At 40.5% G+C, this 71,760-nt stretch overlaps 5 protein-coding genes across 8 annotated transcripts; 2 read left to right on the forward strand and 3 right to left on the reverse strand.

The window, feature by feature from the left end:
- Positions 1–3,900: 3,900 nt before the first annotated feature.
- On the reverse strand, positions 3,901–9,636 carry LOC308363845 (profilin-2-like). 3 transcript variants are annotated; one of them, XM_080836726.1, is made up of 4 exons: positions 9,336–9,636; positions 7,299–7,491; positions 5,995–6,106; positions 3,901–5,807 (listed from the first exon to the last, which is right to left on the reverse strand). In XM_080836726.1, exons 1-3 carry the CDS (start codon positions 9,462–9,464, stop codon positions 6,009–6,011), a joined length of 420 nt encoding a protein of 139 aa, XP_080692852.1. In that variant the 5' UTR covers positions 9,465–9,636; the 3' UTR covers positions 3,901–5,807; positions 5,995–6,008. The 3 variants fall into 3 exon arrangements, with proteins under 3 accessions (XP_080692852.1, XP_080692851.1, XP_080692853.1); XM_080836727.1 differs by having other exon boundaries at positions 5,773–5,850; XM_080836725.1 differs by lacking the exon at positions 5,995–6,106.
- A 1,625-nt stretch (positions 9,637–11,261) lies between these two features.
- Positions 11,262–30,104, forward strand: LOC308364073 (TSC22 domain family protein 2-like). Of its 2 annotated transcripts, XM_080837047.1 has the most exons (4): positions 11,262–13,704; positions 20,163–20,237; positions 28,078–28,129; positions 28,273–30,104. In XM_080837047.1, the coding sequence occupies exons 1-4, from the start codon at positions 11,834–11,836 to the stop codon at positions 28,582–28,584; spliced, it is 2,310 nt and encodes a 769-aa protein (XP_080693173.1). In that variant the 5' UTR covers positions 11,262–11,833; the 3' UTR covers positions 28,585–30,104. The 2 variants fall into 2 exon arrangements, with proteins under 2 accessions (XP_080693173.1, XP_080693172.1); XM_080837046.1 differs by lacking the exon at positions 20,163–20,237.
- Positions 30,105–30,410: 306 nt separating this feature from the next.
- On the reverse strand, positions 30,411–36,939 carry LOC308364074 (UAP56-interacting factor-like). Its single transcript, XM_080837048.1, has 9 exons — positions 36,795–36,939; positions 36,173–36,307; positions 34,051–34,202; positions 33,310–33,443; positions 32,614–32,686; positions 32,406–32,461; positions 32,195–32,269; positions 31,056–31,182; positions 30,411–30,944 (listed from the first exon to the last, which is right to left on the reverse strand). The coding sequence occupies exons 1-9, from the start codon at positions 36,856–36,858 to the stop codon at positions 30,840–30,842; spliced, it is 921 nt and encodes a 306-aa protein (XP_080693174.1). The 5' UTR covers positions 36,859–36,939; the 3' UTR covers positions 30,411–30,839.
- Positions 36,940–38,754: 1,815 nt separating this feature from the next.
- Positions 38,755–44,831, forward strand: cpdp (CPD photolyase). Its single transcript, XM_080836601.1, is given in 11 exon segments — positions 38,755–38,814; positions 40,106–40,461; positions 40,583–40,728; positions 40,912–41,063; positions 41,065–41,086; positions 41,202–41,360; positions 41,518–41,716; positions 42,005–42,157; positions 42,401–42,522; positions 44,304–44,463; positions 44,598–44,831. Coding segments are annotated over 11 exon segments (1,659 nt in total). The 5' UTR covers positions 38,755–38,812; the 3' UTR covers positions 44,786–44,831.
- Positions 44,832–57,652: 12,821 nt separating this feature from the next.
- On the reverse strand, positions 57,653–59,189 carry LOC308363354 (neuromedin-U receptor 1-like; the record flags this gene model as incomplete). The annotated part of the gene is made up of 2 exons (XM_080836166.1): positions 57,653–57,996; positions 58,262–59,189. 2 exons carry the CDS (start codon positions 59,187–59,189, stop codon positions 57,653–57,655), a joined length of 1,272 nt encoding a protein of 423 aa, XP_080692292.1.
- Between the last annotated feature and the right edge of the window lie 12,571 nt (positions 59,190–71,760).

Raw genomic sequence — 71,760 nt, forward strand, 5'->3', positions numbered from 1 at the left:
CTTTGCTCATAGTTTGTGAAATACACTTTTTTGAGCATTGTTTAATGAAAGGATGTAACATCTCCTAGCATGCACAGACATAAGTTGCATAAGCAGGAGTGCAGGAAGGGGGTTGCTGGTGGGTTGAAGCATAGCATGGCCAAATTTAATTTTGTTAATTGTGCTCATGATGTATATAACATATGTAAATTGTGTTGAGCCAAATACAATTAAACCCCCACTTAGATAAAGCGCCCCCTTCTGGATTGAATGAAACATTGACATGTGGAAAACCTATAACCGAACATAACACCACATGTTATAAATCATAAACATCACAGATACATATTTACATTTCGTTGAGGAGTGACTGATTCCTCTGTGATGAGGTGAGCCTCGAAACCGGCTTGGGGCTAGAAACTGCCAGTATTTTCCCCTGTGTATGCACCCTCACAGAACTCTGGGAATACCCGATTGGTGGACCTTTCTGTGATCACATGGGTTCACATGTCTTGTGAGTGGCCTGCACAACAGGTGCACAGCTGGATACTGCTGATAGCGGCAGCCTTTTGAACTCACATAATCAATTGGGGTTTATGTTTATTTTTATGTTGTTGTTGTTTATTTGTTTAAATGTTAAGATTTTCTTTGGCGATAGGCTAAGTTTGTAAGGCTATACCCAGACAATTTCAACTTTGGCCTCTAGGCTTTTTTTGGCCTATTTCTGTGGATATAATCATAGATGATGGAGGACATTTGCTTAAATTGTGCTCCTGCAGTGAATGTGTATGGCTACGGAAAAATTAAATAATGTTTGCATATATTAGAAATGTTTCATGCTTTGTTCTGGTGTATTTTAAAGACAATTTGTGGTCACAATCAGTGCTATAATCTCTAAATACTTGTCTAATATCATATTGCTGTGACGTCACATATTTTAGTAGAGCCCACATGAAAGAGGTTCCAGCGCGCCTGTGCATAAGTAACATGTAGTTTCTTTGGGTGTCAGTTAAATGCAACTATTCAATCAATGCCAGACAAAGAGAGGCAAATGATATACAGCACAATTCATAACACACTAACACGATAGTAATTCGAAGTACTTCCCAAATGAGATGATAAAAGTGTTAAGAATGATAAAAAAAAGTGTAGGAAAGAAAATGTAGGGGTTCTGAGTCTAGATTTGAAACTGGCTTCAGTTGGGGCACCTCTAAGGTCATCAGGACGTTTGTTCCAGAGCTGAGCAGCATAGCATTTTATTCAAATTGAAGCGGTTTGATGGTCTTTTTTTAGGAAGGCCTGTGAACCATTGCAATACCAGTCAACCATTACAACGTTGCAGGATATAAAGGCACAAATTTGTTTTTATAATGGGTTTCTCTTCCAATTTATGTTTTGACAAAATGTTTGTTTCGCATAGTTGTCAAGGCAGATGTTACAATCAATTAAAACACAAAGATTTTTCACTGTTCTTCACTTTAATTGTTTTTACATTTAGTCATTTAGCAGATGCTTTTTCCAAAGCGATGTACAAAGGAGAAAACAATCAAGCTACGAGCAATAGAGACCTAGTGTAACAATAAATACTATTTTACATAATAAATAAAAAAGTGCAGGAATGTAACCAGGATACTTTGAGTGCGAGTTAAGTACTAGTTAGAGGAGATAGCATTCTAGGAAGGATAAGGGGTGGTAGAAAAGGGAAGAGAAAGGGAGAGGAGGTGCAAGTTAGGATAGGAGGTTCTCTCTGAAGTTGGGTCTTCAAGAGCTTCTTAGAGGTAGAGAGGGACGCCCCTGCTCTGGTAGTGCTAGGAAGCTCGTTCCACCAACGTGGAACTTCGAATGAGAATAGTCTAGTTTGCCGAGCTTGCACAGTTGGCAGTGCAAAACGATGCTCATTACACGAAGGCAGCATTCTGGGGGTAACATTTGCCCTTATAAGAGCATTTAAGTAGGTGGGAGCAGAACCAGCAGTAAATCTGTAAGCAAACATAAGTGACTTGAACTTAATGTGGGCAGCTACAGGCAGCCAGTGGAGCTCAATGAGTAGCGGGGTGACGTGTGCCCTCTTCGTTTGGTTGAACACCAGGCGCGCCACTGCGTTCTGGACCATCTGTAGTGGTTTCACCACACATACCAGCAGGCCCATTAGGAGGGCGTGGCAGTAGTCAAGGCGTGACATCACCAAGGTTTATATTTTGGTGTTGAGATGAACAGCAATACCGATTATTTCAAATATGACTATTTCAGTTTTGTCCTTATTCATTAGGTAATGGGAGTCATCCAACTGTTATAGTTTGGTCAATGCATAGACAAAGTTAGTCTAGGGGACCATAGTCAAGGTCAGAGGGCTATGCAAGTTTGTACTGACTCACAAATGACAGCTTTTGAGTAAGGGGGAATTTGTTCATGTGAATAATTTATAAAACATTGTACTAGTCTAGGATTATTAACTCTCACATTCAATTATGCTTCAAATATCTGTACGGGCCCATGATTTGAATAATGACTTTTGATATTGAGGACTTTTCATTAGGCTATTAAAGGATTTATTAAAGTTTCATGCTTGATATGAGCATGTGTGACATAGGTTATGCATCTTTGATACGAATCATTTTTTACTAACATAATACTAAGGCTTTTTAAACATCGTCCTTTCTGTTTTGCTTAATAGCCGTATACTTGTTTTGAAAATAAGGCCTCAGGTTGGTCTCACTATTAAGCTAAATTAGTCTAATCACCACTGCTGTGCTGGACTGTGCTCTCCCGGATGGGTCACCATGAAAGAAGTGATAATGGTGCGAGGTGTAATGTGCTATGGGTGAAGTAGGCTAGTCCATTTATTATGGAGTGGACTGAACTCGAGTCAATAGAGACCGTAAACCAAAGATCTTAAAACAACAACCATAAAGTGTCAGAAAGATTAGACGTGGTCCTGTGGGCTGTGATTCTCTAGGACAGGGGTGGGCAATTCATTTCCCCAAGGGGCCACATGACAGTGGGACTGTTGTGTTGTATAAGTATACAAATTAATAGTAACATCAATTTTTATTGTTTAACGTTCGATTCCTAATTAACCATTGACCTCCGGTCAGGGACAGCCAAGGGGCCGAACTTTACCCAGGTCTGCTCTAGGAGGACCTGGGGGGTATTCCAGTAGCCTACATGGTTAAGTGACAAAGCTGGGTAAGTTAACTCAGAGTGGTTAACCTATTAGAATAGCCTTATGGCTTCATTCTCCTAGTAAAACAAAGCTATAGGGCTCCTCTTTCAGGAGGTTTACCACTTTGATTTAAGTTACCCAGGTTTGTCACTTAACCACACACTTGCAATACCCCCAACTGTTGCACACCCAGAGCATGCCCCAGGTATTAAATGATCTGCTAATCCTGATTTTTGCAACTCGATATTGTGACTATCTATTTAAACTTTTTGAAAAACTGTCCAAATGTGATTTCAATGTGGAACTGCATTAAATGTCAAAAGAAACTGCAGAGGCATAATACATGTAGTGCACAAAAAGCCTATGGCCTTATGTCCACACAACCTTAACTGAACCCATGAGATGTCCACTCTACAAATGTAATATATTCTGATAACAGATTCCTATTTTGCTTTTAACAAACCAACAGCTACCTTTAAAGGTTAAGTAACTTGTTTGATTCACATCTACTCATAAATAGAATATTTATGATTAACAGAACAAGCAGTGTCACTACCATCATAAATGTGAGACGTTTAAATGTGTACGAAGTTCTCCCTTTTGTTAACCAATATTTTGTCATCAGTGTTCTCCTGTAACCATTGGTTACTATATAGGCCCTAAACAACTGACTGTTTATGACCGTTTTCTCCTGAATTTTTGAGCCTATATATAATCACAAGCTTCAAAAACAAAACATTAAATTACGACCACATATCTTCTGGTTGGAATACATTTATTTGATCTGTCTGTAAACAAGGTGATTAATAAATCATGGCATTTCCACCATGAAAACAATATTTGTATTATCAACTGCTCCACTGTATTCAGGTGTATGAAAAAAGGGAACAAAAAACATGGTGACAACTGACAAGTTTAATTTTAATCTGTACATATTCCACAATCCCTGGAAGAGTTTGAGTTAACGCCAATATCCCTAAGTAAGTGCCATTGAAGAAGGTACTCCTTGCAAGGCAGTTCAAATCCATCTCACAGTAGCAATAGATCTACATTATGGCACAGGATACAGCTTTTTGTCCTTTGATTTTCCACAAGACTGACTACAGTGGTCTTATTTCCAACCAACACCACCCAGAAAATTTAGTGTACACAATCTCAGTTTCATATTTATATATTTTTTGTCTTTTTAATGTTTTGTACCGTGCTATGACAGTTCCATACATTGCATTTGATGAGAAGAGCACAAGGCAATAAATTCCAAATGGTTTCCTGCACATCATGAATGAACAGTCAAATGCATTCTTTACAGTAACTCATGACAAAGTTGAAACTGACTGCCAATCCATCCACTTATGACATTCATGAGTGAAGATCAAGTATTAAGTGTTATATTCTTTGTAGCACTGGTTTGTTTTAGACATGTCAAGTTAAACCTTTTTTTACAGTCATGTGAACTAGTAGAGTTGTAAAGTTTAGTGTTACAACATGAGTGATTATGTGTTTAACATGTTCAGTCAGCAAACAGATTAAGCAAGCAGTCACCCTTTACAACAGTTTAAAGCAATCCTGTTAGTAAACCCCTTGATGCAACAAAAATTGGTCCTATAGAGAAAACTGGACACAAAGAACAGTTACACTGGGATGGCAGCACATTGTTAAAAAAAAAAAAAAGGTACAGGAAGTGGCAAAACAGATTTAAGTGCCTGAGCCATCGTAGCGGTGGAATGTCCTTGTACAGTTCGGGATCCAAGGCTCTTTGGAGGGAAGTAAACCCCTCTTAAATGCTGATCTGCCATCACACCCAGACACATTCCAACATTATAACAATGACTTAAAAGACCACGTCCCATCACAACAGCAAAAGCATCTGATGCAAGGCATCACCAATCAAATGAGGGTTCGGAGGGTCAGATGGGGTGGGTGGACTTTTGAAGACTTTCGCTCCTGAGGCAGACTACAATTGTAGGGTAAACAAATAACAGTTAAATGGTACTGTATGATGAAATGGGTCAGATGGAAGAAAAAGAATGATATTTCACCTAAAGATATGCATGCAGTAAACCCTCCCGTGGCATGCTGTACAACAGGAAGACCATCAGAGCTCCGGAATGGCTCTTAACGTTAGAGAGGCAACAACATCTACCCAAAGCTGTTATGTGCAGCACCATTCAACTAACTATGGGACTAAGCTTCACATCAAATTGCAAAATGTTTCTGGCTAAAAGTCCAAATTGTGGGTGTTTATCAATATCTGAAATCTAACCAAATGCCTGCACAACCAACCTGCCCCCCAAAACCATCAAACATGCTCATTTTTAGTGTGGCACGACAAACAGTTGTCAGAATTAGAACTGACAACTCAGGATAATTTTAAACAGCAATAGGCTAGAGAAGGGAAGGAAGGTGACAGACAAATAAAATGTTTGTAAAAAAGGGGGCGGTGGACAAAACCAAAAGACAGACAAAAATGCATCTGCTAATCAAGCCTGGTAGTGCCATCAACATGTTGGGGATAAAGGTGTGCTTAAAGAGAGCGCTGCTGTGTGGGTGGATGGGGAGGGGCCACTTTAGTATCCACTTTTCCTCAGGTATTCAGCCATGGTAAAGGCTTTCTTGTTGAGCTGCCCTCCGTGGACACCTTCTTTTCCCATGACAAAAACCAATGCTAGAGTACACAAGGAAACAAAAAGACGACAAATGAACAAAACCTGAAAAGAAAAAAAAAAAAAGAAAAAAAAGTTCACCCCCTGCTGAGGGACATAAATAAGGTGAAAGATTTTAACCCCCCCCCCAGACATTAACTGTAGAAACCTCAACAGCAAAGCTTTTTCTGTCCCTCAAATAAAACTAACCAAGCTTTATTCCACTAAAACCCTGAATCCCTCAAGTATTTTGCCATTGAGTATGCCTTCTTATTCAATCCGCCTCCATGGACCCCTTCTTTGCCCATAACAAGAACCAAGACTGGAAGAGAAAGAGATAGAGAAAAGGGAAAGTTGAGAAAATGCAGAGGTTAAGGAGAAAACAAACAGGACAGTAGGAATTACAACAAGGGTTAACGAGACCGCTTTTTAAAACACATGCAGTTTGCATGCAAAACATGTAAGTTCAGAGAAATTATTTTGGCGCACAATGAAAGGTACAGATCAAGTGGTGTAGTTTCTGAAGTGAATGTAGTGAAAAGGGAGGAAGTGAGAAATGGAATACCCAGGCAAAGAGTTGTACTACCCTAACTTACACCCTGTTCTTCCCTGTAAATGAGAATAAGCTGGTGCATGAAGTGTGACTAGACACACTTCAGTGCTCAATGTGAAGCATTTGCAACTGGTGTGCTGAAATATCACAGCCTTTTAATTCGTTTTAACCATTAACTGCATCTTATAGTGAACAGCTGTCATACAGACACAGCCCATCACTAGAACTATGACTCAACAAGCCAAAACATTAGGGGATCATTGAAATTAGTAGAAACAGAGGATTTATTTGGGGTCGTAATTTTATCTTGAACAATTCAGAAAATTAAGATTAAACAGTTGAATATCATTGAGGCAGAAATGTATGTATATAGGGATATTGTAGTTAACTATACATGTTCACCTGGGCCTTCAGACCCCTTAATGGGCTATGCCTTTTATTACAGAACAGGAGAATACTGACTGTTTAAAAGCCAATATTTTATTTATTCCATGTGATTGTACTAGAAAAAACAAGCTAGTTATATTTGTGACATCACATACTTAATTAACTAGCAAGACAACCGTAAGTGCAAATGTCTAGGCTTGACAACTAGTTTAATGTAGCAAGGGACTGTTTTATGAAAGAATAATCCAGGGTGCATGCAGAGCTGAGAAGCCCTATCATAAGTAGTGTTCTGTGGAGATTCTAGTCCTTGATTTGTATATAGAAGTTAATTAACAATAACATGTATTAGTAGGAATTGCAACACATTGCATACCCAGACGAGTTTTTACAACTGGCCCACATGGTTTCACCACCAAAACCACAACATAGCTGAGCATAATTGAACTTCCTGGAGGTCTATGAAAGGCTACACAAGCAAATCATATTCTTTTAATTCCACTATATGTATTGGAGACAAATCGTGAACATGAAACTATTTATTGCTATTGCTTTTATCCTTTGCAAGATACTTTACCTTTGCCAGCTTTGCCTACAGTAATGTTGTATGTTGGTTCGCCACCTTGGCTCTTCGTCCTGATGTCCATTGTCCAGTCCCCATCACTTAGGAGGCTATCTCTGATAACAGAGCACTTCTTTTTACCTAAGGTCATGCCACCGGTGAAGAATCCCTCTCTGTCTTTTCCAATAATGACATCTATTTCCTCTGGCTAAACAGGAAAAAGAAAAAGGCATTTGCTAGTGAGGTGAAATTAACACACCATTACAAGTGTACAGAAACGGGAGTGGCATAAGTTTATCCTAAAGTAAAGTTTATCAGTCGCTTTTAATGAGCTGCTAAGCTAATACAAAAAAACTTGCAGGGTCCGATTCATAAAAAGGGTGCTGGCTGAAGTGACGGAACCCATAGTACATCCACTTTAGTTACATCCAATTGATGCGAATATCATTAACGTTACATTAAATGACAGCATACAACATTCAGTAGTTTTGATTATGGTAAACTTACACTGACAACTCAGATTAACGTCAATAATAACGTTCTCAAACATGCCATCATGTAAGCAAGCAACATTTCACGTTGTCTTTTATAACACGTCTATGACTGGTTCAAATGTTTAAATGAACGTAACATGGCTAGTGAGGTTAGCTACATTGTTCATGCAAAACTGCAAGCCAGCAATAATTAAGTCATAACAAAAAGATAAAATAACATTAGCAATTCGGCTAACCAACTACAACAAAATGGAGGAACCGACGAATTTATTTTGGGGCCAAGCGACGGCAGTGTCAACCCCCAAGCAAGTTATATTACCAACAGATAATAAAATAACATCTTCCGACAGGGTGTTACCTCTGACGCACAGTTGGCAGCTGATATTTGTGTAAGCCACCACAATAGATAAAATCGAAGTTAATGTTAAAAGATGAGCTGAACAGCAGCGGTCTGACGCCATCTTTAAAGCTAGCTAAGCGGGCTAAATTTTCAGTCAAATACAAAATGCAGTTTATCGCAAAGACACTGTCTATTTTACTTAAGATATAAGATAACAAAACCCATCAATCCAGTAGGTCATTTAGCTGTTCTCAACAGATAACATGAGTGGAATATCAGGCTCATATCAAACGTCTCTATCCATACTAAGCCGGCGAGTCCAGTCATTATTATTCTAGCTAGCAAGCATTAGCTACCAAACCGTGAGAGCGACTAACGTTAGCATGGAAGTCAACTTGAAGGGGCTGTACATTCAACTTATTTTGGTCTAACAAGTTAAATCAGCACATTACCACTTCAGTATTTGTGATGTGTGGGGGTAAGGCGAATCCTTAGCAGAATAGACACTTGGAGTTCAATGCGCAAACTGATTACGCAAACTGCAGATACTGAACGTATTGTATCGTAGCCAGTTGGCCAGGTCTACTCGACAGACAGCCTCTGAACTAAGTATGCAATCCAACTAGCAATCTTACGGCACAGGTCACTAATGGTAACTTAATTTTATATTTAAGTTATAAAACAATATTGTTTCAAGGTCCCTACTTAGAGAGAGTGTGTCACATAATTTGCCATGTTTTCCCTTTCAAATCATCAATAGTAATTCAAGCTAGCTATCCTAGGATAGGTATCTTAGCAGGCCCCATAACCAGGCATGCTCGTTTCACTGTTTGGCTACGAAAGAGCGGCCTGAATTGGCTACAAGCAAAATCATTTCAATACGAGTGAAGATGCACTAGCGCTTAGCATATCACGCTTGTCTCGCTCGAAGATCACTTTGGCATGATTCCGATGGGGAGCATCAATATGGTTTAAAAAGGTATTAATCATTAAAAACTGGCATGGCACATTTTACACGAGTCATTGAAGAGGGGCAATTGATAAACAGCTAGCCGCCGGCTAAAACCGGCGCGGGCCAGACACCCCTTGAACGCGTGCTGAACATGACGTTAGCTACCTTACTGGCGATTCCACATAACGTGGATGACTTATAATACTGTATATGGCCTTGGTTAAGCTTGTTTTTTGCATCCATATGCTTAAATGTCAAAGGCTCACCGTTATGTTCAAAAAGGTACCACCGGCATGTGCTGCCCAAACGTATTTTGCGTCCGTGAACCCAACAATGGCGGAATCCTGGCAGCTGCCATCAGCCATCAGGTTGTCCACGTAGCTTTGCCAGGACATGCTAACGACGTTCACGTAGCTAGAAAACTCTTCACAGAAGGCAAAATAAAAGAATGTAATATCAAACAAGAAATGCTCGTGCAATACTCCGAAAATAATGTAGGAGTTTCCAATTATTTCTTGGATCCTGCGCACAGTCAAGTCCTGCCTTGGGCAGTGAAGAAAGCCGATGTAATCAGACAGCGCCAAGAGAGGGTGTAGCCCTATTTAGATCACTCCGCCTGGCAGTTATGCGGTCACTTTCCGCTTTATGACAGTTTACAGCAGCAGCGGAAGAATTACGCCTGAAATAAAATTATTGAAGCTCACGTAGAGATTTGTCTGTGAATGAGCAAATCCACAAAGACCACGTTAATAGACATGCATTGTCATACGTAAAATGTAAGAGTGGTGAATGAAATGTGATCAAACAGGTGATATACAATTAAAGAAGTGGTGGTCTGTAGGTTATATTGACACAAAATAAATGATAACGGTCACATTTGAAAGCCTAGTTAGTGAAACCACGTGTAATAAAATATCTCACGCAGCATTTTCAGTTCAAACAATTGCGTTCAAATGATCAGTAATGATAGAACAGCCTGCTAGCTATATAGGCCTATAATTACAAAAAGTCCAAATCTCCCCCACAAACTTTTAACTGCATGCGAAAAAGTATGAAGATGCACTGTATCAAACTAACAAGAAAACAGTTGTACGGAATAGTTGGTAGGCCTTATGCAACAAAATGCACAGTGTGTGCACATACCCTAAATGTGTTTGCAAATTTCAAGTCGGATTTTCTCTACTTGAATACGGCATAAATCAGTTTTTCAAATTGCAGGCTACAGTGGGATTCATGAAGAGCTTGTGGATATTTAGTTAATCTGGCTCAAAGAAATTAGCGCATATTTGTGTAGTCTGAGGATTGAATATAGGCTACTACATCACTCTGAGCGAAATATAATTTAAATCTGATTTAAATTCAAAGCATTGAGCATAGAAATATAAAATGTTAATTGTAGACACCTACCTAGTGGCATTATGTCGCACTGACAAGGTATGATTTTTACGCGAAGACATATCTGACAAGGAAATCCCATGGCATTATTTGATGCCGTCGTGCGAACTCAATAGAAGATAGGTCCAGTAGTCGTAGAAAAATAACGGAGCCTAAAATTGCATCTAGTATAATATTTCGTTTCACGTCATTCCGTTTTCTCTAATTTATTGCTTGCAGTTTTGCTGACAAATGTATCTTTTGCCGGAAACACAGATAGATAGACAGATAATATCCTGGAAAACTTCAAATTTATACAAAAATGTTGACTATCTTGTCCTACAAATAATAGATTATCACTAAATGCCTCCTAACGCATTTGGTGCCAGATAAGATTCTCATAATTTGCTGTCGAGAAATGCTGTTCAGGCTATGCCATAAGCCATATGGAAAATAGAAGGCTACATAGTTTTGCCTATCAGGATTTCTTTTCCCTGAGCAAAGATCAGCAATCAACTCAGGCGAACTTGTATGGAATCAACCACTCTTGACAATACATTTTGTCCCAAGGTCAGGTCGATGGAGAAAAGTAAAAGTGGAGTTTCTTTTTTTTCATTTTTATTTTAAACTTAATTTGTACAAAACTGCCCAACGACACAGACGGAAAATGTAGGCCTATTCATTTTCCTGAAGGGGACGCTGACTTGTGTGCAGAAGTAGAGCCTGTTGCGCTAAGTTCCCGGCATGCAATGCGAACTTGCATAGCCATCTTGTAGGGGGAGGCGATTTTTAAGAATTTCGTACCCTGATGTCCGGAGTATAGTGAGCAGCCTTCTCAGTAGGGAGATTTTCTCGTGTATCAAATCGATAAATACTTTATTGTCAGTCATTGCATTCGAAGACAATCGCGAGAATGAAAGTGCTATGTAGGAAAGTAATTCTGTGTACTTATTTTTAGGAAACAAGTGCAGAAGCTAGCTTGCTAAATGAGAGGCTCTGTGAACGAGCCCGCCTCAGACTAAAGTAGCTGCTGCAGCTGCGGAGGTACATCTGCGACAGCGGCCTTCTGGCAACTACGGACACGGGAAATTCTTTTGCGTAGCAGGCCGGTTCCGTTAGGCCAACGCATTGGACTCTGTTTGGAAGAAATTCAACAGCCTATTGCTTTGGATAACTTTATGCGGTCGGCCTATCAAACCCTAATCGACCTAAGTCGTAATGCAACAGGAGAGGGAAGGAAGAAAGATGACGCAGAATCTGGCTAAAAGATAGAAAACCGTTGGTTTGCTGCTGCTCTTACCGCGTATAGGGACAATATAAAAGACGCAGAGCAATCTGTTTGGATTTCACCGGAGAGATCGTGAGAGGAAGTGAATAGTAAGTCTTCAAAATGTCTAAAATGCCTGCAAAAAAGAAGAGTTGTTTTCAGATCACAAGTGTGACACAAGCTCAGGTGACAGCCAACAGCGCAGCAGAAGACACCGAAAGCTTGGACGACCCAGACGAATCACGAACAGAGGATGTGTCTTCGGAAATATTCGATGTGTCCCGAACTGATTTCGAACCTGAGGTATGTGATAGCTCTTCGGAGGAAACATTTAACAACGTCAGAGAGTCCGAAGCTGCGCATACACATGTAGCCAGACAGCTACCCTCAGCAGCAGGCACTATTAACATCGGACCGCCTTTTCGAAATGTGATAGCGAACAGTGTTCCTAATGTAAGTAATCAGTCTCCTATAACAGGGGTGTCGACTGTTCAAACTTCTGTCCCCTCAGCTGGGGCCCTGCAACAGCCAGCGCCTCTCCCCAATGTAGGGTCGGGTAACGTGTCGGGATCCACGTCTCGGTCGGCCTCGACTAGCTCAGTGAGTGCTTCTACAACAACTACTACTGCTAGCTGCAGTTCACGTTTTAGGCTAATTAAATTAGACCATGGTACCGGTGAGCCCTTTAGGAGAGGCAGGTGGACTTGCACAGAGTTCTATGAGAAAGACTCAGAGGGATCTGTTTTAAGTAGAAATGTAGACACGATACGACACAACAGCACATTTGACCCTGGTGCAGACAGAGACAGTGGGCTCGGGGGCACAGGAGGATCCAGTGTGGCCCCGTCTGGTCTCTCTGGACATGGTCCTAATCCTAGTGCGGAAACTGCTCTACCTACAGTTTCTCACATGATTCATTCAGACTTGCAGCAGCAACAAAACTATGGTGTTGGCCAGCACCATGTCATTTCAGGTTCTGTGACTCATGAAGCATACTCTAACAGCAACAATAATAAATCTGTGACTACTCAGCAGCAGATGCAGGGTACTGCACATCCTGTTCAGCTGCAAAATATCCTCATGCCTGGCCAGAATGGTTCCCAACAGACCATTAACATTCAGAAATCTCCTGGCATGCCTCCTGGTCCTCAGGCCCAGTCACTCATCTATCAGACCCAGACACCGCAGCAGCAGCCAACCCCACCTCAGCAGCCCCCCTTGGGGCATCACCTTGCGGCCCAGCCCTTTCTGATACCTGGATGTCAACTTGAGTGCAGCCAGCAGCACCTGGCTGCAACCACTGCTCAGACTAATTCAGTGGCTAACCTCTCCGTAGGACAGGCTGTCAACCAGGGGCCCTCACCAGGCCCCACCCCAGCTAGTGGAGTTCAGGGGCTGGGGACATCGGGGGAGATGGTCGGTGGTCCCGGAGGTGTGCCACTGCCGGTCAGCCAGCCAGCCGCTTTGTCCATGTCTGCACATCTGCAGCAGCCTTCAAGCGGGATGGGCAGTGCTGGCGGGTCCATGATAACAGGTGGCTCTCTTCAGCAACAGCAACCACAAATTGGTCATTACTTGATTACTTCGGGGATGCCACATGGGCTCCCCATAGCACCCACCAATGCCCAGAATGTGCCTACAGTGCCAACCTCGGCCACGATCCCCAGTGCGCCAGCCTCCAGTATCCCTACTTCTGTGCCTGTGGCCTCAAACATGACGACTCTGAACACAGCCCCCCCCTCCTCCATTGGTCAGCAGCCTCAGATGCCCTGCAATGGCACAGCGGGGGGTATGGGAATGGCAAATCACCCCACCCCTAATTTGGGACAGACAGACGAGAACTGGAGGAAGTTGGATGTTCTATATCAGTTTCCTGCTGTCTCTGGGAAAGATCTTCCTGTGAAGCCTCTGATTCCTGAGGGCCTACAACTGGCCCACCCTGCAGTCAACAGCCTGTTTGGAATATCCATCCAGATAGACGGGGATGAGGATAGGTAAGGAAAGTTAACACCACAGGATGGTGGTGAATGACATTATACAGCTACATTGAATGTCTGTGGGTAATGGTGTTAACATAAGCCTTAAATAGCATACCTAAAGAAGTAAAACAAATACATCTATTGAATGTAGCTAGTGTGTGTGTGTACATATCGCAAAAAAGTTATCTTGGAGATAAAGTTGTTTTAGTTGATATTCAAAAGTATTTCATTTTGAAATTAATATTTGGCTCTGGCAAATGGAAGATTACACTCATTACATTAATAGGCATAGCCAAGTCACATACTTAAATAGAAAGGGAAGAGGAATGTACTACTGTGACCTAAGTGGAGCACAGGAAGGAAATATAATGTTTGGTGATTCTCTTAAGGGGCCCATTCAGGCTGGTCAAAAGTCCCACTGGAGGAAAAGACATTCTAAATCAACTGAAATAATGTCATGTTGTACTCTCTGTAGCCATCAGTGATTATAATTTGAAAGCTGCACATTGATCAGTTATTTTTGATGTGTGCTGATAGTTTTTCTCAGTCATAGATAGCCCACTCTTTACCAAGCTGGTTGGTCATTTTCATCACCGACCCAATAATTCAATCTAATGAAAAAATGTAAACATGAAATCACTCATAAAGAAACACTACAATGTCAGTCAGTGTATCCCTGTTTACACAACAGTTCTGTATCACAGACCAGTGAGTTTATAACTTCTGTCTACTCACCATCTATACAGACACCTCCATATGCTCCCTGTTAAGTTTAAAGTAAGGCCTACATATTTGATTTAGTATGGTTCCTCTATGTGAAATGTAACCCTAGTTATATCAATACTGCTCTGTCAGCCCCTTGCAGAGAAGCAGAAGATGCTTTTATGTTTTGCATGCATCCAGTCTATTTAACAGCCTTCAGCTTTCAGGTAGAATGAAATGTTTTTGTATAATATGATCATGCATAGGTCATGCCTCAGATTATTTCATTTATCTTTATGATCAGAACAACATTCTAGTTGAAAGGGGTTTTCTAACTCCTCTCAAAATGCTCAGCTTGCAGTTCCTGCATTGCAAGTTGCTTGCAATATATCAACTGGCTGGCAAGTGTGAAAGGAAATGTGGAACTGTCAGGTGCCTCAAATGGCTCTGTGGCTTCTCTGATGTATGACAAAGTATAGCTCATAGCTATGCTGTGGGCAGGCAGACAGACTTCTCCACAGTGCTGCATTGCACAACCCCCCCCATGGTCCATGCTTGCCTTGGTTTTCTAGATGGCATTGTGTTTGCCAGTCTGTTTCTGTCACTTTCTTCTAAACATGGGGCGTGCTGTTGGTTCCTCTCTGAAAGGGATTGACTCATTGCTTCTGGCTGGTATATGCACAGCCACTGTTACCCACCCCCATACATAACGCCTGACATACATAACACCTTCCTTTGCTGATAGGGGAGGCTCTGATATGAAGGTCCTATCGGATACTGAACAGTAGTTATTCCACTGGGCTCCATGTCAAGAGATAAGGCTGGTGTACACGCAAGCACGCTGAAGATGTTGCTTTCCCATGCTACTGGCTCAGTGTGTTTTGGTGTTCGGTAGAAACAGAGCCAGTTGTGGGCTTTTAGGCCTCTTTTAGCTCTACACTTGGTGGAATATTTTAAATGAGCCTCTGTACATTCTATACTTCCCTGGTCCAAAGGATAAAACCCTTGCGTTGGGTTTACCTTACATGAAACAAACAACTGCAAGTCTTTGGCCAAAAACCGTGTTGACTGATCTCCTTGAGACGGCATTCCTGTGCAGTAATAACTGAAATATTTCATGAATTCTCAGATCCCCAGACCTGGAGTCCGATGCCCTTAAACACTCAACATAGGCATCTGAGAAATGCACTGTCCTTGGCAACAACTGGTCTGTCATGGCACCATGTAAATATTGATGATGTGTTTCTTGGAGCATTTCACAACCGTCAACACTAATTTACAGAGTTACTTTGTCTGTAGTAGACATTAAGAAAGACATTGAACCATTTATGTGGTAGCCTATTTACATCTTGCGAAGGGCTATGCTTAACATGAAGCAGGTTCAGTGAGGGGAGATAAGATGGCTCAACCCTGGAAATGTTCCTGTTTGCAAACATGTTCATGAACTCTGTTTAAAGAGCAGGCCATTTAGCCACCAGGCAATTCCTTTTGTTGTTTCTGGAGCCCAGCATCCTGTTGTATTGTATTGTGTGTATTGTAGTGTATTACATTGTAAACAGGAAGTATGCTCATCATTTAGAAGAACACCAAATGTATTATTCTCTCTAACAAAGCTTGAGGGCACTACACTCAGTGTAGTGGCTCGCCCATTTATTTAAGTGTGTTTTGCCCATATCTGTAGAAAAACACTTAAGCAGAAATAATCTTCAAGTGAAATATGTGGCAGGGATGTGATGGTAGCACATGATTGTGCTGTTGCATGGCAAGGTCCTGTGAGAGGGAGCTCAGGCCTCATCTGCCAGTGTGAACTTTCAGCCCATCGTGCAGCTGGATCGTTGTAAGGGCTGATAGGGGCCACTTGTATGGAGTTAAAATGGGGTCAGAGGTTTCACACAAAAATTGCAAGTTCATAGGTGTAATATTTTATACAAAAAAACTATGTTTTGCATAAAATTCATGATGAGCACTGTGGATGGGTCTTAGAAAAAGGTATATGGATATAGATTGGCGTGAGGTGTTTTTAACTTGTTGCATTAATTGATTTGTGCAATATCAAGCCGGTTTTATGTTGTGGCCAAGACAGAGGTTTCTAGGGGTGTAATGTTTCACCTAAGCTATACGAATCAGAAAATAGTTTTAACGTTTAGGGCTTCATTGCATCGGTACGCGGACCACTTGATCAATCTGAATGAAGCGTCGATAGCCCAGTTCTATAGTTAGGAAAAAGTTGACTAAAGCTTTGCTCCTAATTCTACGTTAGAAGACTATTGGCCTATTCACACGTACACGTTGCATTAACGCCTGGCAGTGGGCTTCCTGGACGTTTGGGGGGTTGCTGATAACGCAGATGTTTATAGTGAGATTACCTGTTGACCTGTCAATCACTCCGTTAAGTGCTGAATGCTGTGAAGCAGGCTGTCTACTTTGAGGGTAAATAAATACCATGCTAACATAATAACAGGGTTTATAGATTGTTCAGTGTCTATTTCTCTGTAACTTAAATAAATGTAAGCAGAAAAAGCCAAACCGTATGTACAAATACGACCATCGGCAGTGTTTGGTCCACCATGGTTATTTATGTATTTTCTTATTTTTTTTAAATGATCATCATCTCCCCCTAGATTTGAAGCAGCTCATTGTTCCCAGAGCAACACAAACATCAGGCCTCTGTGAATTTCAAACCTGTTCAGAAACATTAGAAAGTCCTGCATTGGATTCTTTATAGATTTTTTTGTTGTTAAGGCGAGACACGGCAGGCAAAAACATTGTTTTTTCACCAGTGGTCAATTTTGAGATTTTGAGCTAGTTCACTCCCTAAACATGTAATCTTTCATACTAGCATAAAGAAAATATCATAATTATACATTAATGTGTATATTTATTCACATTTTGTCTGTTCACGGCGTCAGCATTCTCATAGGTTTCAAGGAAAGTTAGCAGTCTAACGTAACGTGCAGTATGTCGGCTTTCTGATGCCTGACATGTTTGGTACCGTTGGAAAGCGCTATAGCTCTCACACAACGTTATCTAATCTAAATAAGGACATTTCCTTTCCAGCAGTAACCAATGATGTTAGCAAAAACGGGGGTTTAAACCTAAGGATGCAAGTTCATTGGTTTGCGGTGGTTTCTGATAACGTGATTCGCTCAGACCCATCTCGTGGTATGGCTTGACACTTCCTGAATCTTTAAATGCGATTTTCTCAAAATGAGTTTTTTGTCATACTCCAAGGATAATAACTCCACTTCAGTTCAACCTATATACACCAAACTTTCCAGTCTTGTACCCAACTATATTATGAAGACATTTACAGAGGGATTTGTAAATATATTATTCCTAGCCTGAATTATATAACATTATATCCCCAAAAACATGGCGAAAATCTATTTTTTAAGGCTATTGACAGTCTTTTCTGATTTACAGGAAAACAAAAGTAGGCCTAGATATCCATAAATCCCTCTGTAATTTTTTTCCCATCTAATATGCCAACAAAAGGGAAAAGGATTTTTTAACCTGGCTTTATCCCATGATCAGACATGGTCTTTTAAACATTATGCAAATTAGTGCATATTTTATGAGATAACGCCTAATTTGCATATTCAAACATCAAAATACAAAAAACTTGTAATACATTTTTTTCTCATCTAAACATGACTAATCAACTGAGAAAGTTTCATGGTGATACCTATTATTTAAGATTTTTACCCTATTCACCTGTAGTGTCTCGCCTTAAGTCTCAGCATCTCAGTGGGAGTTAACTTTTCAGATGCGATTTCTATAGGCTAAAGAAATTAGTCTAAAATACGATTATTATGCAAGAGAGCCCTTTTTCACGCTTCAGTCTTAATTATGCACATACTGATATTTTGCTGAGGAGTTATCCCAGGAAGGGCCTGGCATCTGAGCAGCATTCCAAATTGACATTCAGGAGTAACAGTGTGTGTGTGTGTGTGGGGGGGGGGTCCTTGATTGGGGTGTGTGTGTGTGTGTGTGTTCCACATGAGTGTATCCTGTAGTCATTTAGGTGTCTGGTAAGTAGTAAAAGCACTTATTAGGTGCATAACTATTTCTAGGAAGGCACCCCTCTAATGGCTGATCCAGCACACTGATTTACATGAATATTTTGCCTGCCTCTCCCCCCACAATCTGTTTTCACTTGCTAGGTGAGAAAAAAACTACTTTGCAAGGCAAACAGCTTTGACTCCTCATTTGGAAATGTGGAAGTATAGTATATTTTTTGACGGGCAATTGGCAACGAGCAAAGTCTGACAGGCATGAACTAAAGCTAATTTAATAACTTAGCAAAATCATTTTACTAATTAAATACCATTGGTAAGATCCTAAGTGCAAACATGGGTGGGTCAGCACAGAGCTCCCACTGGCTGGCTTTAGTTCATGAGCGTGACAGAATTTGATCGATGCTTTGCTTATTGCTTGTCAATGAAATTAGCGCACTTTGACGCAAAACATGTAGTTCACCTCTCGAACGCCTACTACTAGCCTGTACTGAACTCTTTCTGCTGTTTTGCTTTCAGTGACTCTTACTTGCAGTAGTAGTTTACTGAGATAATTTTGGAGTGGATTGTACACTCTGCATGCCCTGGTGTAGTTTTAGCAAGCCCACAGGTTCCTGAAAGTAAGAGAGGTTCTCTTGGAAGGGGCCAAGTTAAGGTTGTGTTTGTGTTCTGCTCTGTGTAAGCTCCTCGGCAGTCCAAGACCCACAGGCATTGCAGGGTTTACCGGTGATTCAGTGGTCCGTTATACTACTGGGGTACAGCTGTAAACATTCAGTACACCCTATGTATGTTGACCTTGCTGAGTTACCATAACATCCACATGTCTGGCAGTTGCGTAATCTTTTTATCCTCCGTGTATTTCATTTTGTATTTACCCTCTTACTAGTATACCTTCTTGTCTTAGGTTGACGGCATAATGACCTGCACATCTTTTGCTGCCAATAGCCATGAAAGGAACTCTTTATCTATGGCATAGATTGTTATCTGGGCCCCAAGTTTCCCTCTAGGCTACTGGAGCCGAGGAAGAACATGAGTCATTTGCAAAAGACTTCGTTCACAATCGAGGCCCAATCTTGTGTACATTTAGACTGATTAGGGCTCAGCTCATTGCTGGTGGTGGAGGTGGTGGTGGTGGTGGTGGGGGGGTCGGAGTCAGAGGGACCTGGAGGAATGGAGCAGGACTGGAAAGTCATGACCATGCGGCTGAGGTAATGCTGTGCTGGTGATGTAACAGATGTTTTTGTACACTGAATTCTGGGAAAACCAGCACAGCACACATGCTGGTCCCTCCCCCTTCAGAGCAGAAACAAAGCTGTAATGGATATGAGTGGGTGGGGGTACAGAGGGGGGGGGCTGCAATCACGGCGGACCACTGATATAGTACACACTGTTCTTGGCCTGAGAGTCCCTATAGTCAGAGGGCATAGAAGGTAACGCTGCCTTTGTTGAAATTGTACATTCAGGTTTGTGGAACTGCTAAAAGCCCCCCTTTAGTTACACTGGTCTGTAAGTCTGTGATCAGGTAAGTATTCCAGGGCATTATCAGTTTAATATGATATGTATCCATACAGTGAAATATCATGTGATCAATCATTTTCCCACATTAGTGAGTTTCAGCGCGTAATAAACGCTAACACTGCCAGATATTTGTCTCTGCCAATGTTCTCTTGCTCTGCCCTGTTTCCATATACCGACAAATTCATTTCCTCTCCTCCTCTCCTTCTCTTTTACTGCACTGTGTGGTTATTGGTGCAGGAACCCCTCCACTGCGTTCTACCAAGCCTTCCAGCCTGGCGGCAAGCTGCGGAACTGGAAGGCACTCAGCGATAGGTACAGTAACCATGCTGGGTCTGGTGTGAGCGGACTTTAGCCGCAGTGAGCTTTTGAAATGTGCATGGGCACAGCATTGCTATTAATGTGCATGAGCCAGGGAAGTAGTCATTTTGCTTGGCCTCCAATTAATGGTCGGAGCTTTTGGCATGTCAGAGTAAAGGAAAAAGTGGAAGAAGGGACACCTTGGTGAATGTGATCGATCAAGAGGTTTAGATCTTGCTTTGTATAACTCTACTAGGAGATATTTTATGGCAGTAATACTTTCAGAGGCATGCTGAAATTGCCAACTTATGATCCTGCATTTAGGTAAACAGAGTTGGCAACCTCTGTGCTCATTTAGAGCTTCGGTGCATACTAGCTGCAGTCACATATTCAAGATGGGCCCACGCCTGTAAATCATGTCAATGATTAATTAACAAAATGACTAACAAAGCCATAGGCATGATTCGCATGTCTTGTTATTTTTTGTACATCTTGAGGATGTCTGATTTGGTCACCCCAATTGTGGGTAAAAGTATTTTGATGACTTATTTTAATTTAGTTTTGAAGTTTTGTTTTGTAGTATGAACTGCGCCCAATAGGTGTTGATCCTGCTGATTGCTGATCATGTCTGGTTTTGTTACTGGCAAGGTTTCTCCTGTTACCATACAAAAGTCCACCCACATAGATCAGTATCTTTTAAAACGTGTTTGTTGTTCTGACTTCCTGTGTCATCTATATTATAATTTGCCATTTTTAATTTTAGAAATGGCTTAGTCTTCTGATAATCAGATTTCAAAGATGCAAATTGAGAGCACGTCTTGAATGGTCAAACTGCAGGCCTTTATCAGCTCTTTCTGGACACAATAAACAGTGGAAATTCAGTTGCAGTGCCCATGACTGAATGCATTATGAATGATTTCAGTCATTCTCAGTGTCCAAGAAAAGAACATACGGCTTGCACACAGGCCAGTGCCTTTGCACATGTCTCTGGGGATCCTTTGAGATATGTCCCAGATAATGATGGTATGGCGAAGGTTCAGGTTCAGGTGAAGGCACCTCTTAGGTGAGTGCTGTCCACATGCTCTTGAGAATTTCTATCATCCTGCTGTTCTTGATTTATGAGCAGCTCCCTGCCCAAACAGGCTGACCTGTGATGTTCCCGCTGATTATGATGTTCCGGATGCTGGTTATATAGAAACAGTTGTGCACCAGGGGACAGGTATGACAAGAATGAAGTAATCTGATGGCTTCTCTTCATTCTTTCTCTCTCGTGTTTTTCTTTCTCCCAGCCCCCTCCTTTTTCCTGCCACATTTCGCTGCTCCCTGTTGCTGTGCACACTCATTTTGTGTGTGCTTTCCGTAGGCCCTAGAAGTCGTCTATATTATTATTTCAGACATTTTGCAAACAGTCAATGATCTCACAACACATACTATTGTTCTGCAACAATACTTAAGCCCAATAGTTATCATTTTAATACACACTGCAGCTTAAATAATAAGGGCAATACTTAGCTTTAAAATACAGTCTTCAAGTATAAAACATAATAATGAATAAGGTTAGCCTACATATTTATTTTCTAACTAAGCTAGATAGAAATATATTTACAAATACTATTGCAAAATGGCGCCTAGTTTACTTGCATTTGCAAATTTGATTTGAAAAGTTTCACCGTATGCTTTAGGGCTGCAGCAGTATAAAAATGTCCTTACAGCAATATTCGAGTACCACAACCAGACCCCCCTGTGTTAAATCAACTTCTACCTAGGAGGTTTTGTTTTCGTTGCGGTTTGTTTGTCTGGTTGTAAGCAGGATAACACAACACAGATTTCATGAAACTTGGTGAAAAAGTGTAGCATGGGCAGAGAACGCTGAAAACTGACAGAAAAACTAAATTAGTTTTGGAAAATATCCTGATACATGTAGACAAGACAACAAACCAAGCCACCACATAAGGATTACAGTACTCTCAGATAATGGGGTAAAAGCTGTAATGTGGTATGGCGGTGATGCGGTTATTGTTGCAGCCCCAGTTTACTTTTTCTTGATGAAATCAAATCAAATCAAACTTTAATTGTACAGGGCATTTCATACACGATAACACCATGCGCCTCACAGTAGGAAAGAAAAGGGGGGGGGGGGGGTTACAAAGACTTGTAAAAACACAAAGATTTTCCAGAGATAAATAAACAGGCAATGACGTACTAACCACATTTGCACTGTAAAGTACTGCTCAGCATGGTAATCGTCAAACTAAGCTGCTTGGGGGGGGGGGGTTACAAACACTGGTAAAGAGACACAGATAAGTAAACAGATAAATGTTACAGTGAGTGATAAGGGAGTTCAAAGAGGTATGTCTTTAGTGCATGTTTAAAGGTTTTCAACCATTTCGGCCTTTCTTAGGTATTCTGGCAGATTATTCCAAAGGCTGGGGGCATAGTAACTAAAAGCTGCTTTCCCATGAGTCTTTGTCTTGGCTTTTGGAACTGTAAAGAGTTCAGTGCCAGAGGAAATTCAGGGATCTACTAGGTGTGTACAGCTGAGAGCATGTCTGTTATATATCCAGGTGCATGACTATGGAGTGATTTATACAGCCGTGGAAAAAATGAAGAGACCACTTCAAAATTATCAGTTTCTCTGGTTTTACTATTTATTGGTATGAGTTAAAGTAAAGTTAACGTTTTAATTTTATTCTATAAACTACTGACAACATTTCTACCAAATTTCAAATGCAAATATTGTCATTTAGAGCATTTATTTGCAGAAAAATGACAATTGGTCAAAATAGCTAAATAAATGGAATGTTTTCAGATCTCGAATAATGCAAAGAAAACAAGTTCATATTCATTTTTAAACTACACAATACTTTAACTTAGGAAGAGATCAGAAATCAATATCTGGAAACACCGCATCTTTTCTGTTATTTTTACCAATTGTCATTTTTCTGCAAATAATGCTCTAAATGACAGTATTTTTATTTGAAATTCGGTAGAAATGTTGTCAGTAATTTATAGAATGAAACAAAAATTTTACTCAAACACATACCAATAAATAGTAAAACCAGAAAAACTGATTTTTTTTTTTTAAAGTGGTCTCTTAATTTTTTCCGTGGCTGTAGACTAGTAATAGAATCTTGACATTTATTCTGAAACGAACAGGTAACCAGTGCAGTGATTATGATACTGGTGTGATGTCCGCTCTCCGTCTTGTTTTAGTGAAGACTCACGCTGCTGCATTCTGTATTGTTTGTAGTTGACTAATGTCGTCTTTTTTTGATTGACCAGACAAAAGCGAGTTACAGTAGTCTAGCATGTTCGTGATGAACGTGTGCAACAGTCTTTCAGCGTCAGCCTGAGCGTTAAACAGTTGCACCATGGCAATGTTTCTTAAGTGATTAAAGATGTTTGAATTATATTTGTATTATGTGTATCAAAATTCAGATCTGAGTCAAATATGACACCTAGTTCAGGTTTCTGGCTTGGCGTTAAGTGCTAGTGTTTTTAAATGTGCAGATAGTTTCTCTTTTTTTCACCAATGACTAATGCCTCTGTTTTATTTTGGTTCATCTGGAAAAAGTTTTGTGACATCCATACATTTATATCAGAAATGCAATTTACCACCAACCCAATTTTCAAGTCTATCAATAAGGATATCATGATCGACGCTATCAAAGGCTGCACTCAGATCCAGAAGGGCCAAGACAGATAGTTTTTTGGCATCAGCATTAATCCTGAGATAATTTACATCCTTGACTAATGCCGTTTCTGTGCTATGATTGGAACGAAAACCAGATTGAAAAGTGTCAAAGGCACACAGTTAGCATCTAGGAAATTATTGAACTGTTTAAAGACATTTCTTTCCAGGATTTCGCTTAGAAAGGGAAGGTTGGAGATGGGTCTAAAATTGTTTAGAACTGAAGAGTCTAAATTGCTTTTCTTCAGGAGGGGTTTCACCAGGATAGTTTTAAGTTCTGATGGGAAAATACCTGTAAGCAGGGAACCGTTAACAATCGTTAGAATGTCCTTAGACACAGAGTTAAAGATGGTCTTAAAAAATGTGGTGGGAATGGGATTGAGAGGGCATGTAGACGCTTCAGTTGTGACACTACTTTGCTCATAATTTCTAAATCAGCCAGTGCAAAAAAGTTCATACTGTTACAGCATGGTGGAAGGGGATCATAAAAGAAGACATTTGGAATTTCCTGAGCAATATTCATCCTAATGTTCGTTATCTTATCTCTGGAGCATGTAGCAAATTCCTCACATTTGGAGGGGGAAAAGAGACTATCATCTACTTCGGGTGCAGGATTTATAAGGCTGTCGATTGTTGAAAAGAGCACCCTGGAATTGTAAGAATTTATAGATGTCAAAAAAGAGAAATGATTATTCCTAGCATTTCTTATTGCTTTATTGTAGACTGAGAGATGATCCTTAAAAATATCAGGGTGGACCTGTAGCCTGGTCTTTCTGCATGAACGCTCAGACCTTCTGCAAGATCTCTTAAGTCAAGTGCTGTCCTTAAGTTTGTATTGAGAGTAGTTACTAGATCATTTACAAACGATGTCCCTGCATGTGGTGTTTTTGTATAAGTTATGTTCATCATTACTTGAAATTCTCAGCTGCTGCAGAGTTAAGATGGTGCTTCTTAAAAAAAACATTCAGCACTATTTTTAGCTTAAGGTACCAGTGCTGTAAAGAAAATACAAAAGTGGTCGGAAAGAGCAATGTCACAGATAGACGATACAACAGTTGTAGGACCCTTTAACTAGATCAAGGGTGTGGCCACGGTTGTGAGTGGGTTCAGTTATGTGTTGTGTAAAGATATTCCTGGCCTTTGAGTCGTTCCCATTATCGACATGTATGGTAAAATCACCAGTGATAATAATCTTATCTAAGTTTGTGTGGATAATAGAGAGTAGTTCTGAAAAGTCTGTTAGAAAAGTGGGACATTGCTTGAGTGGCCTATACACAGTTACTGCCAGAACAGTAGGCTGGCGCTTTACAACTATGGGATGATATTCAAACGAGGCAAAATCATCGAGGGAGATGCTCCTGGGGACAGGACAGCACAGGGGATCCGTGGTTATAGTGGCTGTCCTGCCCCCTTTTTTACCAGTTCTAATAGACTGGAAAAAGCTATAATTGGGAGGGGACGCTTCAATAAGAGCTGCAGACCCATTTATGTTTAGCCAGGTTTCTGTTAAAAACATCTATTTTGTTCCCATATAACATCGTTAATTGGAAATGTTTCGCCTGATAGGGACCTTATATTTAGCCTTGCCATAGAAATATTATCTGGATAAAGTGGCTGACAGGAAGGAGGAATGCCGAGGTTAAGATAGAATATTCGCTGGGCTTCTATTGTTACTATTCTATCTATGGCCTTTGTTTTTAACGATGTGTTGAATAGAGATTAAAATTGGAATAGGATTGTAGGCGCATGCCATAGTATTATATTAACCAACCTGTTCTGAGGTAGTGGTGTCATATTGCTCTGTAGAAATAATTGACAGATTCAGATTGATTTCCATAAACAGTGTTATTAGAGTTTTTACCTAAGGGGCATGAGTCTGTGATGTTTTCTACAGGATGTCAGTGCCTTAGGGTGGTCCTTATGTTGTCCGAGAGCAGACTGGCTCCGCAATGGTTCAGGTGGAGGCAATCATGCTTCAGCAGGCTGGGCGTATCCCAGAACAGGTCAAAGTCTGGACCATCTCTCTGCACTTCTCCGGTAGGTAGGGAGAGGCCCAGAGATGACGATCCGTCTTCCTGTGTCCATGAGGGTAGTGAGGAGAGCTGTGAAGTCTGCCTTCAGGACTTCTGACTGTCTCGCTCTGATGTCCACATGTACAATTGTGGTGCTGATCTTGTTGTTGCCGGAGAGGATGCTTGAGAGTCTACGGTGAATGTCACGGACCCTGGCTCCGGGGAAGCAGTGAATCTTGTAGGGACCATTTGGTGAAGGGGGGATGTAGATATCTCTGATCATGGAGCTGCCAATGACCAGGGTGGAGGTTGTCACGTCAAGTTGGAGAAGTCGCCGAGGGGATGCCGACTGTGTTAAGGGCCCGGGATGGGAAGCAGGGCGGCGTGGTTGATGCTGGATGTCGGTGTGATGCCGGTGTTGCGCTGGAGCTGGTCTATGGGGGCGTCGCAGGGATGCGGGGATGTCACCTAGGGGGGGCTGAGGAAGACTGTCATCAAGTGGAGGGGGCTCCTCTTCATCCATCAGTGTGTTGTAGCAGTTTCCCAGTTGTAAGGGCTGGCCTGGCTCAGTGTGTCGTCCCGACCGCCTTCCAACATGCTTGCTTCTGCCAGCTGTTCGCCATGGCTCAGGCTGGTGAGGAGTGGAGTTCACCAGCAGGGTGGGCTTGGTCCCGAGCACTGGCCAGGGAGCGGTGGTGTGGTCTGGGTTAGTATTCATGCAGGGCAGAGTGGAATCGAGATGTCCAGTGTGTATGTATGAGTGAGGAGGACCCACAGAGACAATGAAGTCAATGAACTGCTCATCCAGCTGGATCTGGTAGAGGTTCGCTAACCTGACTTAAAGTTCAACTACCTTTTGTCTGAGCAGGAGGCAGGATCCAGGTGCACCACTGAGGGGAGGCATCGTGGCGATATCAGATGGGAGTCAAAAACTTGAGTTTATGTGTTTTGTTAGCTACGATGTCGCGCTGACTCACGGTGAAGCTTTAAGCTTTAGCTGGTGTTTGCTTGCTAGCTGTTCAGAGTCAGAATTAGGAGAGGTTGTGTTAATGTAGTGATATATACAACTCCAAGCTCACAGGAAGAAGCAAAAACCTACTGTTTGTAGGATACAATTCTTCTTCTGCCTTCTGTTTAAAGAACGACAGCGCCTTTCGCTAACCTGTGAGTTGGCAGTTATATTTATTGTAGGTTGTCTTTCACCGCAAAAAGTTGACAAAGTATTTTCCCTTAAGGTTACTTGGAGGTTTAGATGATAGTCCAGCAGATTAGAGATTATTCAATACCGATGATGAAATCAGAGTCTGAGTTTGAATCCTTTAGCAGATTAAAACATAGCCTATATTCTCCAGGTTTTTCAGAAGATTTAGAATAGAGAAGAGTAATCGGTAGGTTGCAGAAATTCGGCAGGTTGATTCCAAACGTTATTTTCCATCGTTGGTAGATTTGCTGCTATTGACATGCATATTTGCGGTAATTTACTGTAGGTGAAAATTACTCCATAACAGGGTAAAATAAATGAAAAGCCTTACCAGACCATTTACATTTTTGTAAATGTTCTGTGAGAATTCAATTAATTGTGATCTATGTGATGGGACCTTGTGCGTGTGGATGTGGTGTGTAACTTTAACATTTATGATCTTGCGGTTACGAAATATCAAAGACAAGGTTGTCACACAATCCAGATGAAACAAGCCCATCACTCTCAATGATAATCTCGTTTCTTTTGCTCTCTTCCTGCAAATGTTTATTGATGGGTGAGAACAGAATGTGCTATCAATAAGGAGAAGATGAGGTGTAGGTGTGAAAGGATGATGGCCTACAAGTGACTGGGGGCATACAGTTGATGGAATCGGTGAATATGTAATATTTGATGTGTGACGATTTATAATGTACGTGGTGGGTACAAAACATATGGACATATTTTACATCATAGTAGGCTGCTTCAGATTTTAGGATGCCATGAAGCCGAACACAGTACCCTATACACCCATACTGCAGGTGTAAATTCATTTGAGCACTAGTGGTGATTTCACTGGGATGTGTTTTGCAATACGTGAAACCCACTTATTTTGTTTGCAGTAAAATGAACATCTGTCCCATCACCCTGGTAAGTAAAATGCGTTTAATAGTGTGATTGTTTCTGTTACAGTGCTTCTGGAGCCAGTGTTGTTGCCATTGACAACAAAATAGAGCAAGCAATGGTAAGACCTTGTCTATACACAGTTCACTATGGTTACATTTACGTTTCTGTTGATTTTGTGTGTGTGTGTGTGTGTGTGTGTACACAAAGTAGTATACATATGACTTAGAACCCAGTTTATAATTCGATACTGTCTCTTTAAAGGATTTGGTCAAGAGCCATCTGATGTATGCCGTACGTGAGGAGGTAGAGGTGTTGAAAGAGCAGATCAAGGAGCTGTATGAGAGGAACTCTGTTCTGGAGCGGGAGAATGCCGTCCTAAAGTCCCTTGCCAACAGTGACCAGCTCTCCCAGCTGTCCGTCCACCCGGCCACAGCCCCCTCGAACAGCTCTCCACCACAGTTGACAGGAGGCCAAGCCCCAGGGACGAAGGTCCACTCCCAGCCTGTTGCTCTTCTGGAAGTCAGCAAACCCATCGCTACGCCTCCACTACAGCCCAACGTCACCTCTGCCTGACAACATCCTCTCTTCTGTAAAGGGGAGAAGAGGTGGACAAAAATGCTAAACAGATACGTCCTTAAGTTATTGAGAAAAAAAAAAGTCTTGTTCCACCACCAACTTGTCATCAGCATATGAGCATTGCTTCAGTGTGTGTGCTGTGCCTTCCCAGTGCTTTAGACAAAGGCGTTCTTGGATTAGGAGATGGCTTTCTTGCGAAGCGCTGTGTGGACAGGCATGCGGACCAGCGACACAAGGGGGACAGGGGAGAGCCTGCCTCTGGACCAGGTGGAAGGCCAAGTCCCCAAAGGGAGTGGCCAAAGAATATCAACAGAGAGCTATTTTTTTTAAAGAGAATCCAGCCAGGAAAAGGGGTTTATTTTTTAGCTTTCACTGTGTCAGGCTATAAAAAGCAAGAGTCTATTTTTCAGAGCCAACGTACTTCACAAGTCCACATCATCCATCAGCACAGTTGTGTTATTTATTATAGGGCTGCTAATATTTTATTACCATTTGTATTTCTTTTAAAGAACAGTCTCTGTCATTGGATTCTGTTCTCTAAGATTAGGGCCTTTGGAAACTCAGAATCAGATTTGGCAATTGCAGCAAGATTTAGTCCTTTACAAGAAGTATGTACAAACACTTTCCTGACAAAAATACAAGATTAATTCAAACACTAAAGTTGGTTTTACCAGTGGATTGCAACTTAAAATGGTGAAGACCCAGTATGAATGTACATTTTGTATAGTGTAAAGTATTAAGTGCATAGAAAGGTTGTACAGGTTCTTGGGACACGATCTTCACTGAATCTAAAATACATTGTTTATGAAGGAACTTCAGTTCTCTCAAAAAATTGTTTTAAATCAATTGCCATATCTCTTCCCTAACCTTAGTGTCTCATGCTTTTGGTTTTGGGGCAAGGGAGAAAAGAAGCTGTGAAATTGTTCAACCTCCTTTGTAACCAAAGATGCAAAGCTGTGTCATTTTTTTCTTTTTATTTATTTCTTTTGCTCTTCATTCCCACTCTGTACTTTTATTACTTTCTCCACCACTGTTTCTTCTATCTTTGTTTCCTCTATTGTTTCTGATTTTTTTATCGTTTTTTTTTTTTTTTGCTGTTTAGCATGTTCTGCATGATTTGTACTTGTCAAACCACTTTCTTACCTCATATTTGTATTCAGCACTTATTGTAAGATAGTAGTCTGTGAACATTGTACATTTGGGGGAGCGAATAGCTGATGTCAATGGAGGAGAGGAATCTAGTGCTATACTAGCCTCAGACAATGAAGTGAGCCATGTTTTGTTCATTGAAATGGTGTTTGGATTACATATGCCAATAGTTTTGTTACATTGCAAATTTTAATGTATTTAAATAAATGCAATATTCAGATCCACCTTGAGTAAATGGCCTTTGATTAAGGGAATGTACAACATATTGTCATATTGCACAAATGACAACTGTTCTGTGTGATGCATCCAAAAACACAAACAAAAGGAAATTGGAATTTCAAATAGACACTTAAATAATTAAAATAAATGTAATTTCTGTGTTATTGAGCTTACCCTTAACCCCAAGTCTGTCAAGCCTTCCCTCTTGTTTTGAACAATACAAGTTCTTGAATCCATGAAATTGGGACAAATTTGACTATGGCAATACCACTATGAATAATGTCCTAATGGTATTTCTGTTATTTTTGCTGTAATGGGTACATTCATATCCCAAAGAAAGATTTCAACGTTTATTTGAAATATAAACTGAACAAACTCCATTAAAAAACTCAAAACATCCGAACAGACTAATCCACTGATTTCCAGTTCATTATAATGTTTTTTTTTTTTTTATAAAGAGAAAATTGATATGTTTGGCTATAATTACACACAATTTACCAACAGCTGCTTCCAGCATCTTAAGTCAAACAAATTGTCGATAAAAAATGTGTTGTGAATACATAAATCAAACCAATTTGAAACGTAAACAATGCAAGAACAATGGCAGTTTTCAATTAAAACAGGAACTTGCAGTAATATTCTGAAATGAAGTCTCCTCGGGGTTCTTCAACTGAAGGAATAGCACACTGTACTGTCAGCCATCATTGTTTTGTCCATCAGGTGACTGCATCTGTAAATCATGATAAGCTCATGACTGCCTCAGGTTCCCATAGTACCTGTTCCCCTTTCTCATGTACAGTGAGTTTGGGTCAGAGGGCTGGTCTGTGGGACAAGGAAACAGGTTATCTAGGATAAGCTTCACTGATTTGCTCCATGAGTTGTCACTAGCCCACAGTGACAAATCGGCTGGCCTTTGGGCCGCTGCTTTGGGCCGTTGCTGTACGCTGCTCCTTCAGAATCCGGAATCGATCGTTAAGCGTCATGGCAGTCTGCAGGGAGAAAGGTGTGGTCAAATTCTTACTTTCTCCTACCATTACATCACGCTGAAGGCATTACTTGATTGGTCTACTGATGGACAAAATTAAAAATGGAGTGATCACCTGTTTCCCAACACTGTTGATATCAAACTGCAAAGGAACTCCTTTGGGAGGCTTTCTCTCTGGCTCCTTCTCCACCTTCACTGAAGCAGGTGGGGGCTGAGGGAGCAGAGACCATGCTCTGGCTGGTCTGAAGGAAGGGAAGACAAAGTGATTCAGTGAGAGGAGGCAGCGTGTTGGGTGGCCGTGCCTGTGCAACTACAAATATCGGATTCTGCTTCAAGTTTGTGTTTGTTAACCTTGAATGCCTTTCGGTACACAGCCCTTGTACTTTTGAGGTTCTCTGCCACCATTACCGCTCTCTGTGACTGTTTTCCATCCCTGCTGGGTAAGGTTCCAGCTCAGCTCTCTAAAAGCCTACCATCCAGCATACAAGGGTCGTAATGATTTATTTTCGCTTCTGAGTTATTGCATTTGTAGGCTATGCATTCTGTATAGCAATTTAGGCTCCTGGCAGAAATGTGCTACAGAAACTAAATATTTTATTATATTATTATGATTAACTGATTATTGATTTATTGCTAATAAGAAGGTGGCTATTTAAAAGTGTCAAATTAGGCCATGAAATTGTAGTCTCTTAATATGCTAATTTTATCTACACTTCTGAGTGAAATACATTTATTTATCTGACCACTTACCAGGCAAATCATAATCTAACCCAAGTGGAAATATTCCTCAAGAGAAGATTACAATGTGCATAGCCACATTTGTAATTTATGTACTGAAATGTACCTGCTGCTAGCAGGGTCACCTATATCACAACAGGTAATTTACCTGGTTTTAGCAAAGAGATCGACTGATGCCGAATGGCCTATACACTTTAAAGCTTATGACCTATTCAGTGGCTATCCATCTTTTGTTCCCCTGTAACACGGCGAGTCAAAACTTGTGTTTCCGATACTACTTAAGCTGTGGTTAATTTGTTGTTAATATTTTCAGCAGCAAAATCAGTGGAAAAACATTAGCACTGTACAAAACATCACGCAAATCCTTTAAAATCAGTAAAACTCTATAACAGAGACTCTAAGGGATTAGAGTTGTATAAATAACATTTTAGAGTTTAAGAAGAAAGGCCATACATTAGTTGTGAAATTTGTCTAGCTGTGAAGAGAAAAGGGTAGAAACAAGGAAAAGCCACTCACTCAGGTTGTGTCCTAGCAGAAGGATTGTCGATGCAAACCTTCAATATTCCACTACTCGTTGTTGATGTGCGCCATCTTGTGGAAACAACAGATATCACACAGATATTACAGCAAGGCCTTAACTGGTAATATTGTCTCAGAATCAACTGCAAATGAATTACAGTTTTCGAAATAGATTTCAACTTTCAAAGCAAAGTTTGAAGTTACATACGGGCGCGTTCTGTGCACAACAGGAGCTGCATTGGTCTTCTGAACTGAAGCTTGAACCTAAAAGGAATATTCAAGGAATAAAAGCGCAAAAGCTAAATATAAAATAACAAAAAGGTACTCACTGCATTGGAATCAATCCCATTTATTCAGCCTCAGAGTAACAAGGCTCTATTACAAACAGCATGAAAGACCCAGCCAGTAGTACGTACCTTAAGGCCTCTTCGGTGGAGGAATGTAGCCTGACGAGCCTCTTTCTGCGCTTGATGAATAGGCGGTGGCATCCTGCAAAGAGTGCTATAAATCAATCACATTCAGCCACTAACCATATGACTCTGGCACTTCTACCCCTCTACTCCATCAGCTAATAAGCCAGAGTTAACCTTTTTGCAGTTCCCTCTGATGGTTATTTTTAATACAACAGATTAATGGAGACTCAGGAACAAGGTTTTATTTACAATGGTACGCATCAAGGGAGAGAAGAAGGTTTCACATGAAGAGTCACCCGCGTCTCTGACTAGAGTTTAAGTATCCTACTTGACAGAAGGGGGGTATGAGTCACTGTTCCCACCTTACGTGGGAAAATCCCCAAGCTACCCTTATCAATGCCATTCTGGGAATTTATGGCAAATGCCTTATGACGTAGAGAATGCATTCAGGTGTAACAGTGACCTTAGAGACACACAGTCCCAGAAACATCCCATTCTTCTCATCTCTGAGAGCAGTCACACATATAGATCAGGAACAGTCTCATACATGTATTAACCAGGTATACTTCAAGAGTTCCTCGGCTTAACCTTCATTCTAACTCTAACAAACATCAGGGCATTAACTACATATGAATATAAGAATCAGAAGACTTTCCCCAAATGTCATGAACAGTCAGGCGAGTGCTTGCGCGTCTTCACCTGCGTAGCTGGATGGGTTTGCGTGACAGAGGGTGCGGAGGCCTCGGGGCTTCAGTCTGCCTGTATGGCCGCCTCTGGAGATTCATGCGTCTGCGCTGCCCTTCGTAAACAAACGGTCTGGATTTCTGAGGAAGCTATTAGATGAGGAAAACACGGATTAGCATGAATACTTCAAAGGGACCACCAGCGGTTTTGCAAGAAACTCAGTAGGAAGGAGATTAATACTTCCATGATATGGTTAAAGTTGTATCTGAAGTGAAACTGAAAATTGTACAGTTCTAAGATGGCTGTCACTTTAAGTCATGTAGAGTCTTTTGATTTTGTAGAGAACATTGAGTCAAACTGTCTAAATTCATGTAGTATTAAAAATAAATGTAGTATGACAAAAGAGTTAAATTATATGGATATACTTAAAACTGTTATGTCCCAATTCACTTAAAATTCTTTTTAAAAGCACATTAGTATTCTATACCTGGTAAAAGAGGATATAAGCAACATTTGTGCAAAAATGAGCATTGGATAAGGACTGACTGCATGGGAAGTAAGACAGTAACTGTTCATTTAATAATGGATGAACTAGCTCATTCACAGTCAGTCATTTATAGCATTGGCAAACAATGGCGGCCTTATGCAGGCGCAGATGAAGCAGATGTTTACAAATACATATACAACTTTGACTGTTTGAACAAGAAATGGTCATGCCAGGTCATTCCATTACTGCCATCACAACTCAGCTGTTACCTGATCTGCAACAGGTCGGTTTAGTGGACTGAGCCCTTTGAAGTGAGTGGCTGACTTCCGAGCGGCCAGGCCAGTGATGACCCCTTGACCACGCTTACGCTTAACTGGTAGAGGAAATTTATGTCCACGTATGCCAAACTTAGTCATGCCCCCTAAACAGAAGGATGGTATTTAATTAGCAGAGCAGTTTAGCATAACAATTGGGCATTTTTAGGTAAAAGCATCACATTTGTCAGAACAACTATATTTCACATTCACACAGAAAAGTCAAAACTAGTGCAAATGCTGTTGCCAGCTAGACCTATGCTGCAACTTCTAACCTAAAGTAGAAATAAAACGCACTCTAAAGCTTGTCTCATTGCTGTCAGTGACGATGGCTTAGGCCAAAACGTGTCTGTGAATAAATGAAATAGCAATGAGACAAGCTTGAGAGTGCGTTTTTTTTCTACTTTAAGTTAACAATCTTTTACTCGCACACAAAATCGCCTTTATTTCTTGCATGACCTATGCTGCAACTTCTAACCTAAAGTAGAAATAAAACACACTCTCAAGCTTGTCTCATTGCTGTCAGTGATGATGGCTTAGGCCAAAACGCATCTGTGAATAAATTAAATAGCAATGAGAAAAGCTTGAGTGCGTTTTTTTTCTCCTTTAAGTTAACAAACTTTTACTCGCACCCAAGTAGAGGAAGTAGAGCGCCTATCCTTATAAAAAGCAACTTATAACCTACAACTGAACAAGATTATTATCAAAGCAGTGTGCTCTTTACACCGTTGCCATGTGGACACCCTCTTAGAAAATGTAGGTGCTTCAAATAGAGCCCACATGGGCCATTAGATTATAAGATTACATATGAATAAATCATAACATAAGTATATATTTAAACACATCCTAAAAAAAAACTTGACGATAAACTGAATCAATCCTTTATTTTATTAAATTCCATCTGTTTTAATTGGTCTTTGAAAGAAATGAATGGGGGTCAATCGAGACACTAAAGAGATAAAACTTAAATAAACAAATCAAAGAAAGAAAGAAAGGGTGAATGTTAAATTAATTGGGTAGTTGTTTATATCAGTTTTGCCTCATGGTATAATTAATAACCTGGGGTGAGTTCTTTCGAGAAACACAGTTCTGGGCAGCTAGTGGGAAAGACTGGTGTATGTATCGGTCCTTCGCATGACCATATGCAATCAATATGAATCTGAGGAATCTGATTTTAAAATTAGCTAGTTTCAAGGAAATATGTAAAATTAAATCTGCATTATGTGCCTTTAACAATGAACATTTGCAATAAGCTTACATTTTGCAGGGCCGGTGACCTGATGCAGTCATTAACAGAATGTGGTTGGGCTGTAGTTTTGCTGCTACTGATATGATGTATGCATGACCAGGACAGGGTCGAGAGGCCAGTCTCAGACCCCATGAAGGATCAGCTATGTCTTTTGATTCAAGTATATATACTTGGCTTTCGAGTTTCTTGATGACCTTCACAAGACTGTGCATGTGTGAATTACAGTTTCACTAGCTAGAGGGATAGCTGTGTGTTTAGGGTCTGTTCATGGTGATGAAATGCACTGATCCACTTTTTTCAGTGAATTTGGATATCTATCTACCGATACTAGAGCTCTTTTTCCTTGATGTTTATTATGATTATTATCCTTATTATTATTGTTTTGTTGCTCGGCTGGCCTACCATTAAAAAGACAAATAGTGCTGATGTGGAACACACCAAGCATATCAAGCTTCCTCAGTTTCAAGTCTGTTTTCCAACTCTGGAATGAACTTGATTATGATGGTGTATGGTCATGCGAAGGGACAGAAACATACCCGTTCATCCCACTAGCTCCCTAGGTTATTTACTAGGCTATATCATTGTGTGGTCTGTGCCAAAAAAAAAGGTTACGAAGTCAATATTTTTCAACTCTGGAACTTGGTTGCAGTAGCAGCGGTGAACAGCATGCATTCTGTCTCAATTAGGAGGACCGAGCTGGGGCCGTTTTTGGCCATGGCCTCGGTACAGCAAGTATCTTAAGACAAAACAATTAATTTTGACTAGAACGCTCTGAGGGCAAGTAGATAGACACCTCCGTTAATGTCAGTACACACGCTTTTTTTTTACCTCTTTGAGCTGGACCACCTGGCAGTGATCCTGTCCGCCTTCCTTGTGAGAGACGACCCTTGGCTGGAAATATGCGCTTTGTGGTCCCTTTTTTCGACGTCTGTGTCTGTTTTTTGTTCAAACGAATAATGTCATCTGCAAAAATGAAAGCATTATTTTCACTTCATGCAAACCATCATAACCTTTATTCACTTATCGACACCTCACTCTACTGTGACTGACAGGTGTTACTTAACTAACTTTGTAACTATCCAGAGTATCGATACTTAGCAAGCTACTTGACATCGTAGCGTTAGCAATCCAAGAACCCACAACAAGATTACAACTGTAGATAGCTTTCTAGCTAAGATAACTCATGGTATGCTAGTACTAGCAGCTGCATATAAACATCGGATGCCCATCTATGCATAATGTTAACATACAAGCTCTGTCAACTAGCTAGCAATTCATCTTTAATTAGTAGGGCAGGGTTTCTACGACGGTACTGCTACAACAACACTATATAGCTATAGTGATATTAATGTACCCTGTTACCTGGCGATGGTATGACAATTTGGAGTGGATTAGCTAGCCTTTAGCCTACTGTTATCTAGATAATAACATAAGTGTCATACATCCTTACCTAAAGACATGTCAATTTTGTCAGGTCCCTCTGAAAAACCGCCGGCTCTAGCTTTAAAGTCCATATTGTTTCTATATTAAAAAATCTTCCAGTTATAATATCTCTGAAAGAAAACTGAGATACGATAGGCGACCTAATAAACTGCTCCTTCTCTCTCACGCAAGCATACAACTAGTGAAATGCATTGTGGGTGAGGTGATCTTCTTCTTCGGTTTAGTAGACTGGTGAACAAAATATTATCGCCACCAAACGTGCTGGGGGGGGTTCCAAGAGCGTGGTTTAGTGTCAAACCTCTTGTACACCTACTAATACAAAAGTTTTAATTGAAGTGTTTTTTACAACAAGAATTAATATTGTTAATTTGCCCCCCGCCCCTCCATCAACACATACAGAACATAGTGTGTCTCCCTCTCATGGATGCACACAAGTCACACCAGACGAGGCCAGTGACCACAGGCTTGACCCCCAGTGAACTTTATTTGGGATACCTCTCTGACCGCATTGATGTCGGCCCACTTAACCTCCACCAGTCCAAAGGGTGGATCTCTGAGGTCTACAACGTGAACTGAGGCCTCATTTAAACTCAAATTAAATAATAAAACTGTGCTTAAGAGTTCTGCGTGCCTTTTAGGTACTTAATGCATTGTTTGTTTCGTCCACACAGGAAGGGCCACTATTAACACTGGAAGATGAAGATTACTGAAATCACCCTGGGCATACAAAGATCATTACTGTTACTAGGAAGAAGTCGTCTAAATATAGCGCAAAAAGTAAGGACATTTGTGTTTTTAGTTGTACTGACTCTCGATCAGTAACAAGGAATAAACAAGACATATTGGCAATTTTACACTTTATTCATTTAATACAACCTCGGGAGCCTCAGGAGCGGGTGGAAGATCCATATGCAGCCACAACAGCCTGGCACCACCTCCCCATGCTGGTCACCAACCTGGTCACACATTGTTGTGGGATGGCATTCCATTCCTCAACCAAGAAATGTTGCAGATCAGCCATCGTGGTTGTGTTGGTCACTAACACATCCAGTGAGCGTCGTCTGGCACTGCCCCCAGTGCAAGCAAGGCAATCCAGACTATTCTCAGTTGTAGTTCCACGTTGGTGGAACGACCTGCCTAGCACTACCAGAGCAGGAGCGTCCCTCCCTACCTTTAAGAAACTCTTGAAGACCCAACTCTTCAAAGAGCACCTCTCTTCCTAAACTGGCACCTTGGCTCAACCTGCACTTAAGCAGCAACAGGCCCGCACTTCTTTTTTTATTCTTTCTATGTCGTTTTATAAGCAATATTTATTGTTACACCAGGTTTTTTAATGCTCTTAGCTTGATTGTTCTCCCTTGTACGTCGCTTTGGACAAAAGCGTCTGCTAAATGACTAAATGTAAATGTAATGTAATGTAACACGAACAGCAAACCCGAGCTGATACAAAAAGTGTTCAATTGGGTTTAGGTCTGGACTCATGGCAGGACATTCCATTCTCTCCGTGATGGTGTATTAAATAAATAAAAAGTGTAAAATTGCCAATATTTCTTGTTTGTTCCCTGTTACTGATCAAGAGTTCAATCATCCAATCCAACAAACAACTCAAAACAAGAGTGAATTCCAACAGGAGAATAGGAGAATTTTGGCACATTTGGCATGGGCGCAACCCACATACTCAGCTGTGCTGCTCATCCCACAAATGCATGTTCCTTACAAATGTGGCACCATTTAAAAGGGAACTTAAAAAGGCTTTCCAACCGTATAAGATTTATTGCCAAGAAGCATTGTTACAACAAAGAAATAATCTACCAAACACAAATGTCCTTGCTTTTTGTGCTATGTTTTGTTACATTTTTTTTAAATATTTGATTTCGTTCAGATCCCCAATGAATTGCACCTCAGTCCAGTAGATGGCGGTAATACACCTTGATTGTAAACTGCCATAATACATAAATGAAGAAGAAGACGAAGTGTATGGATACTCGTGGAACCTCTAAAATAGTGTAGTCTAAGTGATGATATATGTAAGTCAACTATTTAAAATCTAGTATGTGCAACATTTATGGTATCGTTGCTTAAACATCTTTGCATCTGTTTGTTCATTCATCGCGCTGGGGTGCATCCGGTGAGGTTTTTTTAAACGCCTATGCTATTCCAGACAAAACAAAAGCGCATTTCTGTGATGTCTATTGTAACATGACATTAAATGTAATCTGTTCGAATGCAAAATATCATAGTGCTGCAGTGCATAATGTTTTTTTGGTTAGCTTATAAGATTCTGCACGGAGATGAAGGCCGTGTACAACTGGTCGCTTAAGCGTACAGCGCTTGTGCTGTTTTCGTACAATAGCCTACCTGGCGTAGCACTTTCTGCAGGGCCAGAAACCATCATGCTGCTAAGTGCAACACCTGATCAATCAAAACCATCAATCCAGTGTTCAGGCGACAGTAGTAACCTAAATCGACCTAATGTAGACCACAGGCAGAAATATGGACAACCTTGGAAATCCAACAGCTGTAGCCAATTCATGCCATATCAGATATAGTCACTTTCCACGATACTGCTGTCTTCTAACATCCCCTGTAATAAAACAGCAGCAACGATGTTATGGTTAGATTATGACAATTCGGCTCTGGAATCATGATCGCATATTTGCTGCCATCACTTTAAGTGTCTTGCTACGCCTTTGTAAAATATTTGCTGCCGTAATGTCAGAAGGCAGCAGTGACGAGGAGAGTAAAATTGATAGTAGTGCACAGTCAGTCGCCTTTTCTCGACCTGAGTGGAGCGCTTTTTGTACTGCGATGGTAGGCGTGGTCTGAAGTGGCAATTCAGAGGACCAGTCGAATAAGCCCATTAATTCACAATGGCCGATGGTAAAGGGCTAAATTGTTTCTTGTACATATTTACCTCATTGCAAAAAACAGAGGAGGTCATCCTATGATTACTTGCAAATGTACTTATCTACTGTGACTGGTGAATTATCCAGTCTGGTCCGTACACAGAGTCCACACTGGTGATATTAACTGTACTGGCAAATTACCATCCCTGGAGAAAGAAATGGTCAGATCGGCTCTGTAGATAGGCTGTAGATAATGTCAACCTGAGTAATGCCAGAGCAAGTGAGTGCCAGTCAGGCCTATCTCCACTTGAAGCGCCTTTAACACCGAATAGGCCTTCTTGCTTACTTTTCCCTTAAGATGTTGTGTAGAACAGGACACAAAAATCTACACTAGGGTCTGTAGCGTATGTTGTTATTTCTAAAAGCAGGCCTATTTATTTTTAGTAACATCTACTTCTTGATCTGACCCTAGGTTGCGGTACATGTCAGCATTCCGACATATTGTAAAGGTCAACTCCGCAGATCTGCTGCGACAGAGCCCAGGCTTCTTCAGACCCTGCTTAAGGATTAATTCTACATCAGAAACCATCATGGCGCCCAAAAAAGCAGACCTTAAGCGCAAGGCGAAGTCAGTGATAAGCAACGCAAAACAACTGAAAGTAGACAGAGTGGAAGGATGGCTGGAAGGTGAAATGGCTGAGCTACGAACAGGAGCTCAGGATGTGAAATTCAACGAGAAGCGTCTCAGATTCTTGTCTGACACCAAAACAGTTAATGGAGGGACTGAAGGGGTGGTATACTGGATGGGAAGGGATCAGCGAGTTCAAGGTAATTTCAAATTGGCTTTTGCCAATATTACTACCAAAACATTTTAGCTGAGATGTTCACATATTCACATTTAAGATAAGGTAACTTGATATTTTTCTTTTCTATTCTGTGTCATATTTAGATAATTGGGCACTGATCTATGCCCAACAGTTGGCCATTGCAGAGGAACTACCCCTTCATATTTGCTTCTGCCTCATGCCAAACTTTTTAGAGGCAACATTTCGACACTATTCCTTCATGTTACAAGGACTGCAGGAGGTGGCCAAGGTATGGTCTTTTCAATTCTGTCACACATGCAGTACAATCACTGTGTGTTTGATTTCAGACTAATGTTTGAATAGAGTATTGACTTAGAATGCAAGAGCCTTTAATGGTTTTTATGATACTGATTTAAAACGGTGCAGATGAGTAAAAATGGCTTGTATTACACTGAACATGAAACATTTTTAGGAAAGCAGTGTTCTGGATATTCAGTTCCATCTTCTCAGTGGATTCCCTGGAGATACCCTCCCTGGTTTTATAAAGGAGTGGAACATGGGGGCTGTAGTAACTGATTTCTGGCCACTCAGGGATCCCACACAGTGGGTGGACGATGTCAATCAGTCCAGATATCCCTTTCATTCAGGTAATTTGTAGGTTTTTTCACTTTAGTAAATCATTTGAGCTGGTAAAGCATTTTTACACAAAAAGTCCCTCAAAGGACCCAACTTATTGCTTTTTGCGCACAACACATTTTGTAGGTAGATGCTCACAATGTGGTGCCTTGCTGGGAAGCATCTGGAAAACTGGAGTATGCTGCTAGAACCATCCGTGGGAAGATTACTAAACTGCTGCCCACATTTCTCACCGAGTTCCCTGCTGTTGACAAACATCCACACTCATCTCCAAGAGCTGCCCAGGTAAAACGGAGTAGTTATCCAACTCAAAATAGTTCTTGTTCGTTTCAATTGATGTAAATAGGTGAGACGAATATGAAATATTCACACATGAAAAAAATAACATCAACAAACTTCACAGGTATGGTATTCAAATGTTTTTTTTTCTTCTTCTTGACAGTCAGTGAACTGGAATGAGATTCTGTCATCTCTGGAGGTGGATCGGTCTGTTGGTGAGGTAGACTGGGCAAAGCCTGGAACCTCAGGGGGTATAGCTATGCTGGAGTCTTTCATCGACGAGCGCCTGCATTGCTTTGCCACTCTCCGGAACAACCCGAACGTGGCTGCCGCTAGCCAGCTCTCACCATGGATCCACTTTGGTCAGTGTCAACAAGTGCAGTGATATTCTGTCACTTCTAAACCCCCTACGGCCATCATTTAAAGAATCTGAATGATTTGCCCTCCTGGAGGTAATCTGCATTATGGAGACTCCAGGAGCAGAATTGATAAATGCTCTTCTAAATCAATAACCCTCCAGCTTTTTTTTAAGTCTCATTTTTTGTATTTCATTGTTAAAATGATCTCATCATACTATACCCACAGCACATTTGTTTCATATGGGATGGGATCACCTGACATTCAGTTGCCTCAACTTTACTTCCTCACAGGTCAACTTTCAGCCCAGCGTGTGGTCCGGCAGGTCCAAAAGAATGGCAAAAAATTCAGTGAGTCCGTGGCCTCCTTTACTGAGGAAATCGTGGTGCGCAGGGAACTTGCAGACAACTTCTGCTTTTACAATGAGAACTACGACAAGATTGAGGGTGAGTGTACTCTGACACTGGCGGTGGAAAAAACGGTATACTAACCTGTCTTTCCTCTTTATCATTTGATGCATCTGTTCATTTAAAAGCTGGTGGAAAATATGGGTGGATCCCAGAAAATGCTGTGTTAGATTCTGTGGACTATACACATCATTTTTCTTTCGTAGCACTGATGTTTCAGTTGTGTGGTGTGCCCCAGAGAGTGTAATAACGCATCACAAGGTATTCTCCTTGTTTTGGCAGGTGCTTATGAGTGGGCCCGGAAGAGCCTGAAGGATCATGCAAAAGACAAAAGATCTCACATCTACAATCGCGAGCAGCTGGAGCAGGCCAAGACTCATGACAAGCTGTGGAATGCAGCCCAGGTATTGATACAAGAATTATTCCAGGTTGACACAAATTTGTCTGAATTGGGCCTAAACAGGAGTGTTTTTGTTATACACCCTCTTCACATTGTGAAAAGATATTATAACATCAGCAGTAACTGCTTTGTAACTGTTCTAAACTGTGCCATGCTTATTGACAGATGTGTAAAAAAAATAACGCAGTATAATAAATGAATTAATAAACATCTAAGACTGTAATTACACGGAAGTGCAGTTAGAATAGGGCATTTATAGTTCTTACATCTTGATTGGATTTTCTGTGGCCTCTTTAGAGAGGTACGAACTACTCCAGTTCAGTGATGTGGAATATGTTAAATATTGTCATCTTCAGAAAACCGGTAACTGCACTTTCCCTGTATAATATGCTAACTGCATAATGCAGACATTAATTGCCTAAAGACACATCTGGAACGTGCACAAATGTCAGCACAAATTCATAAATAAGAAGGCATGTTACATGAATAGCTATTAAATATATGCTTTTAGACACGCTTTCATCATTTTATTAAGAGGGAACTATAAAGTCATGCAAGGAAAGTGAGGAGTTCCACATGCAAACCTCGGCGTTAACTACACAGTAGACATCTCCTTGGATTGATAGGTTTACTTGTAGTTCTTATTGCATTGTAACTAGGGCTGGGCAACGATTAACATTTTTAATCGCGATTAATCGCATGATTTCCCTGATTAATCACGATTAATCGCATTTGTACACGCAAAATTCAACAATGAATTCAAAAGTAGTGTACGTACAGTGCACATTAATGTTATCCTGTTCGTTATGAAAAAGAAATAAAACTGGCCACTAAATCTGGAGCCACAATCATATCATTAAAACAGCCAATTTCTGAGGTAACAGCAGAAACATTTTACTTTCGTCAGGGAGCAGCAAAACCAGTCTATATTCAGTACCAAATGTCCCTGTTAGAATGAGAAACCAGAAAACACTTTCAGTGCAGTTTGTCAATTCCTAGAACTTGTCACTGTTTTAAATGTACTGCCATATGAACAAAAGTGCCATTGCATTTGTTGTGCAAACACTTAACATCAGCATTTGTATCTAGTAGCAATTACTACTACATAATAATTACTTGTTTAAACTAAACATGTAATAATTCAAATTATATTAGTAATATTCCTATTTTAAAAGTATACATATATCTCATGTTGCCATTCTGTATGCTGAGTATAAATTACATAAATACCTTGTGCGTGTGTATTCATTGCACTTATCTGTTCTGTTTAATGTTATTTTCATATGAAAACCCATGGTTATAATTATAATAGTTCATACGTTAGCAGTGTCATAACTACATTTCTGGCGTTTATAACAAACCAAACCGCTTTAAAATCGGTTGAAAATTGAATTGAAAATTGAGCAAGTTATCGTTATTTAAAAAGTACATGTACCACTACCAACACAATGTTACGTGAGCGAGCTGACTGTGGCAAGATGGCCGCCAAGTGCGGACGTTCAACTCCGTTGGCCGGCAACGCGACGAGACATTGTATATATATATATCTATGATGAATTAACGCAAGATTAACGCGTTAACTTGCCCAGCCCTAATTGTAACATATCATATTATTATAGGCTATATGCAGGTTTGTCATGCACTGTTAGCCGTTCATAAAGAAAAAGGCTCCCTCATTTAAAATGAAGTACGATAGAATTATGGGAAATTGTCCTCTTTCCAAAGGTTGAAGCTACATGAGATGTAATAAATTATGAAATGTTTGCAACTCCTTATCTGTTGCAGACTCAGTTATTGATTGAGGGAAAGATCCATGGATTCATGAGAATGTACTGGGCCAAAAAGATCCTGGAATGGACTTCCTCTCCAGAGGAGGCACTCTCTATTGCAATTTTCCTCAATGACCGTTATTCTTTAGATGGATGTGACCCTAATGGATATGTTGGTAGGTCACTGAACACACTATTAACCTTGGACTTCTTTCAAGACAATATATTATGACAGTACTCATTCATATATACATACCCAATAGGGATTATGATTGTTGGTACTCATGCACAACTTGTTTTCTCTGTTCAGGTTGCATGTTTCCCATTTGTGGAATACATGATATGGGTTGGGCCGAGAGGCCTGTCTTTGGAAAAATCCGCTACATGAACTATGATGGATGCAAACGCAAGTTTGACGTTGCACAATTTGAAAGGCAGTACAGCAAGATGGGGCTTTTAAAGGCTAAAGAAGAGGCTCAAGAAGGAAAAGCTCTGTGATTTCATGGCGAAATGCACATTACTTAATAATGCACATCATTTTTTCTGCGTATCATACCAGCATCTGCTATGCTTCTGTCCTGCCACATATACTGTTAGATAACAGAAATTATAGTTAGAATTGGGCTCTTCCAGCCAGAAGAAGAGCTAAGGCTAAGAAGAGGTGGTAATTGTTTTGCTCCGAAGATTTCATGTTTCAACGTGAGAGCTGTTTGTACAACTTGTAACTCAGGAACCTTTCTTTCGTTTTGTTTTTCTTGTAACCTGTCTTTTTTTATAAAATAAAAATATGTTTTATACTGAAATCCCAGATCTGTGCATGTTGATATGTTTAGGCGTAAAATACATCTTGGAGAAAAATTGTGTTTGTGGTGGTTTTCATGCTTAACACACGTCATTCATTCAGATGGAAAGCCAAGGAGCCTTCAAGCTGGTTCAAACTCAACACCTGTTTTTTATAATATCTTTCACAATAACTTTAAAACAACAGTACAACAATTTCCTAGCCAATTTCCTTGTAGTCACTGAGTGCCCATATCTGTTCTCAATACACTGTTTGGCTATGAAATTCTTACACACCCACCAACATCTATGTATTTGAGTATTTACACAGGTATTTGCTAAGCTGTCTGAGTTTCTTTGTTCGAATGAACCACCGCATTTGAAATAAGGCAAGTTCAAAGACCAAGGCAGGACTTTCCTAGCCTGGCCATTACCAGCCTGTGACTCAATTTCTTTCCATCAGTCAGTCTGGCAAAACCCCATGCATTTTCTTTTCCGAGATGGGCGGGTGCTTAGCTTGACGTTTAAAATTATTGGAGTTCCCTTAACCAATCAGCAACGTTTGGTAAGCATTCGGTCTCCCGTCTCTCCATTACTAACGGGGCCATCTGGTGGATTAAACTCTTCCCAAAGCCAGTTGGGAGAAGAGCTACGACGTCCTTTCCAATCATAAAACTTACAAGACAATCCTCTTGTTCTCCTTTTAATTTTCTGATGTTCTCGAGAGTTGAGACAATGCTGGTAAACTACAAACTCCGCTGTACTACATAGGCCGTAAGGTGAACACGGTTTTCGTTTCAGCCCGTTCCACTCACTGGCATCTACACAATCTTTAGCTTATAAAAAAGAACGAGTCGTGGTTAGTTACCAAAAAAAAGTTCGTCGCTGATTTTCCAGTCGATTGTCTATATGGCTTTGTTTCATGCAGAACTAGAGACTTCAGAGCGTAATAAGATTTTTGTCGGGAGCCGTGCCACGGTTCGACACGTGATCATGCTACACCAATGAGAAGGCTGCATTTGTCAACAGAATGGAAAAATGGCGGCTCCCGTGTGGTTAGAAACATCGTTAAAACATCCGAACATCCTCAAAAGTGGGCTAAATTAATTCTAATTAGTGCTGTATAGATAGCCGCGTCCAAGAATAACAATGAGGCAAATATACGATAATGTTATTTTTATGTTAAGTCATTTAGATCAAGTTTGACATACATGTGCATACACATTACTGACGATCTTACATGGACTGTGAACACCCAGCACACCGAAGAAATCAAGGCAAAGACTGTACTTCCTACATCAGCTGAGGAAGTTCAGCACCATCAGCTGTGTGTCCTGACAGCATCACTTGGTATGGGAACTGTACAGCCTGTGACTGCAGCACCGAATCATCAGAGCATCTCTCCATATTCTGCAGGAGACCTACAAGAAAAGACCTACCTACCAGCGCCCAAGGTATTGTAAAGGATTCCCAACATCCTGACCATGGACTTTTCAAAACACTGAGGTCAGGCAAACGTCTCTGCTGCTACAAGACCAGAACAGAGAGACTGAGGAGGAGCTTCTTTCCTCAAGCATTCCTTATCCTGAACACACACAATGACTATAAAACATCAATTACACCTTTTTTCACACACTGCTCTTTAAACTCCCTCTTGCTATTTATGAAAAATATTTCTTGATCTTTCTTTCTTCACACTCGCACAGAAAAAACAGTAGCCTAGTATTTTTATGTATGTGACAAATAAACCTCCATGTATCAATAAAAGGCAGTAATTGTAAATACCAATGACCATCTGTTTGTTCATTCATTCATTCATTCTTCCACAAATGAAAACAACACTAATGAACCATAAAAACACTCTTTATGAAACATGAAATATGATATATAAAACTGTACAAAACTGAATAAGAAATAACAGATTAGGGACACTCAGTCCTCACTGTTAGTGTCAGTGTCAGGACAGTTATCTTCCAGTTCCTACAGCAACGACATAGGTCAACTATGCAACACAATCCTGCAGAAAAACATCTGTCTGTCTCACAGGCACCTTTGCAGCCACAGTGTATCACATGCAAAACACTGTCAGGGGCCGGATTTCTAGTCATCCAGGTGACATGCAAGTTCCCATTCTCTATTTGCCAACCATATCCAGCAGGTGATGGAGCACTTATATTATGTTTGAGACAGGACCTCATTATTGCAGCCTGGTAGTTTGCCCTTTTGCAGTGCTGATGGAGGGCATCAGTGGTAGGGGGAATGGATAATTCTGGCAAGGCTGATGATGTCATACAGAAAGCCTTGAACCTAGCTTTATTTACATTATCAGCTGCCGACTGATCATATAAGTGGCATACATACTGGCAAAGAAATGCAAATGTTGACTGCTCCAAGTTTAAGTTAGTACCTAAACTTTTAAAAGCCTTTAGGTACTCATCTTTCTCACATGCAACAGAAAATGTCTTTTTTTTCTCCTTTGCCATTAAAGGCACTTGTGGAGTCACACCCAGAAAATGTTTGAATTCCGATCAAGGCTGAAAACACACTGGTTCCAAGAGCTGATGACACCTTGGTAATGTCAATGATACATGTCCTGTTGCCAGTCCCTGTAAAAAAACATATAAAGTGCATGGCAAATCTGTCTGCACACTTACAGCAATGACTGCCACATCTGTATATGCCAGACAGTGTAGCGGGTTGAAACGGAAACAGGGTTCACCTTACAGCCTATATGAGGATGTGTGTGAGTGTGAGTGTGCACACACTGGGCACCTTCACGAGGCTTCTCTCCAGTCTTCTCTTCCACACACACACACACACAAACAGAGTTGAAGACCTTGTAAATGTTTTCCCACATAGTATGTTTTTGCATATGAAAATGCCAGTGAAAATGCCTTTAAATATTGTAAACATATAAAAGGTCAGGCACATTTATGTGGACCTTCCCTGCCATGTACTATCAGGTGATGTTTTAAAGACCCAGCTTGTTTAGAAGTTTTTCCACATTGGCATGAGTATCAACATATGCATTTGAGAAGGGCAAACTTCAAACTTCAGAATTCAAGCATTTACATGGCTTTTCTTCACTGTGCAACCGCTGATGGCATTTCAGACTTGATGTCCTAGTGTAGTGTTTCTCAACCACTGGGCCGTTGCACTTATCCTTATTACTACTGTATTTTGTGCTGTGTCTTACTGATATAATGTATTTAACCCTTATTTAATGTTAATCACAATTACAAACGAGGGTCTGACAGGGCTTACAATTAGGTGTGAGTGCTCCAGATCAATGAGGAAAAGTCAACCCCCTCCCTGGATTTCTAAAGTTGGGATGATTATTGTATTTCTGTGATGACTTCTTACAATGTTGCATGGAATTGTTTGTGTATCATCTAAGCCTATGATTTCTCATAGTTAAGATCACCTTAGCTGACGTAGGAAGTACAGTCTTTGCCTTGATTTCTTCGGTGTGCTGGGTGTTCACAGTCCATGTAAGATCGTCAGTAATGTGTATGCCCATGTATGTCAAACTTGATCTAAATGACTTAACATAAAAATAACATTATCGTATATTTGCCTCATTGTTCTTCTTGGACGCGGCTATGTATACAGCACTAATTAGAATTAATTTAGCCCAATTTTGAGGATGTTCAAGTGTTCAAATCTTTAACGATGTTTCTAACCGCACGGGAGCCGCCATTTTTCCATTCTGTTGTCAAAAAGCAGCCTTCTCATTGGTGTAGCATGATCACGTGTCGAACCGTGGCACGGCTCCCGACAAAAATCTTATTACGCTCTGAAGTCTCTAGTTCTGCATAAAACAAAGCCATATAGACAATCGACTGGAAAATCAGCGACGAACTTTTTTTTGGTAACTAACCACGACTCGTTCTTTTTTATAAGCTAAAGATTGTGTAGATGCCAGTGAGTGGAACGGGATTCATTTTCTAAAGCACTTTTCGTGCTTCACCTTGCGGCCTAACATGCACCTCGGCAAGGCGAGTTTTGCGTCACAGCTCTGGGCCTCGTTTCCCGATAACGACGTATCTAAACGGCCTACGTGGATTTTGGCGACATCATAGACTCATCATTGCCGTAAGTGCGGCGTCGGGAAACCGCTCTGCAATATCCCTCTTACGACCGATTTCAAGTCCTTTTTAGCGTTCGGGAAACTAGGCCCTGAACTGTTCGCTGATTGGTGCGGTTGTAGGGTGAAGCCTGGAAACGATGTTAGGTGGGGTTGGGCCAGACTGAGTATGAGCTTGAAATTAATTCAGGCGGAAATACGTAGGCTGGTGTCACCAGGCTAGGACTTTCCTTGATTGAAACCATATATTTTATCATCAATCATGTTGACAACATTGAATGAGATATTTTTCATTCAATACTTTATACTTTTTACTTCTAAAATGTGTTTATTAAGGCTACCATAGTATATCTTTATTAATATTTTAAAAAAGTATTTCTATCCCAACATGTAAGGGGCTCTAAAATAAAAGCAGGGTAACTGCTGCTGATCAAGTGGGAATCTCAAAATTAATTTTGAATAAACACTAAATACTAAAGATTATTTGGCAAGCTGTTTTATTTTCACCTACAATTAGGGAGGACACAAATCACAAAATTACACACACAAAAATACAAATCACATGAAATATATAATTCCATATCAGCTTATTTCAGTTTAAATTTTGCACATGTAATGACACATATTTTTCAAATGTATTATTGCTTTTGTATGAACCATCCAAACCCAGCTATGGTCAATCCAAAGCATCAAAGTATTGATTATGAATACAAGCTTACAGTTCTTACAAACTTTAAAATTATGGACTGATGGAATGATTCATAGTTCTCGTGAAAAATATGAATAGAGCCCATAAATAAACACGAATGGAAGACCAGAGTGGGTGACTAGGGTATAGTCTCTGCTGCTCTTGGTATAAAACCATATGTTTATCCACTTCAGTTTTTCAGAGTGGATTCTTACATAACCAAGTTATGTTCCATAATTCCTCCCTGTTGAGATAATTCTGAGTTTCAATTTTTTCCTTTTTTTTGTCTTTGATTAATACAGTACATATTGGTGTCAGCTCGCATCCACAGTTTTTTTTCTGCAGGCAATTTACTTTCAAAGTGCTCTTATTGAACCAGGAAAGTTCTGATATGTGCACCAAGTAGGAAGTCTTTGATGTTTATACATTGTTCCAATTAGTCAAATCTTTCACATTATTATGTTTTTTCTCTTTCTAATAGAATTTGTAATGAGGACTCACCATGTACACAACAGTACACAAAGAGAGTATGTTTGCAATTACTTTTCTTTTCAAATGCCTAAAATCTGTTTACACAAAGGAAGAAAAAGTTCTAGAATGTCTTGTAATATGTCCGAAAACTTTGTTGCTATTACACTGTGGACTAACATAGCATCAGTGATACCGTTTTTTTTATTTGGTTTAATGTTGGCATTCAGGGTCTGCCAAACTAATTGTCTGGGTTATAATCAAAACTGTTGTAAATGCTAGTGTCATTGAGGATTATAAGATATGGAGCAAACTAATGTATTTGACAGCTAAATGATTGAGTCCAATGTCTGTGCTGATCTTTCTATGAGATTTTCCTCCTTTTCTCCCAGGCTCCCACACATTTCTGGATTCAACTTTTAGTTTGTTTCCAGTTTCTCTGAGGTGCATTGAACATGTCTGTTTCTGCTTGCACTTTCATCTGAACCCTATGACACCCATGAAAGTACACAGTGTGAGATATGTATTCTCAATTGTATTCAGAACTCAAACACTATACTTGTGGAAGTTGACGTTTTTGGTGAGGACACAAATCTCTTGAGGGTGAATGCTAAAGCATCTCAGAAATATCCTTTTAGAATTAAAATAAGGGCGGGTGTTATACAAACTGATCAGTCAAAATAACTGGATATATTATGGACTGACATTTTGGATTACAAAATAGCTTTGTCACTCTTTTGTAAAATAATTCTTGTTCTTTCTTTTCTTGTTTGCCATATGATGCTGCAGAGGTTTTTTACTTGGTGGTCCCCGATGTCATGTCCAATGTTTTAGTGTGCAGGGGCAGCAAGGTGAAGGCAGCGGATGCTAATAGACTCAATAAGCTCATCAGGAAAGCGGTGTCTGTCCTGGAAGTGGAATTGGACTCTGGTGGAGGTGGTGTAGAGGAGGATGTTGAGAAAACTACTCAGTATTATGGGCAGTGCCTCTTACCCCCTGCATGCCACACGCGCCATTTCAGGGCACCTTCAGCTGAGTCCACAGAAAAACGCCACAGGAGGTCTTTTCTACCAGGGGCCTTCAAGCTGTAGAGCTCCTGCCTCTTCTTCAAAAACCTACTAACGGACATTGAGAAAAATAATATCTATACATTTATTAATCTATTGTTTTCATATTTACAGTATCACTATATTGCTCTACTCCATATGTTGTAACTTAAACTTATAAGCGATCTCTGGCAAAAGAATGTCCTTAAGGATTAATAGTTCTATCTTATCCTATCCCATATTATCAAACAGCACAGAATATCTGGACCTCTGAAGAAGCCAGTGCAGCCCTATGAACCAGCCCAACTTGGTGTGTGAAAGCTTCATAAACTCAAAGGTACAGGCCCAACCCATCTGGCCTGTGTCCTGTTCAGCCACTGTGTCAGCAGCAGTGTGCGTCGACATCCTCACCACCGCCTTCTGCTATGGGAGATGGCCCTCACTGTCTTACACTCTCTACCATCATTCCAGTCCCCACGTCCACAACAATAGCTGATCTCACTGACTCCCATTGGCATGCCAGTGGATATAAACATTGTTGAGAATACCTTAGATTTCTACCAAGGTCTATGATAATCTTATCATCAACCATTCAGTCTTCTACCATATTATAAACTGTCCTCAGAGATGTATCACAAACTGTTAAATATCTGTTGATATCAGCTCAACACAGTCACGCCAGAGGGATGTGTCCTGTTATCACCACTCTTCTCTGTAGCCTCAACACGCCACCTCAGGAGAACTGCACTGAAGCAGTGCTTTTGAACTAGTTCTGATTATAACATAAATCTTTGGTTGCTTTTAAGAGACGAAGACATTATTTTGATTTCAATAAAATGAGACACTGTCTTCAGTTCCTTCAAGTCTTAAGCACTCTCATGAGGCAACAAATCTAACCATACACTAAAAAAGGCAGTGTAGAGAGTCTACACACCAATCTTTAAAGATGGTTTAAAAACATTAAACTACACACACAAAAACATTAACAGTATTTGTTAGTCAATATTTATACAGCTGCAACTCAGAATTCGCATTGCCATTATTCTCACTACTGTTTGTACCAGTCCACTTGAAAAAGAAAGGAACTTGCCAGACCAACCACAATAACAGGTTTGAATGTCTATGAAATACACATAATTTGCATAAGTTATTGTTGATCATCCATCTCTTTGAACCACTACCTTTCATAACCTTAAAAAACAGACTGAGAGAATGCTAAACCTCAATACAGTACTATTCCACGTCATTGCATTTACACCACTCTACAAAATAATGAATTTACCTCACAATAATTATTCACTGCAAGTCCTATTTATGTTCCTGTCCTCTGAGCATTTTGTAGTCTGGTGTTTTGTCTCCCCAATGTAAATTCCATTTCATGTATATCTTATAGTGCTACCTTTGTGTGTGGTACAGTATGTACTGGATGGGAGAGTTGTTCTACTATAAATACAGGCTGTGATGAAACTAGTAGGAAGGTCAGGCGGATCATATCTTAGAAATGGGCTTAGTCTTAATTCTCTATATACAGTAAAACAACAATTAAACAACTCAATGTTCCATCTTTGTGCTATTATGTGCTCATGGCTACATATCGCAAATACAGGGGGAGATTCATTAATAATTCTCTTTGTTTTTTCTGTACCCACTCTGTGGAGGTTTGTCCAGATGGGAAGTATGTCTGTGCACAATGACTATAAATGGATCGACTCCAAGGCATAAGAGCACAGATGTGGGTCGTCACTACACTACAGAATCTTAACCCCCCATGCACATCTTTAACAATCCATCCCGCTGCTACAGTGGAAGGATGACCTGGCACACTTGGAAAGAATGGTAGACATCATGCAGCTGGAGAGCAGCAGTGACCAATCAAGCAGGCTAGAAACCAAACGTGTAGTGGACAGACAGTGAAGGTTAGATGGTCAGGGGCTCCTGTAGTCAAGGAATGGAGTTGCATCAATGATCATTTGAAAGGATTACAGGGTACAACGGGGAATACATTGAATCACATGGGTGAGGTCATCTATCATTATGGCATGGAATTATATGGAGTTGGTCAGAAAGCTAGGGTGAGAAAGCAAGGTCAAGCCAAGTCAAACGACAGGTCAAATACTGTAGAATGGCAGATTTGAGAGAGGAGGCCGCTGAAGAACCAATGGAAACAGCAGATACTGAACATAGAGATTATTAGTGAAGACTGGCTATGCTAAGGAGTACCTCAGACGAATAAGGAAGAAGAAAAAATAAGTAAGGCCTGCATTCTACAAGGATCCATTGAAGTTTGTGAGGTCTTTATTCACTTATGAGATAATGGAAGGTTTGAGAGATGAAAAAAAGGATCTGGAGGAGTACCTTCAACGGATACACACTAACGGTCAGAGGCATGTGGAACTGTTTCCAACAGACATTCCTCCAGTGGGAGAGATGGCCCACCCAGGCAGTGAGAGGTGCAAGTGGTTGGCTATTGTGCAAGGGCTGCAGTGGTTGTAAAACTAGGTCGCTACACATGGAGACATAATATGGTTTTAAAATCACTGGCAAGTTTGAGAATAAACAAGTTGAATTTAACTCTTTGCAGATAACAGGGACAGTAGAAATGTATTTTGTGCAAGAAGGGCAGAAAAGTGTAAACAGTACTGGCAAATGGAGCAAAACATGGGATTCGACATTGCTGGCTGATTCAACTTTAGGTTCCACAGTGTATTTCTGTAACTGCTATGGGGACATGTGAGTCAACTGTTACGTGTTCATTAGGTATTCTACCCTTAAACAAAGTCCCCAAACTCAAATGTATCTTTTTAACAGACCTGACTTGACTTGACCCAAATATTTCGACAATTTTTCATACATTCATAACAAAATATAGACCACAAAATATACCATTGTCCATTTTGGTAGCATGTTTTCCGCGGCTGCTGATAGGTACATTCAAAGTAAAGCACATTATATTCCGTGTGGCAAAACTGAAATCCGTTTGTTAGACCGTACAAAAAAACTCTCACGGTCCGTATGTGTGGAAAGAAGAAATATGACAGACCAACTGACACTCATCGACTCAGAACCTCCCCTCGAATCAACCCCATTGACCTGGCATGAACTCCCCTTAATCTATCAAATTGAAAACTTATATCAAACAGTTTCTTAACTAACAGACATAGATTACATAAAGTATATAATCATGTGAAAACAAATATACAATGAAGTAGAAATAAAATATTAATGCTTGTACATCACACAACCTGCATTACATGAAGAAGCATGCTGTCACAAGATGTTGTGGAAGTAGGCGTGCTGGCATACTTTGTAAGGTCTTCTGGATTTCGGCATACCTACTGCCTGCATTGATGAGGCATGGGTATAGCTGAAGAGTCCATATAGCCACCTATATCTACGGGCATAAGTATGGATGGGGATGGCATACTTAGAACCACCAACAGATGGGCTGGTGAATAGCTGAAGAACCCAGTCAGACTAGCATTCTGTCATGGTTGTTGTAGAGAGGTCCTCCAGAAATGCTTGGGTGTATGATGAAGGGTATCAGTTTTCTTTGGTGTTGGCATGTGTCCTAACCCATCGTGAGGATGGAGGGGGGTGGACGCCAGACACCACTGTTGAGCTGTCTGGAGGGGTAGTGGGCCTAATTCAATGACCCCAGAGAAGGGCCCACGAAAGTGTCTTTGTTGTTGTTGTTGTTGTTGTTGTTGTTGTTAAGTATTAACATGTGTTATAATACTTAGGCTCGGTTGTTGGGTATGAGTACTTGCATGTACAGTAGCAGTGAGAGGTTTAGTCGCTGTGGGAGGTCCAACCAACCAGTAGCACACAAAATTTAGCATATTTTTCCTGTGTAGAAGTAATTAACATCACTTCCACAACTTTCTGTGATGTGTTAAATAAACAGAAACAAATCCTGCCCTGTCAGCACTCAAAATCCCCAGAGGAAGCAAAGCACGTAATTTATCAGAACTATTTATATTTTTCAGTTGAAAAAATACAATTTTTTTCAAATGACAAAACAGGATATCTACATACATGGATTGGTGAGCTTAAAATATTTTTTCTGTGTGTTTATACTTTATGGACCACAATTGTGCCAAATGACAAAACACCATTGGGGTTTTTATTTCTGTTTAGACTGAGCACACCCATAGATAATAAACATTAAGATAAAGGCATCTGCAGTAAAAACAAACACTTCTTGGGAAGAGCAAAGCCCTTTCAGAGGCACTGAGAGTCTCTGCCGTCTCAGTGCTATAGGCATCAAGATCTAAATCTCAGTCTGAAGAGTAGTACAGTACTGTAAAATTATGTTCATATTTCTCATACTTTATCATTGTTTCATGGGGTTGTGTCTGGAATAGTGGATAGTATCTTAGTAGAAATGTTCAAGTCTCATAGGTCCTCTGAGTGAAATTGTCTTTGTGAGGCATGCCTTTGTATAACATTTTGCATAACTACAGAGCCCTCCAGAATTATTGGCACCCTTTTTTAATATGAGTGAAAAGGGCTAATGAAAACTGTTCATATAATGTCTCTACTCAGCATATATAAAGAAAAGATATCAATTCCATATGATCCCATTACCACTAATTTACATTTACTAGTTTGTGCAACCCTCTTTTGCCAACAGAACAACACTGAGTCTTGTAATGCCTTATAAGACCATTCCTCAATGCAGAATCTCTCCAGATCTGGCAGAGTCCTGGGTCTTCCCTTGTGCACCCTCTCCATGAGCTCAACCCACAGGTTTTCAATTGGATTTTGGTCAGTGGACTGGTCATGGCAAAATATTGATTTTGTGTTCATTTAACACATGTTAGGTGCCATTTTCTAGTATCCATTCCCTGACTTGTGCAAGTAAGCACACTTTTGCATTAATGCAGTGGAATGCTCTTGAATCTTTCACATGGTGATGGATGACTAGTGGATTCGGGCCTGTTGTCCCCTTAACACTTAGGCCAACTTAAAATTAGTTAAATGTGCATTGGATCATACTTCATTTATAATCCCTTATTATGTGTGTGTGTGCATACCACAGAACATTGAGAGGGGCTAGTGGACGATAGCAGTTTTTTATTGCAGTAAATAAGCACATGGTCAGTGAAATTAAATTAAGCTACATACAATGATATGAGTTAATGAGAATTAATGGAACATACATATTTGTGTACACATACATATATAATACAAATATACATGTTGAATACGCATGCACAAAAAAAGTGTGAAACATTTGTATCAAATGACAATCTACCATTTCACTTACAATTGCCACTTTTAGACTTAATATTCATAAATCTGTTTGCTAGTATAATTTTTTAAAGATTTTTTTCAGAGCATAGATGTGTACAATTATGGAAAATTGCTTGTATTAACACTTCACAACTATTAACCCTGAAGTTCCCTTAAAAAAACAAATTTGTCTTTATTTCCTTTGATGTAGTCCAAAGCATTTAACATTGAGTACAAGCTTTCATGTTGTGCATTCAGTATGAAGCAATTAATGAGACCATCTCTGTAATATATTTGAGTCACAAAAACAGATTTTCAGATGTATTGGATATGATATGTTAAACATAAGTCAAATGAAACATAGGTTTTAACAGGTCATAACATATTTAACTGAAGGACGGCAGTGTTCGGAAAGTTCACTTTCTACATGAACTAGTTCAGTTCATAGTTCACACATTTTAAAATGAACTAGTTCAGTTCATAGTTCACAATTCAAAATTTTGAACTAAGTTCACAGTTCCAAATAATGAACTAGTTCAGTTCTTTTTTTCAATAAGTTACAAGCTATAATTTTTCTAAATATCTATATGTCTGCAATACCGCTCTCAGCCACAATGCAACTTCGGCGCTCTCACACTTGCCAAGCATAGACAGATGTTGAGACAGAACAGAAATAAGAAGAGTGAACGTGCCGTTCACAGACACCAGAATGAACGCGTTCACAGTATCGTTCATCAGGCAGTAATACAGTACGTTCAGTTCACCAAAATTATGAACGATTTCATGAACTTTCGTTCAATGAACGCGTTCAGTTACAAAACTGAAGGACGGGTTCCTTAAATTCCATTTAGTTACGCAACAGCTCAACAGTTTTTCACTCAGTCTTCTTTCAAGGATAAATTCAATGCCTACAAAAAACGTTCCATCTCACAAGATCATGCAAACACAGCTAATGCCGGCAATATTATGACTGTTACAAAGTAATATTCACTCTATCAGTGCCATGTGTTAACACAAATGTGAGCACTATTAAAGGTATTTAGATTGTGCAAGCTTGTCCGTTATAGGACGGGTAATGATGAGGTGGATAATCTTTGTTTAACAGATGGGCCAAGGCAGACACCTTTCTCACAGACTGTACTCCTGGAGATGACCTGAATGCTGGCGTACCGGCGGCACGTGGACTGACACATCACTTCCTTGAACATCTCCCTGAAACGGGTGGACATGAGGTTGTAGAGGATGGGGTTCACTGCTGAGCTCATGTAGAAGAAGACTCCGGAGAGGATGTGGACCCATTGGAAAATCATGTGTCTCTCCTCTGTCCAGATGTCTATGTAACTCCACACTACTCGGTCGATGTGAAACGGGGCCCAACATATGGCAAACACCAGCACCAGCACACCTGCGGTACAGCATAGTTAAGTTTTCATCATTTGCAAAAAGGGGATGCAGAATATATAGTACACTAAAGACATGTCAGGTCTTTTCCTTTTATATACTCGTAGTACACAAAGTTGACTATTTTACGGTTGTTGTCATGCACCTACAAACCATGAGTAAATAAAGGCCTTGAGTGTGGCCACACATTCTGAACAAGATTTTTCATGATTATTATAATGCAACACTTTGTATACTTTCTTGCAAAATGGAAAAAGAAATAAACTTACAAAGCATTTTGATGACTTGTCGATGACGTCCGTTTTTACGAGTGCTCTGGAGTCTGTCCTTGCCCAGGCTTGTCTCAATGCTCACCTCTTTAACCTGCTGTATTAGCGCCTTCTCCCTGTAAAGCTGCAGACCAATCAGCAGGTACAGCACACCCATAGTCATCATGGGCAGCAGGAAAAACACAAGTGCAGTCACCTGGACCAACAGGTTGTAGATCCAGGTGGGCTTGACCACCCCACAGATGGCGGACTCAGGGAACTGCTGACCGAACTTGGGGGCGAGGTACATCATACCATGGACACTTGTGTTGGGCATGGCGCAGATTATGGAAAGCACCCACAATGCTAAAATGACCCGCTTCGCGTGGGTCCTGGTGGCAATGTGCTTGACGTGTAAAGGATGCACCACTGCCACATATCTCTCAGCACTGAGGGCGGTCACGTTGAGCACAGAAGCGAAGCACACTGTCTCAAAGAGGAACGTCTTGAAATAACAGCCTCCCAGGCCCAAGAGGAAAGGGTAGTTCTTCCACATCTCGTAGATCTCCAAGGGCATGCCCAGCAGCAGCACCAGCAGGTCAGACACTGCCAGGCTGAAGAGGTAGTAATTGGTTGGTGTTTGCATGATCCTGTAGCGGGCGATGACCGTGCAGGTGAGCAGGTTACCCATGGTGCCCACCATGAAGATGATCAGGTAGGCGACACACACAGGCAGGAAGAGTGGAGAGCGACGTGGACCCAGGTACTTCTCGAGGTACTCGTTGCGGCTTAGACAAATGTCCAACAGGTCTTCAGCGCTGATGTTCCAGTCTCTACAGTTCCTCTCGTCTGCATTCAGGCACCAGGCTGAGGCAGAGTTTTGGTGGAGGAAGTCTGATGAGGAACAATTGAGCTGCACCATCTGGGTGGGGAACATAAGGTTATGCATATAACCACTGTTTCCTGAGGGAGCGGAACGAAGTATAACACAGTCAGTATGGGATATCATGCCCTCGCGTGTCTGGCCGAAGACACCTACACTTACGCTGCGCCTGCCTACATAAGCAAGGTCACCACCGTCTCCTCCTCAGTTCCATCCACTGCTCTTCAGCTAAGGTTGAACAGAACATAAACACCCTACCGAACCAGGAGAGAGTGGAAGCCACTTATCGGGCCACAACATCTACAAGCATAAAAAGGTATGGGAGGATGCTCATGACACAGCAGAGCACATGCACCTCCTCCACTGACACACCCCTGAACAATGCCCAGGATGCTACCATTCCCCTCCTGGAAACTCCCTCAGGCAAAGGGAGACATAGGCCCAATCTCAATACTTCCCCTTACCCCTTATCTTACCCCTTACCCTCGAAGTTGCGCGTTCATGTGAGAGCTCGTGGTGTCTCAATACCCAATTTGATCAAGATTAAGGGGTAAGATTAAGGGGTGTATGGCCCTCGTTTTTGAGATGATCGGAGAGCTACCTTGCTCCTCCAAGGGCTATCCCAGAGCACACCGCGAAACCAGCTCGGGAATTTTCAAAAAAACATGGCTGCTTGAAGCGAGGAATATTTTACATGAATAAAGCTATCTACACAACTTTTTATATGTTTATTATGACTCGGTTTGATCTGAAATGTGCTACTCAAACGATGCATAGTATTGTAGGTCTTAACTGAAGCTTTCAAACGGTAGTTTTAGGATACAATTAGCGCGTATACCACCACTCCATTGGCTTATATGGTAGCTTGCCAGCTATCATGCTACATACACTACATGTAGCTAAGTATTTTTGGCTTATAATTAATTTAAAAATGACGACAATCTTGTTTCGTGCTCTACACAGTTGTATACATATATATTTGCAACCATGTTCTTCATTAGACTTTTTTTAAATCGCTAGTTTCATAGCTCATACAGTCACGCATGACGTACCCGAAACCGAGTGGCATCTCATTTCATAGGGGAAAGATCTCAGCCCTTGGCCCTTACACTTGCAAGTGCTAGGGTTAAGACAAAGACAAGACAAAGCAAAAGGGGAAGAATCGAGATTCGGCCATAGTCTCAAGATCCAGCCTCCACAATCGAGTGGGAGAGCTGGTGTTCAACCTCCAGTGTCGCAAACTGATAAAAGGCTTTAGAAAAGTGCGTAAGCTAGACATAAAGTTGGTGTGGAGGAACGCACGGTCACATCCATTTCACTCTTGTTACATCTGACCGTTAGCGTGAAAGATGGCAACGTTTTTTGTGCATAAAGCCCAAGGTGCAAACTAAGCGCACAAAGGATGTACAGATAAGGCATTAATATAAGACACATGCTTTGCTGAAGGCAAAGCAAGAAGAAGAGCAGTCTTGTATGAGGAGGATTTTATGTCAACAGACTCTAATGGTTCGAAAGGAGAACAGCACGGAGCATGCAGAACAGTGGGGAGATTACAAAATTGCACAAGTGATGCAGTAATGGGCTTCATTTGATGCATGCCCTTCACAAAGCGCTTAGCAAGTGGGCTGGCCCCTGTCAACACCCCATCAAAGCCAATATGTCATGCTGAAATAACTGCTAGGTACACCTTTGATGTTGAAAGAGAGCAGCCCTGGTCCATTAGCTTTTGTGAGAATGCCAAAACTTCCACAACAGAACACTGAGAAGGAATGAGGCCCCTGGCCTGATATTAGTGCTTAATGCTTATATGCATGCCACTTATTAGACTCTTGCAAAACTCTTGCAAAAGAGGCTAGCATTTAGAATTCACATTAGGAGGCAACCCCTTAGCCACTAGCACCATTCAGCAGAGGTCCTCCTGGCACACCCTCTCCAACATGGGTAGAATCAGTTCCACTGGAGGGAAGACAGAGGTGTCTTCAGCCAAGCACAAGTAGGCTTGATGTCATATACTATCTGTGTTATACTGAGTGAATTGACTTAAAGGTAACCCATTCACACTTTATGTTTAGGAGCTCCTAAATGATGCCTTTGTTTTGATAGTATTTTTCATAAATGACCACGTTAGCTGAGACACTGTAATAGTTGCCAAAATATGTATCTGTCTGTGTTATATTGACACTGTAGTTTGAGAACCATTCTAACAGCCAAATTTAATACAATTTTGAATATTAACTGAAACTTCATCAAAGCTCGTTTCAAAGCAGTTTTCTGTCATTTCCAAAAGCAGCTGGTCCTCCCAATTGCTTGATTTCAAAATTACTGTGCTGCCCTTGATACTGAACTTTAGAGAAAAAACTCTAAAATAAACAGAAAATGTTTTTAAGTAAAACATGTATGTAAAGTGTCAAAGAAAAAAAAAACACATGACAATTAATTATTTAGTTAAAGAAAGACAGGCTTTCCACTATACTGTGCACTGACAAGAATTCAAATATGTGTTCTATGAAAGTTACAACAAATAACATCTGCTTTCCCAGTGATTTTAGCCATCAAAAGCTAGTAGTTAATGTGATAATGTATTGTTATGGATGAAACATCATTTTCAACTATACATGATGAGGATAAGCTCTCCTACAAAATGCCCAACAATTATGTGGTCAACAATGATTTGACTAGTGTTGCAACGCCACTTGAAATATAAACATTACAGTGCTCCCGTAAACAAAACATATCTATGCTGCCTGATTATGCCTTACCTCTGAGACTTCTTCCATAGGATACACAGTGATGTTCTTGCTCATCTCTGTTCTTCCAGCAACTTGTCTGACTTCAGTTGTATCTGTAAATGCCACTTTCCAAAAGCTCAGTTTAAAAGGGGGGTTGTGGTTTGTGTCTAAAGCTTTCACTGTTAAGCCCCAGCATCTGCAATGTGTCTTCTATGTCCTCATACACGCTCTCTCTCTCTCTCTCTCTCCCTCCCTCTCTGTCTCTCTCTCTCCCTCTTTCCACCCTCTCTTTCTCTCTCACTCATTCACTTAATCCCTCCCGTTTACTCGGACACTGCTATGTGTTCTCCAAACATGTTACAGTAATGTGTCATTTTAGCTGAATATTGTTTGTTTAGATTTCTGTATTTCCTCCTTCTTGTCTTCTCACTGTCATTAGTTGATCAACTGACAACAAATCTCCTGCAAAGCCAGGATTTTCTTCGGTCTCAGCCAACCAACCTTGTTTAAAAAAAATATCTAAATGCCTACCTACTCAAAGTAGTGACCCATGACCTCCTTCCAGGTATTTTCCAACAGGCACTGGAAACTCCATTCATTAAGCTACTGAATGTTTCCATATCAAACAACTACAGACCTATCTTCTGATCATGGTTAATACAAATTTTTACCAAGAAATATCCATGACATTACGTGCCTTTGAGGCAGGCTTCCATGGCCATACACTCTCTTAAGAGGCTGTGTATACATGAGAAGGATGTTTACAAGAACTATGTTGAACCTTTGAATAGAAAGGTCAGTATTTCGAAAGTTATTGAGATGAACAATCATAAATAATCCTTTACTTGTGTAAAGAAAAGTAAACATGAAATAGATATATTTTAATGTGTTGACCTTTAAAACCCTATGGAGTGGATCCATCCCCTCTTTTTACCATCTACGGTTTTAGCTTATGAGGCGGGTGGAGAGAAACGACAGTTGCCTTGCTTTCACGAGGTGTTTTTCATGTGACATAGTGATATTCTTGGTATTGGTGTAAGTCAGAAAAAATGCCAGTTTGTATTCCAGAATGCATCACATCAGACGCTTAACTAACCTCCTTTATGTTACAATATTTTCTTCCATGACACATTATTTAGTGTCAACATAATCCAATATTATGCATTAAGTGGATCAGACTGTTTTGCTGATTGCCAAATAATATTTTATATGAGCTTATAGGATACCGTGTGTCATTGTTACCATCCATAAAGGGGACTCAGCAGTTCTTTGTCAAATAATGTCAAAGAACCAACCACATGTAGAATATAAAAAACAACTTTAACATTGTAAAGAAAGGTGCATACCACAACATGACAAAATATCAAACAAAAACATTTACGAAATACCTTAGTGAATAATTTGGGACAGAGCTAAGACAAAACAGCAGGACATTACAAAAATAAAAAAAGAATTTGGAACAAGTGATACTTTACGTGGATTGTACTTCAAAATCCAGCTGCTGTAATAATTACATATTGACAGTTGCAACATTTCTGGCCCATCATGGCAGGCCTGATGGATACAGCTCTAGCTTCATGTAGATAAAGCAGAGCATCACACTGAGACCACCGACAGTCCATAAACGTGATCATGTACATCCCAGTGGCATTAATGCCCATCTGTTTTAAGTCACAAAATGTCAGAGCATTCTTCCACTGTGCGGAAAATGCTAACCAAGATGGCTAATTGAAAGCAAATTGATCATTAAGTGACAATCAACATATGCACTTTAGGACCCATTACAGAGCACCATAGGGAATTGACTTGGGTCTGGCTGAGAGCATCAGGCTCACTTTCATGGTGTGTCACACAAACAACAGTACTAATTAAAATGTTGTGCTATTTTTAAGTACATTTTTGTAAACTTGGTTATGGTCATATCCTACAATATAACTTGACTGCTGAATATATATGAGGACTATAAACAATATCCACTAAATATATATAGCTAAATGTGGAAGATTTTTAATAAACGCAGTAAAGGGATAGCTGATGGATGATAACAGCATTCCTATAATTTTAACATTCTATTTACAAATAAATATTTTCGTTGTTTAAGTAAGAAAATTATTCACATGGGCATCACTAGGCCTGGGCATCTGGGCATCACATCGGCCTACTTTGCCCACACGCATTTTGTGTATCTGGTGGTACCTAGCTAGCTGATTCACTAAGGCAAGACTTGAGAAGGCTATGAATATAAGAACCTTACTCCCCAACCGAGTCTGGTAAGGGAATGTCTGTCCACACAACACAGGCTACGAAGGCAACAAGGCACAGGTGAGGCTAGAGGAGGTGAGGGAAGTTATCCAATGTACCATTTGCCAAAGAGCAAGCTAAAAGGGAATGAAATGATGAAACTGTTTAGACTCAACTTTAATATCTCCCAGTTTAAAATTGATCTCTAGACAGCACTCTTTACCATTGGAATTATTTGGCCTCTTTATTGAAATTGCAATGCAGACGGTATTCCTTTATTCACACAAGGGGAGTTGACAGTGTAGACAATGGCCACGGTGAACAGCTAGCAGATTAATGTATCGAAACTAGAGCATTCACAGTCAACAATATGACCTTGCGTTAACATGAAATGTATACAGTACTATCTACCTTACTGCATAAAACAGTACCCAGATTGCAGTTCAACATTTACCACCGGTGAATCAACATCATCGATCAAGGCTAATTCACAGTTGAATTTTGTTTAGATTTTGAACGTTGATATTACAATGTGTTTTGACATCTTCACATTACTTTTCAACATGCGTGAAATAAGTTCTTGCATCAATATTGAATTAACATTTAGTTAAGTATTGATTTTGCAAAACAAATCAACATTGAAATTGCCCTTGTTTCAACATCTTACTTTTCAACATTGATTAAACTATAGATTGCATTTTCTTTTCCCTTTACACTGTACACATTTGTACATTCAATTGTATTATTTTATAATAATATATATTATTATATGGCAACGACAGTACGAGCATTCTGATTGGCTAATGGGTAGTCATTCCAGCCGCATATTGACCTCCTCGCCGGTCTGCCGGTCTGATAAGTTTTGTTAATGCCCTCCAGACAGTGACGTCATCTTAAAAATGACCGATATTAATAGACATCAACAGCCATGAGGAAATTCATGTAATGTTTAGTACTGATAGAATCAGGAATCCTATTATGAAATTATCTGTGAACAGGAAACCAGTTGAATGTCGTGGTACCATGACAGTTGATGACAGTTTAAGAAAAAAGACTCAAGAACTTGCGGACATTGTGATATCGGGTAATACTTTATAGGACTTAGTACGAGTCAATACAATTGAGAAGCAGCGAAAATGTGTTATTGAAAGTGATGATGAAGACTAGACTACTATAGTTTGAATCACTTACAGTATGTTTTACTGTAAATTAAAGCCATTTTAGCTGAGCCCTGCATGTTGTCCGTTTTCTATTGATCATTGTAACTTGAAGTTAGCAAGTCTTTGTTTGCTAGGCAACACCTGAAACACACTGTGTCGTGAGAAGACTTGAGAGCTGAACAAAACGTCATGTTTTCTGTTTACAATTACCATTTATTTTCATTTACAAAATGAAAAGAGCTAAAAATGCCATATAGTAAACAACTTTCTAACCTCGACCGTTCGGTCATGCAGGGTAATATCAGTCTTTGGTTTTGCCGTATCAACCTCGCTATCGCTTGGTCGATACCTTACAGCCGCAGTCTGATATTTCCCGGCATGACCTCACTCTCGGTTAGTAAGTAGTTAATATTATAACCTAGTTTGCAATTGGATTCAATATTATATGCATGCAACTTCAATGTGCATAAGTTGCAATACTACTATCCCTGTCAGTGGCAAAGTTTAAATATGGTCAAATAACACTCCCTGGAAAAAAAGATTACGGAACCATCCTGAATAAATGTGAAGGAAAAGAGTACAAGTATGGAGTAAAAATGGTCCATCCTGAGCCTGAGTCACTCTCTCAAAATTAAACAAAAAAAATCCACATACATCTCAACAACATGCATGACACTATGGTTGATTTAAACTTCGAAATATCCAATAAATGACAAACAAACATAACTGAACTTTTATGTTACAAACTGCTGAAACAGGCTGCAACATTTATGGAGATTTAAGCCTGAAGTAGGGGTTTATTATATTAAGTTTTCGAAGTCCAGAGTACAAGGAGTAGGCAAGAAGCCGCATGGTTGCCAGTGAAAAAGTGAACGTTGTCACGTAGTCTCACTCAGTTTCTGAGTGCACTACCACACCAGAGAAGGTAGAGACTTACTGGAAAGTAAAGTCCAGGTTTTGTCTTCTGGTACAGGTGATTTGGCTGCATCTGGGTAAGATCAAACAAAGTCAACAGGGTGTGCCAAAAATCACCCATTAAAATAAACTGCAATGTCATGGACCACAACAGAGCCACTTACTTCGACACCAGTGAAGGCTTCAAGGGAAGCAAGAAGACCTTGTCTGAAATTGGAGGAGGAGGAAGTGGAGGATGTTTTCACTGCAGGAACTGATCCACATGATTTCACCTATGAACCCATCAACAGTCTGGTACAACGGAGTCATCACAAAGTCATCACTTTTGTAAGTTATATTTTTCTAACAATGCAGCAATTTTTTCGCATAAGATGTTACTGTTTTTTTAGGTTGTGTGAAAGATTTTCACTAATGGGCTCAATGTTGTTTGTTAGCTTTTTCCCTGCAGTGGCACATTGTAATCATATTGGGGATGCTAAATCGGTGTCTGACCTCATAAATACTCTACAGAATGAATGGGCACCAATTCCCACAGAAGCACTCCAAAATCTTGTTGAAAGCCTTTCAAGAAGAGTGGAAACCGTCATAGCTGCAAAAGGGGGACCAACTCCATATTAAAGTTAATGCACTTGAATACAGTGTCATTACAGTCCCTGTTGGTGTAATGGTCCGAATACTTTTGTCCATATAGTGTATCGTCAACTCGATAGCCCTTGTCTTCAGATGAAGTCTGCCTATGACCACGTTCCTTATGTGGGTGGCGATGGCGATGCCGATGGTACAAGTTGTTGCTGCTGTGCATGTGTCGCATAACAAAGAGAACAAATCTAACTACAGTTTCCTGCAAACTTACAGCACAAGTAATAATGGTCCATTAACAAAGTGCCTTTACAAAAGTTGGGAGGCAAACTCCTAAAAACCTGTTCAACCTTTTAATGTGCTGTTAGATTAGTTCATTATGATCTTCTGATTGCATCATCGCTGTCACTAGCACACTAGCGCTGTTAGATTAGTTCATTATGATCTTGTGATTGCATCATCGATGTCACTAGCACATTGCAACCAACTTCGGTTTCCTATGGGAAATTAGTCTATTATGTAGAGATGTAGTTCGAAAGTAAATGTAAATGTGATTGTGCCACAACCGTATTAACGTTACCTATGCAATTATTACGTGGATGCTAACCCTTCACCCTGCAAAAGAAAGGTTTGACACACCTACCACCTGTGGATGAGCAATACATACAATTTAACAAGGCACAGGGCTGTGATTCTCTTAACAGCAATGAACATTCTGGCACACATAGGTGGACTCACACTATGCTATTAAAATATGTATAAGTCAATGTTCAAAATCAGTTGATGGTCTCCATTCATTGTGTGTAATGCACCTTATTGGAATCTAAGAATAACTCAACCACTTCATTCCTCTGTGAAACATCTGTTGTCTTTGCCTTCTCTCCGCAGCAAGAGATGGGAATTAAGACTTGTTACTAGTGGTACATTGGTCAGCCATGGTACATTCAAAGAGGATCACAATGTGTTTAAAGACACACCTCTTTCTTTAGAACTCATTCATTTTTTGTTACAAGTCCAATCATTTTTATATAGTTATAATTACTATTATTGTTTATTCTACTATTATCAAACATACCGTACAGTCACAAGTATTTCTGTTATATTGTGCATAATGCTTTTACAAAAGCATCCACTAAATAGCATAACCATTTTCATTCTTTGTATGTCAACAGCACAGCTGATTAGTTAAATAATACATGCATTTGTATAAATGCTTGAGGGCAGTGGCGTGCACAGACATTTTGGGGGGCAGGTGCTCAGGGGGGAAGGGAAGGGCACTTTTTAGCGCACGCGGAACACCTTATTATAAAAAAGTTACACGCACATGTTGAATGAAATTTTACTTTTATTTGTATCATTCTCTAAACGTGAGTTTCCTATAGAAAAAAGTCACACCACCAACAGATAAAATCCACATCCTATATGAACTATACAGTCCTTGCGTTATCTGTCATTGGGCTATACAGCGTAAAGCTTTATCAGGTGACCAGTCGGCTAAAAATGCTTAGTTGTTTGTGGCTGTATGAGACATTTTACTGCACAACAAAATGATTAGGCTACACGTTGGGCTTAGAGGGCAAACTATACGATTTTACTTGATCTGTAAGACAATAAAGAGACCAAACAGTACCCCACGAGGAGTTATAGTGAGCTAGACTGTTTAATGAAGAAGCAGATGGGCATTTTTCACAAGTAATGGGGAACTTCCCGTTCCTTCTGTCCCAAATGAATGTGTTAATTTATGTTGTCTAACATAACATATAGGCCTACAATAGAAAACGTTCTTCTTAACACATAGATTTGCAAAATCTACCGAAATTATTTGTAGGCTTATGTGGTCGTCCTCACGTTATCTGTCATTGAAGTAGTTTATCAGTGACCAGTTGGCTAAAAATGCTTCAAGTTGTTTGTTGCTGTATGAGACATTTTACTGCACAACAAAATGATTACACGTTTTGCTTAGAGGGCAAACTGTACGATTATACTTGATCTGTATGTTACCTGGCTGGTGGGAACACGGGAGAAGATGCCTGTCTGCGACCGTGCCTGCTATGCTGGAGATGCTTCTGTTTACTGAAGCGCATGTGGTGCCCTGCGCGTGCCCGCGCGAGTGCACGTGACAAAGGAAGAGAATTGAGTCTGGTCTGTGCAAGGGGGACGTGGCTCATTTTTGGGCATTGTTTAAGTCGTTTTTAAAAGATCATTTCAAAACCGGCCTCAGTAAAATGTTAATAATATTAAAAAAAAAAGTTTCAAAAGGGCATTTTCATTGATAAAGGGCAAAAGTCCTGGTGCGTTAGCACCACCTAGTGTCTATGTGTGCACGCCACTGCTTGAGGGCATGGACGGATTAAGAAACCACGGGCCCCTGGGCCTGGACATGTCAAAGGCCGCCCCTTGCGAAAAAAAATATTGTGCGCTCGCAAAACACGCACGCACACACAAACACTATTAGGCGTATATATATTTGACCAACGAAGTGTTTGATTTAACGGTCGAATTAGATACTTTGACAGTTGTATTGTGAAAGTAAACAGGTTAAAGTTTACTCCATAACATCCACCTTCGGTGCCCTGCTATTTTTTCTGACACTACATGTGACAGGGCAACAGCCGAGTGATTCTTTTCCAAATTGAAACTGATTTAGACCTACCTGAGCAGCATGGGGCAGGAGAGGCTGTATGGGCTGGCTATCCTGTACTTTGAAAGAGCAAATCATGCATCAACACTTTTATGTTTGAAAGGCTTCGTTTGGCAAGTGTACTCTGGCCGGACTCAGTCATCTTGTAGGTCTTGACGTTCAGATTATGCGCCTAAACGATTGCCGTATCGTCTCATCACGTGATAAAATAGAGACTTGACATCGGCGAACAAGATACATATTACCCAGCAATCATCATTGCATAGCTGTATATGACAAAAATAACCAATTAAACTGTATGCTAAACTTGTTATTGTAACAGAAGACCATCTCAACTGCATTATGGAACAGTGTTTTTGTTTTGTAGCGATTTGTATCAGGAAGATATGTTACATTTTGGTAAAGCCTAAATCAAATGCAAAGTGTTACCCACAGGTCTTCATGCAAGACTGTAACAAACCACCCAACCCGTAATAAACCACACAAACGTTTGTACAATTGTTGCAGTAATTTCCCTCCACGAGTTCTGTGCCATCTGACATAGGTTGCCATCTCTATGCTCCTGCATTTTTAGGGTCTAAGTCAGAGATGCCTGTACAGACGGACTTGCGACTCGTGTCTTCAGCTAGTTCATGCACCAGCTGCGCAGTGCGCGACAAGTTAACAAGTCCGAGCGGACAACAAGATGCGTCAACTCAACTCTGCCACCTTGTGGACACAGGAGGGAATTACAATTGAAAGAATGCGTTTCAGACACGACAGACCGACCGACGGACGGACATACCCTCTTATAGAGATGCCGGACGCATCTAAAAAATTGGGAGGTGCACGACCAGCCGAAACAACACCAAAGTTCACCACGTGCAAGCAGAAATGGTGTAAAAAAAAATATATATAGCCTACATATTTTAACAGTCGTTGCATTTAAGATCTTTGACTAAAATTCACCTCCTTCATTATATATGGCAATATTATAACACCTCACCTCCCTTGCAATAGTGTACATATGCCAACGTCGTGATGAAGGACAATGGTGCAAATTACTTAAAATTGAGTGAATTGAAGTTAGTGGCAGCGTAAACCTAAGAATAGCCTCACATAGTGTCTGATGGCTTGACGCCGTTGCAAGTAGACCTGAGTCTGTCGTCAAAAAATCCAGTTTTCCAGGAAATCAGATGAGTTTCTTGTTTGTTTCCCGAAAGACGAAAACAAAATTAAACTCACAGTCGTGTCTTTCACTAACACTGAACTTATGCGACTGAGCTGAAGCCTTGGTTTATATCCGCATTCGCATAGCGTTGGGTCACGGAGGAATGACTCATTCACCTAACCTGTAATGTTGGGTGCCAGCGATAGGCGTAGACATAGTTGCCTTCCTTATCCTGGTTTTAAAGAATGGGGGAAACGTGAACTGTACAAACGAAACTAAATCCTATGGCTAGAAATACGTACGCGTTTTGAGTAGGCTGCTAAAGAACACTGCAGCCAATGGAGCCAACAAACTTACAGGTAGGCTTACACAAATATATTGACTTTTTCGAAGGGTGCTTGTAGCACTCAGTGGTATGCTAATGATTGTATACCATCTCTATTCGCTCCGTTCTGGCCGGGAGATTAAAAAAGGTACAATGAACCTATAGCCTATGTATTGACTGAAGTGGCGACTGGTGGTTGAAACGGAGCATGAAGCATGCAATTGTGAACCTGAGAAAACTATGGTCTCCGCTGGAATTAATTTCCCCCGTAAAAATATTCTGGCAGAGTTCGAATTACGCGGAGGATCAGGATGGCCCGCCCCCCTTAGTTCTAGTTAATGCACCCATAGACATATATCAATGTATACATGTGTCTATGAAGGCACCGCTAGTTATTTGAAATTTAAGTTTTTTGGGGCATTTAATTATGTCCTCGTGATCGTTAAAGGTACAGTGTGTGTTATGCCGTAACGCGAAAAGCCATCTCAAGCCAGTGTTTTGGTTTGCTGTTCTGGGCTACTGTAAAAACTCTATGGAACAGCACATGCGCTATGCGTTATTATGTCATTTGACAGCCACCGTAGGTTCTCGCTTGTAAAGGGATGAGTATTCAGCTGGTTGCAATTCAGCAACCTCACCACTAGAACTACACACTGAACCTTTAATGTCAATAACTAGTGTAATACATTGCATTGTAATTCAGCCACATTGCACTCTGCACTGATTCTGCTCAGGACCTCTATGGCGGTGGCAGGATTACGATTACACATGTATACGGATGTTTATTTTGCAAGCTACTTGCCTTTTGTGCATTTGGGTGTATTTTGTTACTGTTTATGGTGGGTGTGTGTGGCATTTTTGGTCAATAGATGTGGCTATAAGTGAGATTATTATGGC

Source organism: Sprattus sprattus (assembly GCF_963457725.1).
Source record: "Sprattus sprattus genome assembly, chromosome: 4".
NCBI classification, from domain to species: Eukaryota; Metazoa; Chordata; class Actinopteri; order Clupeiformes; family Clupeidae; genus Sprattus; species Sprattus sprattus.

What these genes read in the sequence shown, in the direction of transcription:
- LOC308364074 (XM_080837048.1), bottom strand. Translation starts at nt 36,858, where the DNA reads ATGGACTTTAAAGCTAGAGCCGGCGGTTTTTCAGAGGGACCTGACAAA. An exon ending in AAACCCATCCAGCTACGCAG is followed by an intron (nt 32,687 to 33,309) that starts GTGAAGACGCGC and finishes CACTCTTTGCAG; the next exon opens with GATGCCACCGCCTATTCATC. An exon ending in TCAACAGTGTTGGGAAACAG is followed by an intron (nt 30,945 to 31,055) that starts GTGATCACTCCA and finishes TTCTCCCTGCAG; the next exon opens with ACTGCCATGACGCTTAACGA.
- LOC308363845 (XM_080836725.1), bottom strand. Translation starts at nt 9,464, where the DNA reads ATGTCCTGGCAAAGCTACGTGGACAACCTGATGGCTGATGGCAGCTGC. An exon ending in GTACCTTTTTGAACATAACG is followed by an intron (nt 7,492 to 9,335) that starts GTGAGCCTTTGA and finishes TTTCCTGTTTAG; the next exon opens with CCAGAGGAAATAGATGTCAT. An exon ending in TGTAGGCAAAGCTGGCAAAG is followed by an intron (nt 5,808 to 7,298) that starts GTAAAGTATCTT and finishes TGTGTACTCTAG; the next exon opens with CATTGGTTTTTGTCATGGGA.
- LOC308364073 (XM_080837047.1), top strand. Translation starts at nt 11,834, where the DNA reads ATGTCTAAAATGCCTGCAAAAAAGAAGAGTTGTTTTCAGATCACAAGT. An exon ending in ATAGACGGGGATGAGGATAG is followed by an intron (nt 13,705 to 20,162) that starts GTAAGGAAAGTT and finishes TTATTGGTGCAG; the next exon opens with GAACCCCTCCACTGCGTTCT. An exon ending in ACAAAATAGAGCAAGCAATG is followed by an intron (nt 28,130 to 28,272) that starts GTAAGACCTTGT and finishes GTCTCTTTAAAG; the next exon opens with GATTTGGTCAAGAGCCATCT.